General features: G+C 37.2%; 1 long non-coding RNA gene across 1 annotated transcript; it reads left to right on the top strand.

The window, feature by feature from the left end:
- The first annotated feature begins 37830 nt into the window (after positions 1-37830).
- On the top strand, positions 37831-55624 carry LOC311599847. The gene is made up of 3 exons (XR_014780027.1): positions 37831-38001; positions 51444-51642; positions 55588-55624. It is a non-coding gene; the product is annotated as an uncharacterized lncRNA (long non-coding RNA).
- Positions 55625-72089: the final 16465 nt, after the last annotated feature.

Below are 72089 nucleotides of genomic sequence, written 5' to 3'. Positions count from 1 at the left end.
GTGTCAGCTTGGGGCTATTGCTGAAGTGAGTGGTTATCACTCCAGTGCCATGTTTTATTTCCACGTAAGCTTTTCCGAATATTTTTCACCATATACAAATTACACCAGAGTACAATGTGCATCATAAAGATAAATGTTGGCCTGTGCATGGCATCCTTCTACTCTGCTCCTTTGTCTCACCTGTCTCTTCCTAGGGGAGTTTCTTGTAAAAATATCTATCGTTTTTTCCTCTTTCATGAGTCTTTTTAATTCTATAGATACAACTTTTTCTTATTAGTAATAAGGTAATCATATTACATTAATATTTTACAGCCAAATCCTGTATTTTATGAAATATTGTATTCAATGAATTTTATTTCTTTATTGAATTGCTAGCTCTTTTGTCAAACTAATTATGTTTGTGAGTGTTCTCATACAAAATGACATAGGTTTCTAGTGGTTCACTAAAGCAGTAGTTTTCCTGTATATCCTGGAATTATCAATACATGATTTTGTGGACTGTTAAGTGCATTCAGAAGGCCATATATTGCATAGAAGCATGCATTTTAGGTGCTGCCAGTTGAACCCAACAGGCCCTCCTATATGCTAAACACATACTCTACCCCATACACACACCCCATGGGATCTTTGAAAGAAATATCAGAATACGTATATTTATGTGGCTGATATCACAGCATAAGAGAAGAATGATGTTATGGAAATCACATCCTCGAAGGAATACCTCCTAGAAAGAATGAGAAGACAATCTCTGATGGTACAAACCGAATGATAATAGGAGACATGACTGAAGGAAGAGAGAGGATCAGTGGGAAAGCATTGGCTTTTGGCCTTCTACTCTTGGTATTATCTATTTATATACTCAATGCTGGATTTGAGAGGGGAGATTATGAAGATGGCTTGGCTTCTCCTTTTATGAAGTTTTAAAGTGTAAATTAATGTGTATTATGAATATTATCTAATTCAGTCAGTCCATCCTGAGATGTCTACTGGCTACTTGTAGGTTTCTCATTCAAAGGGGACCAAAAGGCCTGCCTTTGGGTTCTTGTATGATTTGAAAGAACAGCAAGACGGATGATACATCAGCTGACATTCACTGGTTCCAAGAGAAGGAAATGGAATGCATTTTCCCATATTTTCTTTTTCAGTTTCAAACGTGAAACGTGAACATCTTTTCTTCTTTTCTTTGTTGCCATTATATTAGAGAAAGCTAATTGTCTAAACTGAGTAAAATCTGAAGCGGGAAAGCTGGACTTCACACAATTTTTAAGCATACTGTTTTTTTTCAAGTCCATAGTTGTCAGACTACAACTGTTACTCAGAGAAAAGCCAGGAAATGAAACAGAGCACCTAGGACTTGCATATTCTAGGCTCTGCGTTTAGAAGGCAAAATGTGCACACATTAATTTTGAGTGTCAGACAAGCATACAATTTGAGTAAGAGTACACTTGTGTATGTTTTAGTAATATGTGTGTGTGTGTGTGTGTGTGTGTGTGTGTGTGTGGCTTTGCATTTGTGTGTGCAATTATGGCTCTTATTCAGTCATAATGTGGTTCTAGAATAGAGACTTGTCTCTTCCCACGAACTTGTGAAAGACATTTTGTGTCTATTTTTAAGTTGCAGTATATTTATCACTTAAGTTTTAGTAAAGGACATTAAAGCACATTGGGTGGTGATGGCAAATTTAAAAAGTGACTGGGTACTAAATACAGTCTATCTGAAGCTCTTACTTTTGCTTTGCAATTTGTATCATTTTGTGAATTCTCGTAGAAAATGCCTGTCCTCACAAGCACTCAGCTTCAGCTGACTAACACTGTTGGAGTTTGGTCCCCATAGGGCTTTAAAAGTTGCTTTTCTGTTCTGTGAGAAAAAACATGATAATTAACAAGGAGAAATGTATTATGTAACCTGAGAGATTTCTTTTCCCTACTCAGTAATATTTATGTATAAATGTACACATATACTGTATGTGTTTTATATATATTACATAAAATATGTGATAACAAAACTTAGCAATACAGTACATTATCAATTGTCAGGGGTTTGTTTTATGTCATGAAGGTGCAATTGTCTGGGACTTGTGTCTTGTTTTTTCTCAGCATCACAAGAAAGGACAATATAGCATATCTCTAGAGATAGGGATTGCTTAAAATTATAATAATGTACATGTTTCCAGATACACATATATGAGTGTATACACACACACACACACACACACACACACACACACACACATAGTAAATGGTATGTACATACTGTATGATTTTATGGAGAGATGGAGACAGAGATGTTGAGATAGAGAATTAAGAGGGTTTTACTTATGTACATCATTTTTTTCAAAACAGGATTTCTCTGTGTAGCCTTGGCTATCCTGGACTAACTTTGTAGGCAGGATGGCCTCGAATTCACAGCGATCCACCTGCCTCTGCCTCCCGAGTGCTGGGATTAAAGGAATGTGCCACCAACCCCCAGCTTATGTACATTTTTTTACTTAGCTGTATTCAAATATAACATGAGCTTTCAAGTGTAAGAATATGTTAACATATATAATGCCCTAAGTTTATTTTCATTCTTAATATATTAGGTCATGGCTTATTTCAGTTACAAAGATAAACTTACACTCAACATTGATAACAGACTTTTGAGCCATAACTATCAAGGCATTTATAAGAAATCAGTGAAATCTGTATTGTATTTAGTTCAAAACTGGTTCAACTCATTAATGGTTTCATGCACATTCATTAATACAATTACTAGAATTAATGTTGACTGGCTACCATTGCCTGTACAGAGTGTTCTATGGGAAAACCATGTGAGGTTGGTCGTATTGTGTAGCACCTGTTAGAAGTCTGTACTTCCAAAACTGAAGTGGAAAAACTATTGAAAGAAGTTTACATATTAACAAATGTCTTATTTTACATTATGCCTAAAAATGTCCAGCCTTCCTGATTCAAATTTTACTCAGTTAAGACAATTATCTTTTTCTAATTTAACGATTATAAAGAAAAGGAGAAAAGGTCTCCATGTTTGACATTTGAAATACCATTTGATAAATGTTATTAAGCTGTATAATAATAATTTAACAGCATACATAAACCATTGATGCTTCTGTAAACTGAGTCTGAGTTGTTTTCAGAAGTTGATGAATTCAAAGTCTTCTTCAAAAGAAACAATCAAGGCAGCCTTTCAGGTCCTGAATTTGACTATAAAACCTGAACGTATTTTATCTACGTTGGTATTCTTCCTGAATTTCTGAGAGATTGGATCCACTGAAACTGGGGTTACAGATAGTTGTGAGGAGCCATGTGGACACTGGGAATCAAACTCAAGTTCTCTGATTCTCTGGAAGAACAAACGATGTTTGTAACCTCAGAGACCCACAGAACATGGCATTTAAAGATATTTTTATTATTCTAAAGGTTCTTTGACAACAAGACAAGTTAACTCCTGACAACACCCAGCCGACCTCAAAGAAAATGATGATGGCAAATGCAGCAAACCAGCCACTGGGCAAAATATCCTTGTTCCAGGCACAAACAGAACCCTGACTAAAAATGGTCAAGCTTAGATGCAGGCAGAGTTGACAGCCACACTCTGCCAAGACAGAGTAAGCAAGTCCTCAATAGTTTCTGCTTAGTGAGTAAATCTCACAGAGAGACTGGGCCAGAAAGCCGAAGGTGAGGCTCCAACATTATAGAGAGTGTTGGGTGACTGTTCGGGCAGTAAACTGTCTCAGTCATTTTGTTCATTTTGGAAGCTGCTAACCTACACCCCTGGTTCACTCAGGGATTTAAGTTTTATTCCTTCTCAAGTCTCTGAGGGGTGTTGAAGACCAGATAGTTTAGTTTTATAATCAAGTTTAGTTGCTTAAGGGATAAGATCTTTTTCGATCAAGATAAAAGAGTTAAGTGAATAAAGATGAGATATGGTAGATACTGAATTTCATTCAGAAATTTAGACCCAGAGAGGCAGGAAAGATGGTTACTTCAAGTCTGACAAATAGAAATAGCCAAATCAGTATGAATGTAACATTTATAGAACTCATGATTGTCACATGGTTCTTCCTGCTGTATGTAGTTTGTTTTATGTATGTGTAATAAAATAAATGTATATGAAAAAAACCTGAACATATCTTCAACAACAACAGTATAAGGCAAAATTAAATTCACTTATTTATTAAGGGTAAAGAGTGCAATTGAATAAATTAACTGACTAGTTGTATTGATACAATTCCAAATTTTGTGAAAATATGGGCTCTTTCATTTTACCACATAACTGAATGTAAAAACAGTTATTATTTTAGGAAGAGTGATAAGGAATCAGAGTGCTCTTCCATATTTCTTTGAACATTTACACCATCTATCATCATAATGTGTGTGACACTAAATGTTTATTTGAATGATAGAAATCAAATACCATACAGAAGGGCATAAGCATGCTGCTTAAAGTGGTGTACTGAAAGAAGACAGGATGAGCTCAGCAGTTAAGAGTACTGGCTGCTTTCCCAGTGGACCCCAGTTCGATGCTTAGCATCCCTATGGAGGCTCACATCCTCTGCAACTCCATGTCCAGGGAATAAAATACCTTGTTCTTGTCTCTGTGGACACCAGGTACACAAGTGGTCCACAGCCGCACATGCAGGCAGAAGACCAACACAAATAAAATAGAATAAAATATAATTTTACAAAGAATGTGATCAAATGGAGAAATCACATTTATTTTAGATGCAAAGGATTATTAGCTAAAAATGTCTTCAATACTACTGGTTAAGAGCAAACTTACAGTTTAAATGAACTATAATGATGCACAGTGGAAGGATTTGACCTGGAACACACTCTGTCATCTGCTCATGTGGTGTGCACATGTCGCTAAAAGATAAGCCTTGACATCCTGCTCAAGGAAATATTTGTGCTGAATCAGTATTGATCAGCATTGACCATGTAGCAGAGTTTGAAACTTGACATACAGTACAGTTCTTTCACTACCTTTTATAAAACATATCTGCAATTTCCCTTTTCTGATAGGCAAATAATGTCAACGTGGAGTTTTGTATTTCATTATTTAATAACTTTTTCAACTTTTTTCCATTTTCTTTCATATATTTACTTTACATCTCAATAGTAGCCCCTCCTTCCTCTCCTTCCAGTCCCTCTGTACCACCATCTACCCCTTTTCCCTGCTCCCCTTGTCCTCAAGAAAGGGGTGTCTCCCCACCACCAACCCACCTCAACACATCAAGTCACTTTAGGACTGAGCTCATCTTCATGCACTGAAGCCAGGCAAGGCAGCCCTGATAGGAAGAAGTGATTAAAAGCAGGCAACAGAGTCATAGACAGCCCATAAGTTTCATATGTGGAACTGTCCTAGGTCCAGTTCAAGCCTGCTCTTTGCTTGGTGCTTCCTTCTTTGTTAGCCCCCATGGATCTAGGTTAGTTGACGCTGCATGTCTTTTTGCTGTGTCCTTGTCCCTTCTGCCCTTCTATCCTTCATGCCAACTCTTAAAGGACACCGTATTCTCTGCCTAATACTTGGCTGTGATCTCAGCATCTGATTCAATCAGCTGCTATATGGGCCCTCTCAGAAGATGGTTAAGTTAGGCCTGTCTAAAAACGTAGTAGACTATCCTTAATGGTGTCAGGAGTTAGTTCTCTTCCATAGGGTGGGTCCTAAGTTGGGCCAGGCAATGGTTGGACAGTCCCCCAATCTCTATCTTAAAAACTAAAATATAATTGCATGTCCCCACTTTCATCCCCAGACCATCCCAACTACAGCCCATTGAGCCTCCTCACTATCACTATATCTTTTTTATTATTATTATTACTGTTACATACATATCTGTGTATGTATGAATATGTATATATCTACCTGGTTCTATAGTGTGTAAATGATTTTTAGTCTGACCACTCTGCATTGTACAAACAATAATGGGTCTCATTCCTGGGAAAGGTAGTTTTTAGTTGTCTGTACTTTTGTGTCTAGTGGCCAGATCTTATGAAATTTTCTCCCTTCCATGTTAACGTGCCCTTTGACATTCCCATTATTCCAGCTAGTTTATGCAGATATTTTTATGAGAGACTTTCAGTATTCTGGCCATTCCCTTTTCCATAATGTTCCCTGAGCCATAAAAGCAGGAAACACTGTGCAAAATATTTACCAGAACACATTTAAAATTATACAGAATATCTTACACACATAGCTATATCACTTTACAGACTGATCCCAGCCCCCTCCCTCTTCTCCTCTCAGTAACACCTGAGGTGGAAGTTTCTGGTTTCATTGAAGACTCAACTGTGTCCTGTGGTGTTTTGCTGAAAGCTGTCTTGTGAGAGGGCGTGTGATGTCCTGCTGGATGGACGCAGACCTGTGAGAGGGCACATGATGGTTGGAAGGAGTCTAAAAAGAACCATAGAAATTGGAACGAAGCTTTTTGCATCGCTATGCCGCGGTTTCAGCTAGTCTTTGCTGATCTTCGTTTCACAGAGAGAAACATTCTGGAGAACTTCACATGTTCCTGCAGCTGATTCAAGCCACTTCCACTGACTTGTGCCGATGTGGTGGAACCTTGCGGTTTATGCTGGATCATGCCACCACTACAGTTTCGTGTTACTTTTCGGTGTTGGCTATTGGAATGGACTGCTGGTATCCTGACAATGCAGAGTGGAATTAGTCCAAGGAACTTCATCTAAAAATGTCCACAACCCCTTTTTCTTATTTACACTCTTTCTCTCTTTCCTCTCTTCGGTAGGTTAGAAGTGAGGTTGAACTGTTTAAGAACCCTTTAATAAAGTAGGTTTAGGAAAACCTAAGCCAACACCCCCCCTCATCCCCCCTTCCTCATTTCCCCCTCTCCTCAGGGAAAAGGAGGTCCCCAAGGGGTACCAACCAACCCTGGTATATCAAGTTGCAGCAAGACTAAAGGCATCTTCTCCCACTGGAGCCTGATAAGGCAGCCAAGCTGGGGAAAGGGATCCAGTGGAAGGCAACAGAGTCAGAAACAGGCCCTACCCCCATTATTAGGGGACCTAAATGTGGACCAAGCTGCACATCTACTACATATGTATAGGAGACATAGGTCCACATGTGCTGGTTCAGTCTCTGTAAGCCCTTATGGGCCCAGGTTAGTTCACTCTGTGGGTCTTTTGGTGTCCTTGACCACTCCTTCTCTTTCAAGTTTCCCTCTCACTTTTCCACAAAACTCCACAGGCTAAACTCAGCCTATTGTTTGGCTGAGGGTCTCTGCATCTCTTTTCATTAACTGTTGGATAAGGCCTCTCAGAAGGCAGTTAAGCTAGGCCTCTCTCTGTAATCATAGCAGAGTATCATTAATAGTGTCAGAGGTTAGCTCTCTCCCATCAGGTGAGTCTCCTTTTGGACTAGTCATTGATTCACAATTTACTCAATCTCTGCTCCATCTTTATCCCTACACTTCTTGTAAGCAAGACAAATTTTGGGTGGAAGGTTTTATGGGTTAGGGCTGGTGTCCCCCTCCCACCACTGGAAGTCTCACCTGGCTACAAGAGGTACTAACTTCAGGCTCCGTAACCCATGCTGCTAGGGGTCTCAGATAGAGTCACCCCTATAACTCCTGAGAGTTTATGTTTTAAATAAAAGAAGTTTGCAAGATAATTGTCTCTGAAAACAAGAGAGGGAAAATATCACAGTAAAACTTAATTATAGGTCTGTGTATGTCCTCTGTGTTTATGTTATGGTTGTGTAGCTTGGTGTTTATGTTATGGTTGTGTAGCTTGGTGTTCTTGTGGGACTCCTAGCAGTAAAAGTGGGAGTCTCTGACTCATTCACTTGCTCTTGGAACCCCTTTGCTCCTACTGGGTTGATTTTTCCAGCCTTGAGACAAGGACTTTATTGCATTATATTTGTTTGGTACCCCAGGAAAGCCTGCTACTTTCTAAAGGGAAATGGGGGAGGAGTGTATCTCAGGGGTAGATATGGTTGGAGAAGTGACTAGGATGACTGGAGGCAGGGGAAACTGTAGTCAAAGTGTATTGTATGAGAGAATAAAATGTTTTAAAGTTCAAGGTCATTATCATTTGTAATGGGAAGTACCATTTGCTATACTTTTGGTCTACTGATTCTAAAGGCTTGCTAGTTAAATGCTTGCTCACTCACTATTGGACTGCGACTGTTTTAGGGCAGGTGGCCAAGTGGAAGATTATTATTCTATGTTATCCTACATTTTGTACTTTCCACATATAAACAAAATATTATTTGGTGGTTTTGGGAGGAGTTTCTTCTTCGAGATAGGTTTCTCTGTGTAGCCTTGGCTGTCCTGGACTCGCTTTGTAGCTCAAGCTGGCTTTGAACTCACAGAGATCTGTCTGCTTCTGCCTCCCTGAGTGCTGGGATTACAGGCATAAGCCACCATGCCCAGCTCAAAATATGGCTTACTTTCCTCAAAGGCTGCACCGCTGCCTTGCCCTTCCAAACATCCTGAGTTCAATTCCCAGTAACCACATGGTGCCTCACAACCATCTATAATGGGATCTGATGCCCTCTTCTAGTATGCACAATACAGTCACACAGAACACTTATATATAACAATTTGTAAAAATCTTCTAAGTCATACACTTGCCATCAACTGAGAATCTCTCCACACAGTACTTTCTAGACTGTTCAGGAGCCTTTGTTTAATGTCCCAATGTATTTTAAATGAAGCCTACTGTACTGTGTCTGACCCTAGCCTTAGGCCCCTGTCTAACTGCTGGCTTTTGTTAGTGATTTTCCACGTATCCTACCTCTTCCCATGGTCTTTGAGTCTCAGTCTCCTCTCCATATATAAAAATATGATTATTAATGCCTTGGCAATTTACTCTTTATCTGGATTCCTCAATAACAGAGTTTGGTCAGTCATTTTGGAAGGCTATAAAGGAACTGCAACCATATTCTTCATGACCAGATATTCACTATATTAATATATGTTTCTAATTTTCACTGTCCACACCTGGTTTATTGTTAGACTCTCTGTTACTTGTCACTACACAGGTTTCCAAAGTTTTCTGTGCTCTGGGAAATTCTTTCTGTTCCTCTTGTTTTAATGTCCTTCCACTTAGGAAGAGAAAGTATGTTTTCCGTTCATTAGCTCTCCAAAATGTCATATTAATTTTAAACCTTTATGTTCACAAACCAGTTGCTACTCTGGTTTTCATAATTATGCCTGATTATGCTAAAATTAGTTTTATAATTCCCATCAGCTAAAATCCACAGTAGGTCAAAATTAATAACATTGGACTGAAATGCCATTTTCCAGTAAAACAGAAAATAAGTTTGGATAAAACTAAACTCACTGTTCATACAATAGAACATACAAAAGCTACATAGTAATTATTATGTATTAACTGTATAAAAGAATACTTTCTACTCTATGGGTGTGTTATAGTAAGTATATGAGTTAGTTCATGTGCAAGTTTCAACAATACATGAAAAATACTATCTATTCAATTACATAATAAGCTGTTTCTGTTAAATACCATTATCATTAAAGCCTATGTATAAGACTTGCACAGTACTAAACACTTTACTGATGCATAGTAAAAACTTCTTTTAGGGAACTATTTAAGTGTAAAATTAACCACTATTTTACTGACTCTATAAAATCTTTTTTTGTTTAAAACAAATAGCTTCTAATAAATGATTGTGATATTTTATATAAGTTGTATACATGCCAAAGATCTGTGAGGAAAAATTCAATCACAGAACTGAAGTAAAAATGAACAACATACTTGTTATAACTATAACATCTAATGTTTAATCTGAACTTAAAGAATTCTTTACTTTTGAAATCTGGCATCAGGATTAAAATATTGGCCTACAGTTTTTATTATAAATAAAAGATACCAACATCAATCATGGGTTATAGTGTATAACATGAAATAATAAGTCTTGGATATTTTGTTCAGTAAGATGTCAACACAGTATTCTCTGAACTGTATGTTCAACTTTATGAGAATTTCACTTGTTATTATTCTTCATGTAGATGGCCTAAATAGAAGTATTTTGATTTTATTTCATTGAAATATTATAAGTGATAAAAAGACATTATATCCACATAACAATTCAACAAAGCACCCAATGCGATGGGCCTGGCATATCAGTGTAAAATCAGGAATGAGCGCATGTCAGTCTCTTAAATGTTATTCTGAAAGGGTTTGTTCATTTGATTTTTTATTTTAAAACATTTTCTCCTTACCTTAGACAGTCTGAAACTTGAAATGGATCTATAACAATAATGATGACATCTGGAAGCCATTCTTAGCAGGAGAGAAATCCAAAGCCATTGGAATGCAGCATGTGGAGAAATACTGCAACTTCGGGTCTGTGGTTAGGTATTTGAATGCCCTTTGGCAATTAGTGCGTTTCTTTGATTCACAACTTTAGAATGCTAAAGATAATCCCACACTATTTCCATAATATTGACATTTTGAAATATGTTATTGGATGGCATTATTTTCCAAGATATTAACTAGATAATATTATATGTGATAAGAGGGTTTCCTTCACCTACTTCAAACTTTATTATATGTGTGAATTAAGCCTCTTGAATGCCACAATTTATATGGTATTAGTTAAAGAACAACAGGTAAGTAGTTCAGGAAATAGATTCATTTCATGTTATGAAACCTAACTTCAAAATATTGCAGTCAGTTTAAACAGCCAGGATGTGGAGACACAAAATGCACATCTGCTGTATAATTTCCCATTTCCAGTTTGTAAAATATCCACAGTGTTCAGAGAGGAAGTACATATGTCATTCCATAGCAAGTGTTCATCCCTAATCGCTTATTTCATTTCCCTTTGAGACTTAACTCTCTTATCAGAATCCTCTTGGTTATTCTTAAATATTTATAATCTCAGTTCTTTATAGCTATAGAAACACATATATATATATACATATATATATATAATTTACCTATAAATCCTTGTATCTTCTATCTAACATTTATTTGTCTATATTTTTCCACTATTTACCTGAAATACGTGTCTCAAAGAGGTTAAAAATGGAATATATAACGATCTCCAGCCAGATTCCGTGGTATGCACCTGTAATCGCAGCACTCGGGGAGTCAGAAGCAGGTGGATCACTGTGGGTTCCACGCCAGCCTGGCCTACAGTGTAAGTTCCAGGACAGTTAGAGCTACACAGAGAAACTCTGTCTCAAAACCAAACCAAACCAAACCCAACAACAACAACAACAAAATGGCCTTCTTACTGGAAAAAGAACCTACTCTAATTCCTTCCACAGCCCATACATACATCCTCATCCAAAATTAATATCTTTTAAAAAACTCACGGGTCTAATTAGGGCTCTAGAAACACATGGGGGTGGGGCCTTCCACCGGAGCAAGCTCAGCCTACCAGAGACAGATGTAAATAAAACTGACTTTCCTTCCCCTGTCAATAGTTCCTCAGCCGCATTAATTCTGCATTCTAATTGAAAAAAAAAATGTGTTTACAGAGTGATTAGAGAAGCATTTGTGAATGCTTTCAGTAAGGTCCTACAGATAATCCAAATTTCATGTTACCAAGGCCATACCCGAAGTATAATTATATTACTTTATGTTTTGTATTATAAAACATAGCAAAAATAAATTTGGGCTTCAGTATCTTGCTGTGTTTAGGTAGATCTTTAGTCAATGACTGCTTTTGGTAATCGATTTAATATTAAGGTTTTTTAATTATAATTTATTCACGTTACATCTAGATTGTTATCCTCTTGCTCTTATCTTCCAGTTTCCACCCTCTCTCCCTCTTCCGCCTTATTCCCCTTCCCCAAATCTCTGATGGGGGCAGCTGCTCCCCACCGTTTTGTCACAGTCTCTAAGGTCTCATCAGAGTAGCCTGCATCCCCTTCCTCTGTGTGCACCCAAGGGGCAGTGATCCAAATCTTGGGCACCAGAGTTCATGTCAGAGGCAAGTCCCCCCTCTCCCCTCTCCCCACATGCATGGAGCATGACCTGTCCATCAGCTACATCTCAGCAGTGGGTCTAGGTACTCTACATGCTTTGTGCTTGGTTGGTGCCCCCAGTTTGTGCAGGCCCCCTGGTCCAGATCTGCTGACCTTGGTGGTAATTACACATATCAAAGCAAGTCGAGCATATACTGTTCTATAGGAGCAATATAATGTGCAAGCATTGCAATATTTTACAGCCATTATTTGTTGTACAGGTTTTATGGGTTGCAATAATTAAGTTAAAGTTCTTCAAAAGATCCTCCTTTGGATTTGCTAAACCTCAGAAGTAAAATATTCAATTATATATGGTTTTATTTATTTTAATTACATAAGACAACTGAAGGCTTCCATTTATGTTGCCATTTTATATTAAACAAAGTCATCTTTTTCCTCTCTCTGAGAATAGGTTTTGAAAGTATAAAGGGAGAAAGAAAAGCAAGAATTTTTCAAAAGTTTGCAACTAAGAGGAAATTAGGGCTACAACGTCAGAGTGTGTATTTGGAGTTGCTGGGGATGACTGTTTACAAAAGGGGGAAGTTTGTTTAAGCCTCCTGTTTATCTGTTCAAATTCCCAAAATTAGAGCATGCTGACAGGAAAGAGACTAGAATACAGATTCTCCCATAAAAGTAGGCTCTGGGGGGCTACTTTCTAGCATGGTTATGTTTTCCTCATATATTTCCTGTCCTGTATGAGGTAAAAGATGAGGTTAGTCTGTCACTTAAGCAATAGAACACAGAGAAATTGTCTTTCTCATCTCTGCTTACTTTATTTAACATATTGGTCTACAGTTCTATTCCTGTCCTCAAAAAAGGCAAGATTTTATTTTCATGGCTGAGTAATATAGGATCATTGTACATGCCACATGTCTTCATTATTTCTTCAACAGTTGATGGCATAGTTACCTGCATTCACTGGCAGTCATGAATAAAGCAAGAGTGAACATGTTAGTGCAGGTGTCTTTTTGAAATGCTCCTTTCCTGTGCATATATCCCCATTAGAGAAACTATAAGATGATCCCATAGCTTTGTTTTAATTTTTAAAATATGTTTTATTTATTGTATTTATTTATTGTATATGAGTGTTTTAGCTGCAGAAGAGGGCACCAGATAACATTATAGATGGTTGTGAGCTACCATGTGGTTGCTGGAAATTGAATTCAGGACCTCTGGAAGAGCAGGTGGTGCCCTTAACCACTGAGCTATCTCTCCAGCCCACTTTGTTTTAATTTTTAAGTCTCCTGTATATTATCCAGAGTAGCCATACTTACATACCTACCAAGAATTATGAGTGCCCTCTATTGTCCATGTCCTTCCAGGATTTCATTACCCTAAGCTGTTTTACAGTAGCCATTGTTATTGGGATAAAGTAATATCTCTTTATGGATTTGATCTGAATTGAATTTCCTTACCAGTGATGTTGAGCATTTTTTTTATGTACTTGATGTTTTGGACACCTTCTTATTAGAAATATCCACCTAGGTCTATAAGTCATTTTTTTTTTCAGTATAATTGTTGAGTTTTGCTTATTAGTTCATTTGTGTTTGTGTTGGGGTTTTTGCATTGATTCTTTTTATTTCTGGTTATAAGAATTTTGTGAAGTTTACTATTTGCAAACATTTTCTCCTGTTTTGTACATTATTTGTTGACTTATATTTTATGTTGATATTATAATTCAATTACAATATTTCTTTTTTTCCTTTCTTCATCCCAACATTTTCTGTATATCCGCCTGACTCTCCTTCAAATTTATGACCTATTTTTTCAGTTTTTATATGTGCGTACAAATATATTCCTAAATATAAGTTGGTAAGTTAATACAATGTTCCTGGTGTATATGTTTTCTGATTTGACCCATTAGCTCTGGGCAAACAATTGGTGTGCTCTTCCCTGACCAAGCAGCATTTCTTGTTTCCAAGTTTCCTTGGCTGCCTGTAGTTCTTTGTGTAGGACTGAGACCATGGTGGTTTTTCTCTGTCCATTTTGTTGAGTTCTTTGGTGTAGTCATTGTTCAGTTCACAGTCAGGTGAATATTTGGTGAAACTATATTGTTGTAGTTTCTGTAATTAAAGATGACACAGTCTCACATCTAATTGTCTCTAATAGTCTTTCCATTCCCTTTTTGTAATGTTCCCTGAACCTTAAGTGCTGCAGTATTTTGTAGATGCATCCATTGGGACTGGGCTCCACAATTACATTGGTTGGTTGTCATTTTATATCTCTGCCAGCTGAGATCAGAAGTTTCCTTGATAAGGAGGGAAGACTCCATTCATCTGTAGGTATAAGGAGACATGTTTATATATTGTTGTTAGAGACTGTGTTGGTTTAATAAATTGGTGGTTATTGATTTTCCTCCAATAACCATGGCTTTAGCTTTTAACTTGAATATAATCCTATTTTTCTATTTTGTTTTTATTTTCTATGCCTATGGCATCTTATTGATAAGGACAGGAAGGAAAATATATTAATCTATTTAGAGCAAAAAGACCTCAAAGAAAACTGCTCAATTTCTTTCTCAGCTAAAAGCCATTAACATTCTTGAGAATGTCTATAGCCTTGTCCTTGGCAAATGCCACAGATACCAGAAGTATCTAAGCTAAAGGTGCCTCTGATTTTCCCATGGCCATTATCTGGGGATGCCAAGAAGAGGGTCTTATTTTCCATTATTTCTTTTCTCTAAAAAAAATTCCTTTCTTGAAAAGCACACTGACCAGCAGGCTGTCACCAAAAGGGACCCTGAAACCTGGAATGAAGATTGGTCTGACTAGCTCATTCTTCCTCTAACACCTTATCAAGTCCAAGGTAATGGAGCTCATTGGTACCCAGGGACCGTTGATACATAAGGGCTTTGTCTTCTTTCTCTGTATTAATCTCCGTATAATTTCCCCGCAAACTAAACCTAGTGGTCTATGAATTCTAGTGGGTAGCTGTTGAGTTTTGGAGACCCAGTCTTCTCAAGCTAAGTATAGCATACAAAGAGTTCCATTGCAACCCACGGTAATCTGATATTCCCTTATCATTGTTCATGAAAAAAAATCAAAAACAAAAGTAAAGATCTTGTCCTTAGCATTTCAAGTTGGGAAGATTCTCTGTAACTTCAAATTGAATAAGAATTTAATCAATTTCTTATTGAATTTTGTAAACTGATGATAAATAGAAGGATAGCGACATTCTTCTCCTGTGGACATCCAGTTTTCACAAAACTATTTATTAAGTTTATTGGGCTTAGTAATGTTTAATAAAGAGCAACTGTTGATGCGTGATGAGTCCACATTTATGCTTCCTATCCTAGCCCATGGTTCAATGTGGCTATTGTGTAGCACTCACAATTTTCATCGAGTTGTTTAAAGGAATACACACAGAGACACACACACACACACAAGTATACGATGTTGTCTTTAAATGTTTTTTAAATTATTTTTCCACATGGGACACCTTCTATTTCTCTTTGTCTTAGAACCCCTTGTATGTTTAATACAAATAGTAAACCTAAGAATGTTCATTTTGCTCTAAATCTCAGAGAAAGTTTCTAGCATTTCCACATTTGTTTGCATTATTATATATGACATTACTATACTGACACACAATCCTTTTATACCTAATTCACTGTGTTGTTAGGACTACAAAACAACAGCCATGGGTGGTGTTATCCAATGTGATATTCCAGGTAACGTGTCTTCCCTCAGCATCGCATCTGCTGCACCCTCCTTACACAAACAGTTTTGAAGATGAAGGCTGCCCAGTGTCAGCTTTTACTAGTTCGGCACTAAGATCTGAAGCAAAGTGTCACGTTTACTACCTTGTCCTACCATTGGTGAGCTAGTCTTACCCCAAGCTTTGCTGTCGAAGGATGGGACATTGCTGGTTGTGGCAGTTGCTTGGCCATCTAGATTGATACTACAACGTCTTGAGGACCTATATAGCATCAAGAGTGTTTTTAGATCCAGCCCACTTGTACTCAAACCTGAGCATGATCAATATGTGCAGGTCTGATGATGAGACCAGGGAATTTCTAGAACCCTGTCTATGAGCACTGGCTGTGCTGCCCACCTAATACTAGAATTTGAGCTGTGAATACTGTTCTTTTGTCATGAAAAATGCCAATAAATTAGCTGAACATGAATCTCATAGCCACAGAGTTTCCTACAGTATTATAGGGCAGGCAGGTTTCTATAGGTCTTGTCCAAAATTCTAGCTGATGTAGATAATAATTCAGACCTGGTCTGTATACATCTTACTGTTTGTGCTGTAGTAGAGGTTCTATCTGTGAGGTCGTCAGTAAAGGCAGCCAGGTGATGTTTCACTGCAATGAGCCTGACACTAGACTAAAGACAAAGGCCTGATTCTCAGTGGAAGGACTCTTGTCCTTGTTTGCTGTTTTCTACAAATTCAAACATTCCTCTTATAAGGACCCCATAATTTCTGAATATAATATGATTTCCATACAATTCCTCACATCCTTGGTAATACAAAAGAGAAGTGAAAGTATGCAATGGGCAGAGTGAAAATTTTTAAGTGCACAATGTATCTTTCAGTGAAAAAGCAATATTTAAAAAGAAGTGTTGACTGTTAACTGTTCACATAAATACAGTACAAAATGTATAAAAATTATTTTCTATTTGATGAGATAAAATATTCATTACTGAGCTGTGAAAATACTTTTTACTTCTTTATACAAAGAAAAGAGAAGACTAGCTTATATATATATATATATATATATATATATATATATATATATATATATATATATATATTTAATTACAAGGAGTTCCCAGCAATCGAACAAGAGTAATGGAAATACTAACACCTATTATTTCGAAAAGAAGAAGTGAGGAAGATAAAGCAGTAGGAGGGTAAGGCTCCAGAGAGAGTACTGACAAGCAAAGAGGATGGGAATAAGTAGACAGGGGAACATGTAAATGAAACTTTATGTATAAAACATTGTAAAATAGAGTATTTTAGTGGCAAATTTTAACATTTTTTCACTGATGAACATCCTTAAAGTCAAATATATAAATGAGCAAGTTTGATCAAATGTACATATAATGTTTGCCTCTTGATACCATGTTAATGTGCATTTATATAGATTCATCCAAAGGAGATAAATCCTGTCATTAAAGTAAGATATCATAATTCAAATCAGTTAACTAATTCTTAATGGAATTTCATCCTACCAATTAGTGATATCTTTGGCCTTCCCATCAACAGTCACAATCTGAGGTTTTCAATGTTTCAGAAAGCTGACATGCAAGACTGTTGTATAAAATAGTAAAAGGCTCCACCCATGGCAGCACCAGTAGTTAATAAAGTATTTCCATTCCTTAGAACTCATTTTTCAGGTTCAGATTTCCAGTGTCAAGACCACCTGGCATTTTCACCTACAGGGCTGCATTTCATAGTATCTTCATTCATTTCATTTTAAAGGAACTCCTTGTTCCTACCTTTAAGCCTTCGCCATAAAGAAACACACTCTCAGTTTGATAGTATGGAACAAACAACATTAGTTCTCACCCAGAAAATAATAAAAAAACAAACAAACAAAACAAAGCAACGGACTCATAAGATGGAACAAGTTATTGCTTCTCTTATTTCTATGCCATAAAGTTCTTATGGTTAATCACCTGCTGAGTTTGCAGTTCTGCTGGATATAATAATTAATCTCATTAACAGAGCTGAAAAGACCATGGTTTACCTTTCTCATACACCATTTACCTAAGGCTTTCCCCAGCATGACATGAAGCTGTAGTACTCACTGTCAGTACTGACCCGAATCATGGTTCCAAAGGTCACTGACCCACTCAGCTGCACAAATGCCCTGAACCCTCAGGGTCCACTCAGACAGCCAGATGGCTTTCAGCTTAATTTTATATACTAACCTTTCTATTTCTCCAAAAATGTATGAAAGTCCTCCATGTTTAATACAGTATCACTGGTCACCTCAACTAAAATATAACAATTTTAAACTCAATATTTTAATTAGAAACTGCCCAAAATAAGAAACAATTCTCAAAGTAGCAATAACAAGTAGGCCATCCAATTGGAAATTATGCTTAAGACTCAAGAATAGTTTTAGAGTGTGAGGACTGCAGTTCAATAAATGCCTTAAGGAATTTTGGTCATATATGACCATTGTGCAAATGGCCATCTTTTCGAAAGGAGATGTTACTCTTTGTTTTTAACAGTCTATATATGTTAAGGTTTGTGATCAGACCACATCGTTCAATTTAGGCTCTAAACACTAGAGAATGTAATCAAAAGAATAAGTCAATTCAGGACATTATTGAAACATCCTTGAATAATTTTAAACTTCCAAGAGGTTGGCGTGTGATTATGTCTTTTTAATAGACATGATAAAACTGAGAAGTATATATATTGCTTCTGCTATACAGTAAACTTCACAGGTTACCTTGTCATAAAGTCATTTTCTGATAGAGTTGAAAGCTCCAGGAGACAATCTTTTGATGATTAATTTTTCCCAAAAGAAGATATGACAAAATGATAGTTTTTAAGAATTAGGTATTTGTCTGGTATTTTCTGGAAAGTGAATAATATAGTCTTCCTTGTCATAAAGACAACTATTCTCAATATTTTTCAATTATAGATTTGGAACTCATGAGGAAAATTGGTTCTGATACTGGGAATTTGGAATCATATAAATATTAAATACTTTGCTGATTATTCCTTGTGTATCTGTTAAAGAATATAATGTTGATAAAGAGGTAATGAGGAGACCCATATACCTCAGTAAAATAAAATTTTCAGCCAATCAATATGTTATTTCCCTACTTTTCTGTCAAATACATTCTTTGCTTCTCAAAGAAGAAAAGGGAGTAGCTTTATTTAATCAGGAAAAGCTTCCTGAATCTAGTCTAGCATTTTCTATCAGTAGGCATAAGCCTCACTGTGTGCAAATGACCCTTTTTAATTCTGAGAACCCTGAACTTAAGAGGCAGGTTGGGTTACTTTCAGAACAACTCAAGCAGACAGAGAAATAAAAATCAACGCCACAAGCCCTTCAACATTCCGTAAGGCCGACACCTTACTGACTTGCTACATAGAGTTGAAGAGTATGTTTGGTACATATTCAATTCTCTTCCCTAGAAGTAGCGTCTATGCTCATTATTGCTCTGGTGAGCCTTTCTTTTCCATCATAATGCTCAGCCACATGACAAGATGCCCACACAGTAAAATAATTCTACTGGTATCCTGTATCCACTAGCTGGTTATTTGTTCAGTCACTACTATAAGTCTCAGCTGGTATTTTGTCAGCAGACAGATATAGAGTTTGGTAGATTTGTCTATCTAATTTATCTTGTTTCCTGTGCTGGCTAGAAAGAGAGTATCAATTCAGAAAATGTTCCCTCCACACTGACCTGTGGGCAAAGCAGTGAAACATTTTCTTCATTACTGATTGATATGGGAGGGTCTAGGCCATTATGGATGTTTCCATCCTTTGGTCCTGGGGATGGATAAGAAGACAAACCACCAAAGCTATGAAGATAAGGCAATAGCCAGCCCTCTTGCAGGGCCTCTGCATCAGATACTATCTCCAAGTTTCTGCCTTGTCTTAGTTCCTTCCTGACTGCCTTTAATGATAAACTATAATATACAGATGAGTTTAAGCAAGAGTCAGCTTTCAAAAGAGTACAATTTATTTTCATGAGCCATCACTGCTTAATCATCTTTTATAACTGGAGTCTCCTACTAGGTGCCATGTTAATCAATTTAGAGTTTTTCAATGGGTGAATTCATTATCCTTGAGGAAACTGAAAGGTCAAGTAGCTTCCCTTGTCCTACAAGGATATGGATTGTCAGATCTGCACTTTGAAGCTGCACTCAGTCCAGACAGTGCCCTGTCAAGCCTTGTCCGCCACTCCTTCAGTGATGATGATCGTGATGACTATGATGGTGATGATGATGATGATGATGGCCCTTTACTTTCCATAAAGCATGATAGATGTGAGCATCTGTGTACTTCTTCCCTCCCCTCAAAGTACACCTAAGCACAAAATCTATTACAGTCATTTCTCAAAAACTTTTCCTTAGATCATTATACTGTCAGTTATTTTAGATGGGCTCCTGCTATAATGCAGCTGTCATTTTTCTTTTTAGTTTTGTCTGCTTCAATAAGTATGGTCTTATATTAATGCTGAGCATTCTAGTATCCTAAAACTTTAGTTGAGACTGGGAAATGAGCTGATCAGCTTGCTATAAAGATAAGAGCATGTGCTGCTTGATTAAAAAGAAGGAAAAAACCCATAGGCTATGCACTTATTTGCAAAGTGAAGGAGCTTTGAAATATCAAACAGTTATTTGAAGAGAGCCTGTTCATTTCAGCTTTCCTATAGGAGCATTCCAGACTGTGTTATCACTTTCTTATCTACTCCTCAATGACTCTAGTGTCACAGATTACTTGTCACTGGACCAAAACTGTTATCAAAGCTTCAATATTAAGCAGGCAGTAAGACACGGTTTGTTGAATATTGAATAATACCTTTTCTTCTGGATTTAGTATGCAAAACATTTTCCAGGCTCAAGATGCTTATCTGTAGTTCTCCAGAAAAGAAGACATGTGGGCTTCAGCAAAATGCACTTACTGATTTCCAGCTTTGCTGTCTTTTAGGAAATGTGTGGTCATTTACCCATACTATTGTCTTGATGGATGTTAAGTGTGAAGAGCACATTTACTCCTTGGTAGAATAATCACATTTCAAAAGGCTTTCTGACTTCTCAGAATTCTAGTGCCACAACACACTTTTGATATATATATATATATATATATATATATATATATATATATATATATATATATATCATATATAAGCTGGTTAGATTCTCTCTGCTTTAATATATTTGACAACCTGCCTTATCTTTCACATAAATGGAGAAGATAATATAATTATAAAATTTAAACAAATTCTAACTCATTAATTTGTAATTCAACTTTCATTTTCTTTTAATGTGAATAAGTAAAACAAAGTTTACTAAACAACCTTTGTTTTGTACCCTTCTTAAGAGTAAATGTGAACTATCTGGTCTTCAACCCTATCAGAGACTTGAGAAAGAATAAAATTGATTATCTGAGTATAATAGGAGTGAAGGTTAGTAGCTTTCCAAATGAGAAGATGACAGAGACAGTTTTCTACTAAAAGTCTCTATTATGTTGGAGCATCTTCTTCAGCCTTCTGGCTCAATATATCTAACAGACATATTTGTGAGACAGGGACTATTGAGGATTTACTTACCCTGTCTCAGCAGAGTTTGACTCTGCCAGGATCCAAGCTTGCCAACTTTTAGGGAGAATTCTGTCTGTGGTAGAAATGATGACATTTTGCCCAGTGGCTTGTTTGCCACATTTGAAGCCATCTTCTTAAGGAGGTTCTTTGATGCTCATCATCTTTTTTGAAGTAGGCTGGGTGTTGCCAGGAGTTAAACTGTCTCATTGTCAGTGAATATTTAAAATAATAAAAACATTTTAAATGCCATAGTCTGTCTGTCTCTGAGGTTTTTGAAGACCTTATCCAACTATTTTACCTTTTCTTTCTATAGAATCATATCTATCAGTTACATCTAAGATGTATATACTTGTGATAAAAATAGACTAGTAATTGATATGACTTTGATTTGATCAACTCACGTTTAGTTTTACAATTAAGCTTAGTTGTTCATGGGTTAAGATGTTTTTATGTCTAGATAGATGTTTTAAGTTAATAATGGTGAGATATGATAGACACTGATTTACATTCAGAATTTTAGACGCACCAACATAAGAAAGATGTTTTCTTCAAAACTGTCAAATACAAATAGCCAAAACACTAAGAATGTAACATTTATATAATTCCTGATTGTGCCATGGTTCTTCTTTCTGTAGGTAGTTTATTGTATATATGTGTAATAATATAAATATGTATGTAAAAATAAGAAATATTTACTACTAACTTTTAAAAATAGCAAAATAAAGAGTGAATATGAAATAACAAATGTGTATGTGGAGTTAGGGGAAGGACTTTCAACATGAATAAATAAATGAAGTCTATTAAACAACTTTTGCATTGTACCCTTTTCAAGAGTATATGTGAAATATGTGGACCATGCAGTAAAGAGGTGTGTGTGTGTGTGTGTGTGTGTGTGTGAGAGAGAGAGAGAGAGAGAGAGAGAGAGAGAGAGAGAGAGAGAGAGACAGAGACAGAGACAGAGACAGAGACAGAGACAGAGACACAGAGAGAGACAGAGACAGAGAGACAGAGAGACAGAGACAGAGAGGAAGAGGAGGAGGAATGTTGACCTCCTCTTTCATTTCTAAGTTTTGAATTAGAAGTTCAAATTTGTCCTGGGACAACACTCCTTTTCTTTTCCCTTAAGTGTTATTGTCATAGAAATGGCAGCAATGAAAGTGACTGGTGATGACAAGTGGCCTTGACTCATTTGATTCATGACATTTCAGCAAAGTTCTGTCATCATTAACTGCACTGAGTTCAGACAGGGCTACTAAATTAGGCCTGAAATCTTGATTGGTTTCCTGGAATGGCAGTATGTTCCTTGTCAAGTGAATCTCTCCAGAATCAAAGAAACCCAGCAAGAGAGTGTGATTGTTAGTAATCCAGCAACCACAATATTGTGTAACCAAATCAGAAGACTGATTTTCTGTGCTCTGTTCATTACCAACAAGCCACTAGTTTTAGTCCGCATACCAGTGGAAAATTATACATTGACATGGACCAAAAGAAACTTAAATGTGTGTGTGTGTGTGTGTGTGTGTGTGTGTGTGTGTGTGTATGCGTGTGTGGTGGTGTGTGGGTATATGTTGAACCTCTCATGTGCCCCAAAGTCCTCACAGAGAGAGGGAAGACAGAATGTGGTTTCAAACTGGCTCTCTTTCTTTATCCATCTCCCTCCCAAAGTCAACTTTACATTTCTGAACTCTGCTACTAAAGTAATTCTGTTTCATTTTCAGTTCCTTTGGGTGAAACCACAGACCAAGCACTCCCTTTTGTCTTTGTCTTCTGACATTCAAGACTTTGATTTTTTAATTCCTTTGCTTTTCTTCCTTCAGCTTTCTCTGTGGTTCAAGTACATCTTGATTCTAAAATAATGCATTCATTGCCATCTCAATAATACCCCTAAATTTTTGGAGTAGTTGTCCTAACAGTTTCATAGTTTTATTGCACATGCAGTTACAGTTGCTATTCTCTATAGGAACATATTTTCTAACTTTAATTAATAGAGAATAAGAATTTTGAAAGTCTAATGAAACCTACAGTTTAATCAATAATTTTGTAGTCTTAGTATTTTAATAGAATGCACCCAACCCAATCAACAAATTGTTCCTTCATCCTCACCATTCTCAAGAGCTCTTTTTTAATTTTAAGGAGTATAAATCCTATGAAGGCAATTCTATTAAATCAGCTATACCTGTGAGAATGTTTATATTACTTCCTTCATTTGAAGCAAAGCTAAATACAATTCCTAAGAAATATAAATGAGAAGTAATATTTAAATAATGAAACAGTTTAGCAAAGGAAATTGAGATAGAAGCACTTAAAATGACAGCTATTCATTAAATGAGACATGGTAGGCTATATCAATAAATAATTCTGTATTCATGTAGCACAGTGAATACCACAAACAGTGGAAATGGAAATGGTGGTGACATGTGCAGTGGGTATGAATCCTAAGTGAAGGAGTTAACTAGAAAGTAGGTATCATATACACAGTTTTGAAACTTTCATAGTATCTTTAATACACCAAGGAAATTTGTGAGACCTCTATAACAGGCTTCAAGTGCTTGGAAACGTTGAATGAGAAAAAACAGAGAAAAAGGGGATGTTTTGCTCTAAAATTTTACCCACAAAAACCTGGAAACAAAATGGAATTCATCAAATGAAAAATTCAGAAATTTAAAATTCACCTTGAACAGAAAATCATCTTCAGGAGCTATATACACTTACGTTTTTCCTTCTAAAGACTAGCATGCTCATGTATTGATTTTCCAATACCATGCTGTGTAAGAAAGGTGTGGTAATGGTCCTGTTTATACATTTGTAATTCTCCATGTGTTGAAATCTTTCCTTTAGTCTTTGTCCTGGACAGAGATCCGACCTTCCAAATAATCGTTATCAGCATGGAATGCTGAGGAGCTCACCCTCCCTTCCAGCTATGTGACAGGAGGAATTTTCAACACTTTCACAATCCTGCTCATTTCAAATAAACACAAAAATGGAAGTGCTTCATGAATAACAAATCCCTGCTGGGCTAGGCTGTGTTTTCCTGACTAATTTTTCACTAACCACAGCTCTGAAGCCTCTGACCCTAAGGCATCAGGCATTCTCTACATAAACACAGGCGTACTGTCAGCATTATGCTTTTGTTATCCATAATCGCTCTTTTGCCATACTCGCAGTCTAGATAAGTGAGTTGAGGGAAATGCACTTGTTAAAACTGTCTTGCACTCATGAGATGCACCATCCTATTGTAAGGTTAAAACCTAGACTGATAGCAAGAACAGCTACTAGTCACTCTCAAAGATGTGTTGATGCCCTGGCTTTTCCTTCATAGCAACAGCACATCTTCTAGGAACATTGAGATATTGAGATTTGTAAATATCCTGATTGGGGTTAACTACTGAATTCGAAGCAATGCCGGCATCGTCGCTGGGTACTCCCCACGTGTGTTCACTCACAGGCTAGTTTTTCTGTGGTATGCCTTTGGCTAATAATTTCTATTTGCTTCATTTTCTGTTAATAGTACTAGGTATTAGAGGTGGGTTTCTCAAATTTGATCTTACAGGAAAGGTATGTGTTTATTTTAGATGAAATCCACTCATGTGGAAATAGTGATTTCCCAACACATCAGGAATTACCCCAACACTGGTCACCTTTCAACTCTGATTAATTAGCCCAGGAAGAGAAATGAAAGTAAAACTCTTGAAATTTCTGTTCCCTTGAAGCATCACTGAGCTTCACAAAATTTGGACCATCCTAATGTTTCCATTCTCGAGGGTGAAAATATTCCCACCACTACCAATGGGGGGTCTGACTGAGCAACAGTACTAAGTGATGAATACAAAATTTGGAGTTTCAATTAGAGAAAATGGGTAAGTGTATGTTATTTCACCTGTAGGAACCGACTATTAAAGCATGGTATTTTGTACTTCCCTTCCTTCGGTCAGGTTTCATTGACTGACATGGCTTTAATGATACAATGTGAATATGTAAGGAGTCTTTCACTTGAGGCACATGCAAACAGGTATGAAGTCTTAATTAGTTGGCATACATGAGCTAAATCCCCAGGTCATACAGACTGGACCTCATATCAAGCAAGATGTAACCTTTCTACTTGTATTAGAAAGCCCTAATTGAAGGTACAATGGATGCCGGAAAAACACAAATTATAAGCATTCCTACACCCACCACTGCTAATGGGAATACAATTGGACAGAGTACTTCATCCCTTTCCATTAGTTGACATATTCGCTCTGTTACTTTCATTAGTTTGGAATTAGGAAGACGGTATGGTAGTAATATGGCTACTTATGGGGAAAGTGAGGAAGGTCACCTGCACCCATATTACCCATGGATTCTTAAGTCATGTTTCCCTGTTTTTATATGCCTCTCTTCAGAGTTTAAGGGCATTTTACTTTGTATTTGAAAATTGCTTTCTCACTTTTTTATCCCATTATAGTGAAAAAGAAGTACTTATGGATCAGCACCAAAGCCCGCTCGCCTGAGTTTCATTGTGTCTAGGAGAGTGCCCTGGAAAAAGCACCATACATATTACTAAACAGCCTCCTGCGTTTGGTGGATTGAACTTTCTCTCTGTTTCTTTCCCCTCTACTTAAGATGTATTACAATGACTTTGTAGTTTAGCACCATTACATTTATTTATGATCCTTTTCCAGATAACCAAGACCAATTTGAATTTTGAACATGTTTTCCCCTAAGCATTGCTTATAGCTCTGAGGCTCAAATAAGTATGATGTCTCATCTATCATTCATGAAAGTATCAAACAAACAGCCTCTGTGAAATATTATTTATACTCTCAGGTTGAGGCACTGATTTATTAGTATTTACTTTTTCCTATGTCCCCACAGATAACATACACTAATCTAATAGTTTTGTAGTGCAGACAGACATTATTTGTTTAGGAATAATATACAATAGTGATAAGACAAAAATTCCAAAGTCCAAGCAAAAAAGATGTCTTCTACCATCTGAGGCTAATTACTCAAGATAAAAATGTATATGTAGAATGCATACCGAGAAAAAGAACTCATATTATAAAATCTTGTTTCACTATTCTGTAGAGATACTTTTAAGGATATTTTCCCAAGACAGTTACTGGCCAGGCCATTTGTTTCCAGTGAAAACGAGGCAAGGAACCAATGAACGCATAGGCAAAGAGCCACTGCGGGTAACTTGCCTGTAATCTCAGTATTCAGGAGGCCTAGGCTGAAGAAATGTTAGCTCAAAGTTAGTGCTACTTGACGAGTCTGTACATAAGCCTGAACTGCATGCCCAGATCCCAAACCCCTGTCTCAAAAAATATACATATTTACAGGTACATATACATGTATGTATACATTATACATGCATATATTTTTCATATATATATATATATTGCTGTTTATGTGCTATCTGAATGTTGGAGATTAAATTTTAAAATAGATAATGTTTTCTGATTTCACAGACCTATACCTGTTTGAAAGTAAAATATTAAAAATCTGTCCACCAGTTCAGAACTAACAGCTTGGAAACATTTTGAGATAGAAATGAGGTTGCTAAAACTGATCAAACTGGCTCTCATGAAATTTTGAGCTCACTTAATTTTTTTTTTTAATTTCTGAATGTTTGTTTAGTCTTTGCATTCCTTTTTCTTATGGTTTATTTCTTCTGAATTGACTTCCAGAAAGTATTGGTTTAATATTTCTATTTTCCTGTCCTTTGTACTTATACTTTACACAACTGATCCATCATTTGTATGACGGAATGAAGTGCATGATCTCAAAATGCTTCTTAATTTGTATACCAAAGTAATTGTTAATGTAGCTAGCTTTGTATTTAGTTTTCAGTTTCTAAGGTTTTTGATATTTACATTCACCTTTTGTGATCGCTAACTCTCTCTCTCTCTCTCTCTGATTTGAAGATTAGAAAGTTAAGTCACGAGTAATGCATTCAACTGTATGCAGTGATTAATTTGTGAAACAATGGAAAATAGTGGTGAGGGTGGGGGTCTTTAAAGTCAGTGTTCTACTTTGCCTGTTTGGGGAAACCTATAGTATACTGTTGACTATGTTCACTCCAGAGAGGGAAAGAGAACTCGGTCACTTTAACTGACACTGCACTCTCGCTTGTTAAGATGAATTGCTCTGAGTTTAACAAAATTAAATTTAAGACATAGAGATCTCTTTTACCAATTGCTACATAAATCACACCATCTCTTGGCAGCCCTCTCTTTCTGTTATGACTTACAGTTTTGTTTTATGACAACAGTGTTAGATTTATAATCATTTCTAACTGCCTCAATCCCACATTTACAATTTTCTAGCTTTATGATCCTAAACAATATTCATGGTAAACCTTGTTTTCTCATTAGCATGAGGAAACAAAGCCTATCCTTGTCCACAGCTTTGAAATTCTGATAAAAATAAGTTCACTCATGAAAGACTTTGAAAGTTAGCTGGGTTTGTTCTATAAATATCATAGTTTTTATAGTTCCTTTCTTGGGACTAAAGATACTCTGTAGTGTATATGCTTCTGGGATTTCCAGTCTCCAACATAATTGTATGTACAAATTTGTTCTGATTTTCTTCTCCAGCATAGACAATGTTTTTAGACAGGTATTTTTTAATGGTTAAAGGTGACAGAAGAAAGAATTTTTTTTATTATTCAATGCCTCTCAGATACTTCTGAGAAAATATTTACTATACGGGAAATTATTTCTAAGCTCATATTACTTCCTTTATGATCTGTGTACTTGCAATTTCTGCTCTCTTCTCTCTCTGTACTAGAACTGGGTCTAAGCCAGCTCATTATATGTCAGATTGCAACATCTTTCATGGGTCAATCTTCTCCTCCAGGTTACGTTTCCCTTAATTTCAAAAGCAATCACTGATAGCAACAATTCTGAAATGGTGATAGCACACATGCGGTATCCTGTCATTAGCAATGAGGCAGGGAGGGGTTGATCACTGAGTAATTTATCATCATCAGAATCAACACATCATTTACACCTGTTTTTCAAAAATTAGAAAGTGTTTTAGCTGCCCTCCTGTGTTCTTGTGGGTAGAGCCAAAGAGGGCATTTTTAATTATTTATTGTATTTTTTGAGATTATAATATAATTGCATTATTTATTCCTTCCTTTTTCCTAAATCCAAACAAACCCATATACCAAGCACCCCTTTGAACGTTTTTAGATTCATGACCTCTTTGTTCATTTGTTGTTGTTGTTGTTGTTGTTGTTGTTGTTGTGTGTTTCTATGTATCTAGTCACGTATGTAAGTATGTATGTTAATATATATTTCTACATATGGTCTCATACACTGCAACTACAGGTGATCATAGTCTGGTCCTTCTGCCTCCACATCCTAAGTGCTAAGATTACAGGCCTGTAGCACCATGGTTGGTTTATACAGTGATGGGTTTCAAACTAAGAGCTTCATGCTATAATGTGAACACTTTGCAAATCGAGCTGTATCTTCATCTCAAAAACAGTTTCATACATGTAAAAATTACTACAATTTTACCTATGTATTTTAATAGAAAAAATACTGAAAATAGCAGGCTGGGAACACTTGGTTTCTAAATGTTATTTTGAAAATGTCTATGACTCATATTTCAAGTATTTAAGTGAAATTTTTCTGTAAGTATTTTTGTTTATTTCTGGGCTCCTTTAGACAACTATTTATAGCTTTTCCATGAATAATGTTAAAGGGATTTGAATTGAGGAACAGAAAGGAATAAGAAAGAATCTGTACTGAAATCGTTTAGTGTAAGAGTGAGCTTCCTTCTCTGAAATCAGAGAAGGGATCTCCAGTACTCTTTTTCATGATCCCATTAATGTCAACATCACTTGACAAGATTATTTACATGGCTATCTCCAGTTTCTCTCTTAAATCTAATCTGATTAGACCTCCAGCTGTCATCCCCACCTCAAACTCTTCTTGCTGACAGTAATGTTTACGTTGGTCAACCCAAATTCACACCTTACTCATGCATTATCTCTAAATAGTATTTGAAGCTATTTATATCTCTCAATAGAATGGAAGTCTTCCCTCACTTAACTTCCCTACACAGCCTAGTCCTGTCTTCCCTTTCCTCCCCTTGTTCCTCAGGTCATTTATTTTCCTTCTCTTCTCAATTTTCAAAAGCCAATAGCCATAGAAATCAGTCCAGACATTAGCTCCTTTTTATCTTCATTTGCTTGTTAGCATATATTATCTGGTTCCATACCCTTGAATATTATCTATAGGTCTATGAATCTCAAATCTTTCCTTCTTACAATATCTTGTGCCTTCTGAACTCAGTTGTCCACAGTTAGTTCCAACATAATCTTAGCTGTATGCATCTGTCCTTAGCCATGAAAATAAATGTATGTATCTTTTGCTTAGGTGTAGAATTTTTGTTATAGTGCCTGAACAGATGTTCAATACAGGTAAAATGTATATTAAATTATTGTTCCTGTTATGACTAAGCCAGTTGCTGTTACAGCACTTCCTTCATTAGCCGTGATGGCATTTACACGGTTCTGTAATCACTGTCTCCCTGTTGGATCAGTTAACACCATCCTGCTCTTTTCTTTCAACCAACCCTCTGCCATAAGATTTTAAGCCAGCCTACTGACAATATATGACAGACAAAGGATTTATCGAAGAATTGCAGCTTTAAACCTTTAAAGAAGTCATTCACAAATCAACAAGAAGGTTTGTGTTCACATATGTAGAGTGAGAAGAAAAAGGGACCGAGGCAGAAAGCAAGAAAAAAGAATCAATGATTCTGTCTTACTCTTATTATTTATAAGTTTATGGATAAGGAAAGATAAAAATACCCAGTTATACCAAAACAAAGCCTTGAGTCTTGTTAAATGACAAACCAAAGCACAACAAAAACAGTAGATATGAACTTTTCCCTCTTTGAATTTCAATTTTGCTTAGTATCATGCTCTTATTACTATGTAATTTCTCCCTGAGCATCAATAGCCCAAAGGATCACTTCGTGGTAACATATGCGCCATGGTGCCAGTCACACAGCTGCTTTGATTGGGGGAATATATTTTGGTAATTTTCATTTTTATACTGTATTTCACTTAGTTAATTTTCTTTTCATTAATTTATTCATTCACTTTACATCCTGGTCATAGCCCCTTCCTCCTCTCCTACTTGCCCTATCCTTCCTCCCCATCCTGTTTCCCCTATTGCTAAGAAAAGTGGAGAGCCCTACCCACCTTCCCCACCTCATCAAGTCACATCATGATTTAGTTAGTTTTGTTTCCCTGTGGCCTGGCAAGGAAGTCCCACCAGGGGGAAGTGATCAAAAAACAGACAATAGAGTCCATGTAAGAAACAAACCCTTTGTCAGATGAAGGGTTGGTGAAGATCTTTTCCCAGTCTGTAGGCTGCCGCTTTGTTCTCTTGACAGTGTCTCCTGCCTTACAGAAGCTTCTCAGCCTCATGAGGTCCCATTTATTAATTGTTGACATTAAGGCCTGGGCTGTTGGTGTACTGTTCAGGAAGTTGTTTCCTGTGCCTATGTGTCCCAGGCTCTTCCCCACTTTTTCCTCTAACTGAGTTAATGTCTCTGGTTTTAAGTGGAGGTCTCCACCGTTGAGCGGAGAGTGAGATCTGATTCTCACATGAACTCTGGTGCCCCTTTTCTGACCATGTCCCCTGGATGGGAAGGCCTGGTGGCACTCAGAGGAAGGATAGCAAGTTACCAAGAAGAGACTCGATAATCTTAGAGCATATATACGGGGTGGAAGTCTCCCTCAATCACAGACGTAGGGGAGGGGAGAAGGGGGGAAGTGGGAGGGAGGGAAGAATGGGAGGAAACAGGGGAAGGGCTAACAATCAAGATGTAATATGAATAAATTAATAAAAAAAAGAAAAAAGAAAAAGAAAAAGAAACAAACCCATTCCCCTCACTAGTGGACACACATGAACCATGAGCTACCCATTCACTACATCTATGTAGGAGGACCTAGATCCAGTTCATGCACGGTTCTTGGTTAATGCTTCAGACTCCACAGACCTCACTGTGCCCCGGGTTGTTGGCTCTGTCAGTCATTTTGTAGAGCCTTTGTCACTTCTAGGTCCTTTTATCCTTCCTCCACTTTTCCACAAAGCTCCCTCAATGTTTAGCTGTGAATGTCAACATTTGTTTTGAACTACTGCTGGGTGTAGCCTGTCAGAGGACAACTCTGATTGGCTCTTGTCTACACGCATTGCAGAGTATTATTACTGGTGTCAGCGGTTAGCTTTCTTCCATGGGCTGGATCTTGGGTTGGGCATGGCATTGGTTGTACATTCCCTAACCTCTGCTCTGTCTGTTCTATCATTATCCCTGCAGGTCTCGTAGGCAAAATAGGCTTCGGATCAAAGATTTCGTGGGTGGGTTGGTGTTCTCCTCCCTCTTCTAGGAGTCTTGTACAGCTAGAGGCTATCCTCTTCAGCCTCAACGGCCTTGCTGTATGTGGAGCATCTCTTGGATATATGTCCAGGAGTAGTATTGCTGAGCCTTAAGGTAGTACTACTCCCAATTTCCTGAGAAAGCACCAGATTGCTTTCCAAAGTAGTTATACAAGTTTGTACCCCTACCAGCTATGGAAAAGTGTTCCCTTTTCTCCACATACCTGTCAGCACCATCTTACCAAAAGCAATCTACATATTCAATGCAATCCTAATCAAAATCCCAACACAGTATTTCACACACCTTGAAAGAGCAAGTTTAAACTTTCTATGGAAAAACTAAAAACCCACACTAGCTAAAACAATCCCATACAATAATAGAACTGGAGGTATCTCCATCCCTGCTTTCAAGCTATACTACAGAGAAATAGTAATAAACACTGCATGGTGCTAGCATAGAAATAGACTAGTCCATCAATGGAATCAAATCAAAGATACAGAAATTGGACATTTAATTTTTGACAAACAATCCAACACTATACAATGGAGAACAACAGAACAAACAACTCAGGCCCTAGATCAATAATTAATAAATGAACCGCTTTCATGCGACATGCCCCTTGGGCTAGTATGCAGATATAAGTGAGTATATACCATTTGAGTCTCTCTGCTTCTGGGTTAACTCACTCATTATGATGGGACAGAGGGGAGGACATCCTATTGGGACTCTAGATGAGAGAAGCATGGGAGAATAGCAAAGTAGAAGGATCCAGAGGGTCCTAGAAATCTACAAGTAGAACATTATGGTAGGCAGATTTGGGCCCAGGGGTCCCGCTCAAACTAAGGCACCAGCTAAGGACAACACAGGCGGTAAACTTTAAACCCCTACCCAGATCCTACCCAGAATGGACAGAACATTCTCCACAGTTGAGTGGAGAGTGGGGTATGACTTTCACACGAACTCTGGTGCCTCATATTTGACCATGTCCCCTGGAGGAGGAGACCTGGTGGCACTCAGAGGAAGGACAGCAGGTTACCAAGAAGAGACTTGATACCCTATGAGCATATACAGGGGAAGGTAATCCCCCTCAGGAACAGTCATAGGGGAGGGGAATAAGGGGGAAATGGGAGGGAGGGAAGAATGGGAGGATACAAGGGATGGGATAACCATTGAGATGTAACAAGAATAAATTAATAAAAAAATAAATGAACCTCTTGAAACTTAAAAACGTCTGTCAGGAAAATGACACTATCATTAGAATGAAGTGGCAGTCTACGGATTGGGAAAAGATCTTCACCTATGCTACATCTGACAAAGGGCTAATATCCAAACTATATAGAGAACTCAAAACATTAAACAGCAACAAAAAAATTAACCCAATTTTAAACTGTGACACAGAGCTAAACAGAGAATTCTCAACTATTTAGTTAATTCATAAAAGATACCCATGCAGATTTTATAATGCCTACTCCATTCGCTCATAATCTTCACTATGAAACTATTGAAAGTATACATGCATTTAATGTACCTAATGACTTCATCAACATTATTATTTCAGTATTTACTTCTTCCATGTTCATTTACTTAGAATACCCTCTCTCTGTGTCTCTGTCTCTATGTGTGTGTATGATTGTGTATAATTCATGTGTGTGTGTGTGTGTGTGTGTGTGTGTGTGTGTGTGTGTGTGTGTGTGTGTGTGTTGAAGTCAGCTCTTCTCTCCTTTTGGATCACTGTAGAAAGCATCAATTTTGTGACCTCATTTTACATTTAAGTTAAGAAGCGTGGGATAAAACTGTTTAGTTGGTTTCTGTTTGTTTATTTGTTTGTTTTTAATGATCAAATTTTGTCACTTTAACATTCCTAAGCTATGATTTTCTGGTCAAAATGGCACTCTCACTCATGGCAAGCCCTCATGGGGCCAAGTCTCATCTGTTCCTTGTTACAGCAGATCCCTGCACATGGGCTGTTTGCTTGATGTTGGCTATAGAGGAGGCAGAAGTGGTCTTTGCATGTGCAAAGGAGAAATGATTGAATCTTTATTGAATCTTTTTTTTCTTTACATTTTTTTATTAATTTATTCATATTTTATCTCAGTTGTTAGCCCATCCCATGTATCCTCCCATTCCTCACTTCCTCCCACTTCCCCCCTACTCCCCTCCCCTCCCCTAAGTCTGTGTCTGAGGGGGACCTCCTCCCCCTGAATATGCTCATACGGTATCAAGTCTCTCCTTGGTGACCTATTATCTTTCCTCTGAGTGCCACCAGGAATCTCCATCCAAGGGACATGTTCAAATATGGGGCACCAGAGTTTGTGTGAAAGTTAGATCTCCTTCTCCACTCAACAGTGGAGAATGTCCATCGGCTAGTCCGGGTAGGGGTTCAAGGTTTACTGCCTATTTTTTCCTTGGCTGTTGCCACAGTTTGCGGAGGACCCCAGGGCCCAGACTCGCCTGTAGTTTTCCAGGACCCGCTGGATCCTTCTATTTCCTCTTTCTCCCAGGCTTCTCACACCTAAAGTTTCAATAGGATGTCCTCCCCTCTTACCCACTATCCTGGTAGGTACAGTTTTTCATGGGGACGTACACCTTGGACTAGTGTCTCGATATAAGTGAGTATTTTGTCATTTGTAGTACAGAATTTCCTGCTGTTAGTACACAATTATTTAAATTTATCTATTCAAAATGCCTACATATTTTGAAGGGAAAATCAAAACTGAATGTGATTTTCCCAGAAGTATGACTTATAAACCATTTATTTTTCTATATTTTTTTATTTTATTAACCCTGTTTCTTCTCCTTCTCCTTCTTTTTCTCTTCTTCCTCCTCCTCCTCCTCCTCCTCCTCTTTTTTCTTCTTCTTTGAATTTTTTTGGTTTCTGCTTGTGTAGGTCAGGTGTGTGTGTGTGTGTGTGTGTGTGTGTGTGTGTCTGTGTGTCTGTGTGTCTGTGTCTGTGTGACTCTGTGTCTGCATGTGTATTTCTAGGTTGATACAGGTGTGGAAGTTTGAAGCTGATATGAAATATCTTCATTCGTTACTGATCAGTTTTGTTTTCAGACACAGGCTCTTTCAGTGAACCCAAAGCTCAAGAATTCCACCTATTCCAGATAGGCATTTGAAGCATGACCCCTGCTTCCAGGGGGTTGGGGTGGCAGGGAACAACCACACCAGCCCTAACTTTTATGTAGGTTCTGTGATTCTGACCTTTGGTTCTCAGGCATGTCCAGTAAAAGCATTATCTACTGAGGAATCAGTTTACAGCTAACCTTGTTTCCTTAATACCTCTGTATGCTACTGCATGATGGATGCCTTACAAAATGATCTTCTCAATTGACCATTTGCAGACTATGGTGTTGAATCCTTTAACATCAGCACTTGGGAGGCTGATGTAGGAAGATTGTGACCTCCAGGCCAGACTGAGCTGCACAGGAAAACATATATTTAATGATATTTTACATTCATTTTAAATAATAATTTACAATCTAGGTCACATAATATTTCACAAATATGACACAGTAAAGGAATTAATAATACAGCTCATTCTTGTCAGATTGATTTGATTGATGTGTTAAGATTATTGTAGAATTAGAGGTTCATGGAAACTAATCTTTCTTAAGAATTAGTGTTAGACTGTAAAAACATAGTGTTTCCTCTAATAAAACAAAACACACATTGGTTGTTACAATTATTTCACTTATATATGCATATATTTACAGACTACTTTTCAGAAGTGTTCAAAACAGTTTAAAAAGCATGATCTAATACTGCTATCAAACTACAATTATAATAAATCAAAATACAATTATATAAATTGATTATCCAATTCTCATCCGACCATTTAAGTAACTGACTTGATTGCACACTCCCCATCCATAAAGCGAAATTTTATTATACTTCATGGCTAAAAGAAATTTTGGTGTAAAATTGCTAGAGCCTCAGAAGGAAGCATAGGAACAAGAACCTACCTCACAGCTCCCTGAGGACAGCACATGGTGCTCATTCTTTCAAGGAGCCAGAAGAACCCCTGCATTGCTCCTCAAGCTAAAAATTAGCATATTGGTTGGCAAAAGTAATTTCAGGCTATTATGCACAGACAGAGATTCACAGCAGCAATCCTAGGTGTACAGTATTATCTCTAATTATCAATTAGGAAAATAACTGATGGGCACGTTTATTACCAGGGAAATATATGAAGGTTGTACAGCTAATTTTTAAATTATCTGAATGTGTGTGATATGATCATATATGAAGCAGATAGAACAGTTTTGCACATATTCACATATGCAAATGAAGCCAATCATGATATATACCTGTTCTTGGGTAACAGGCTTGTAACTAGCTGAGACTTAACATGGGTGGATTTAACTTTTGTGTGTACTTGCTACATTCCTTTATCGATCAGTCAAGGAAGGCTGGCAAATGCAGAGACAATACAAACAAGGCACAAATATAATTGATTATTATATAATATGAATTCCGGGCATCTGAGTGCTGGCCACCATTAGCAGTGCACACATTCTTCGTTTCTTGGTGCTTATATTAGATGTATTATAGCACTCTCTACTGGAAAGTACTGATGAGAACATTGAAGGTTAGAGGCGCTAATAAACTTTGCCTACAGCTTGTCTTTTTTTTATTTTTTGCTCTCATTGAATGTCTATGATTTACATGACATACACCAAAATTCCTCTCTTCCCCCCAGTAAAATAAAACAAACAGACAAGCAAAAACTCTTGTCAGATGAGCTGTAGTATATCACGCAGTATAGCCTTTTGCCCACATATGTATGTTTTCAAATGATCATTGTTACGAGTCATGGGTCTCGTTTGAGGTCTACACTATCATTACCAGATCGCCACTGGGACTGCTGTCAGATATTCTTAATCTTTCCAGCTTCAGGTCCGGGCCCTTCATGTGTTCCAGCAGGTCATACCTTGGGGTAGATGTTGGGGTGAGGTACACTCACAGCCTTGAATCAGGGTCTACTCCCTGATTCCCTGCTCTCCTGCTCCCCTGTCCTCAGGCCAAGACCGCCTCACCCACTCCTGTGTCCTAAGGGCAAGGCTGGCTCTCCTGTTCCCTTGTCCTCAGACCAAGGAAGGCTCACTCACACCCATGTCTGCAGGGCAGGGCCAGCTCTCCCACTCCTGTGTCCTCACATCAGGGCCAGCTTTCCAGGTCCTGTGACCTCAAGGCAGGTCCAGCTCTCAGTCTCCCATATCCCCAGGGCTGGCTCCCCTGCTCCCACGTCCTCAGGGCCAGCTCTTCTGTTCTTGTGTCCTCATGGTCAGCTCTCCTGCTCCCGTTCACTTTACCAGATTGTTAGTGGCTATCAAGGCCTGGATGGCCCCCTACTCCTGTGGGTACTGGATCTTGTGGGCCATCAAGCAGGTGGCAAAGTGGAGGCCTCTCAAAGTCTTCATTGAGTAGCTCACAGAAACCATTAATGTTGGCCCAGCTCAGCTTCTTGTCCCAGGGAACTTGTGGCTCTGTTCATTTGTGGTTTCTGGTTCCATCTCCTGCTTGATTCACCATGGGCCCTCTGCCTTAGTGCTGCCCCTAGTTTCCACTTCTGCACGATCTAGCTCTCAGCACTGAGCATGGCCCCGACCCATGACAGGAGGTCTGTGAGGCCTGTGGCGTGGAGGTCCAGTCCTTGCTTGGGCTTGAATCAAACAACACCCCCTCCTTGAACGTCACCTCCTTGGACCGCACTGCACTGGGCTGCAACCCAAAAAGCAGCAGCTGCTGCAGCAGCAGCCCAGGCTCCCTGAGAGCTCACCAGATCATGGTTCCAGGCTCCGGCAATGGAAGGGCATGGAGGATCCATATGACAGGATTTCCTTCTTTCTGTGATACATCAGCACTGTGTTTTGGAGCTCTCAGTATGGTCTGCTGTTCTGCAGATCAGACATATTGTGTGAACGACGCCATCTTGAATGATCTCAGCTTGGGTATTTCTAATACATTGAAATAAGTGTTTCTTCCCACTCAGGCCACTCTCGGAGGGTGAACATTTCTATGTAGCTCTAGGACACAATCCTCCTCCTCCGAATTCATTGAGGACCTCATCTTTCAAACCCTGTGCACCCATGCCCGCCACCCACAGCTTTTCATAAAGACGCATATCTATGTGAATCCTTTGCGATTTGCTATTCCTGTACCCCAATAATGGCTAAAGATGGGGTGTGTCCAGAGTTTCTTTCAACACTGCTGAGTACATTACAGTTCTGCCTTTACATTTGAAGGTTAAAGAAACGGTGATTTGTGGTTCTGCATTTTTGCTTTATGACATACTCCCATGTGTAAACCCAAACCTGCACTCCTGAGTTCATGCGCAGAGAGCCACGTACCATGAGGTCAGCGTCTTCTCCTAACACTGTTTTCAAGGCTGCAGAATCTTCCTGACCAAAGCTGTTTTCTGTAAGCTTTTACTTAAGAAAACTGTATCAATAAAGCTTCTTTTAAGATTAATATTTTGGATACTTGGTGTCAACATATGACTCAGAGGTAGCTTGGTTCTGAAAAAATGGTATGTCCCAGTGTATGAGAGGGCTATTTTGAAAGGTTATATACCATGACATAGTAGCAATATACAAGGAAAAAAGTCATACGGCTTAACATTAAAAAGGAAAAAGATAACATTTTCTAAAATACCAAAGAAAGTACAATTATATTCGTGACAATACATCTTAGCAGAAAGACATAGCAATAAATGTTTTCGATTACAGAAAATTCTTCCATCTGGTACACTTTTGGCAAGAAAATAAGTACTAAGGTGGAAAAGTGAATCTAATTTTACCAGGTTAATAATAATAATAAAGTAAAAGTGAAAACTTTCCTTGCATCCTCGTGTTTTTTCAATAGCATACAGCTGGGTTCTATCATTTATTGTGTATATTATTTAAGAGTTATGTTTCTTTAAACTTTGATCATGTGTATTCCTACATATGGTTCTATTTGGCACTTGAAATAGAAAATATATAAAAGGTCAGGATAATAGTAATACCTCTCTCTAATAAAAAGAATGTGTATCTTCTTTCAAATATACACGTACTCTATTAGGCTTGATATAATTATTATTTCTTTTGTCTTAATAAGTATCTATCAGTAAGTAGTTAATATATAACTAATAAATACCTAAAACTTATTTTAATAATCCCATTTTCAGTTATTGGTTTTACTATTTTACAATCTATTTTAGATTTGTCTACATATCTATAGATAGTTATGATGATGGTTTGAATAATAGATATCTTTGAATATACTTTGGAAGTTGAATCATTGGTTCCCAGTTTAGTGTTGTTTGGGGGAGGCTCAAATGATGTGGCATTGCTGGAGAAATTATGTCACTGGCAGCAAGCTTTGAGGATTTAAAAAGCTACATATCATTCCCAGTTTTGTCATTTTGCTTACTGTCTTTGGTTCAAGATGTGAGCCCTTAGCTATCAACTTCTGGCTCCAGTTTGGATGCCTGTCTGTTGACATGCTCCCCTGCCATGATAGTGATGGATAGTTGTACATCTGGGGCAGTTAAACCTAAACCAACGCTGCCTTCTCTGATTTGCCTTTGGTCATAGTGTTTCATCACAATAATAGAAAAGTAACTAAAACATCAAAACTGTGATATATATATATATAAATATGTATGTCTATAAATGGTAATAAATACTTAGAAAGTAGTACGAGTAACAGAATTCCAGACTTTAATTTTTGTTTGTAAGACTCTTTTATGAGCGCTGATTTATTTTTGTGGAAGACAAGAGGGTGTGTGCCACAGCATATCTGTGAGCGTGAGAGAAGTATTGATGGGTAGTTCTCTCCCTTCACCACCTTGGAGAGCTTCAGTGTCAAACCAAATCCTCAGGATTGATAGCAAGTTTTCTTCTCTTCGGAGACATTTCTCCAGCCCCGTTATAAGAACTTAAGGAGAAAATCAAGTCCAGGGCCAGGTTAGTGAGTGAAGTAGACATGAAACAAGTTCCTATCCCAATATCTTCACCATAAGCCTGTCTATTGGGGTCATGATAACACAAACGTCTCAGTAGAGCATTGTCCTCTGTGAAATGAGCTACGCAGGGGAATAAGATAGCACATCATCTCCCTCATGAGTAGAATTCAGCCATAGTCCCAGAAGGATAGATAAAGTGATATTTCTCAAGAAGCTGGGGATTGCCATGAGGATAAAGGAAATAATCTGACCCAATGGTACAATAGGGTACAGTGAGCCTAAGTATGTGTGTGTGTGTGTGTGTGTGTGTGTGTGTGTGTGTGTGTGTGTTACTATATAAATTCTTATAGCATAATAACTTATCCTATAAGTTCTGTTACTCTAGAGAAACCTGGCTAACACAAGCCACAAGGACTAAAAATATGCAAAGTGCATGTTTCTATAACTCAAGTCCTCTATTGTAACATCTTTCCTCATGTAAAGCATTTGGAAAGAGAGGGGACGGAGGAAAGGAAAGAGGATGGATTATTTTCTTTTAACACATTTGCTATTTTGAAGTAACTTGGGCTGAAGTGTGTGTCCCATTACACCCCGTCTTAATGGCCATAACATCATGGTGTGGTTTCAGGTGGTACACACTCATGCAGGCACTGCTCCTCCCTTTATAATGCCTTCGTTGTCTTGCTAGATATGCCTGCTTGTGCTCTGCTGTAAGGCTTCGGAAAGTTTAAATCTCTAGACTACTGTAAAATATGGCTGTGTACCAAGTATAATTTTCAAGCTCTGGGAGAACTTTGGCCAGAGGAAATCCTTAGTTCTTTTGCTAAATCACTGAGCTCTTGCTGATGGGGTCTCTACAGAGCGCTATGGAAAGATTAACACACTCAGTGACACTGGAGAAGGAGATGTGCATATCCTGCACAGCAAATGTTTGCCAGGCTCTGTAAAAACTTTCTTTGGGCCAGACAATAAAGTTTACTTTGATGAAGATTATGTAATTTCTCCGTATTGACATCATGCCTGCTCATAAGGCAGATTCAAGTCAGCTTTCCCAGATTTCTCAGCTTAACCCTTCTTTCTAGCTATTTATTGACAACTTCTTAGTCTTGGAAATTCTTCAAAATTAAATATAATTTTGGAAATCTTTTGGCAATCTTTTGGAAAATATTGACAGTTTTACTAAAATAAACCCAAAATAAATGAATTAATTAAAACAACAACAAATAAAGATAGGCAAAGACTTACTAGCTATCACTTTTGCATAAATATGTCTCATAGAACTGAAAAGGAAATGTTCTAAAGGGATCAATGTGCAAAATAACAAGGTTGTACCTAAGAGAATAAAAAAGTAAAATAAAAATTTAGATAGCTAATATGTATACTCTCATAATTAATTATAAAATGTGTTCATTTGTCAGGTGGCTAAATACATGCATAACTTTTCTTAATGAGTAAGTAAAACTATAGGAAGAAATGGCCACTCACAGTGTGTCAGAGGTGTGAATTGATATGATTTTTCTGTGTGTCTTTTTGATACTAAGCAGAAAACTGTAGAAAGCATTTGGTCACAGTAATATCACAGCCGGAGATTTGCCTGTGGAATGTATTCCAAAGTGGCACATTTTCAACGAGAGATCTGAAGTAGCTTGTGATAGCAAACTACTAGGAAAAAGAATTAGCCATTGTGTTAAACTTAGGGCACTGGTTAAATAAAGCATCACCACAGTAGAATTTGCTCCTTGTTTAAAAGTAGGAGGACAATTTGCATTGGGAAGATCAAAGTTATTGAGACATGTTTCAAACGGAGTAAAAGTAATATCCAAGTTAGTTGAGTAAATGTTCTGTGTAACAGAGTGACTACTGTGTTTACTTTCTGAACACATGATAAATTCTGCGTGCTTTGTCTGTCGTTCACATAAATAATCACCTTCTGTCGCTTCAGCCAATCTGTTACCCTTGGCTTGCAACGGACTCTTCTGCCATTTGTTATTGTAGGTCTAGCTCAAAATAAGTATTCTGTTATGAGGCTCATTTCTGCTTTGTTTTTCTTTTAAATTTTTAATGCACCATCTCCTAAAAATTTTGCATTAAAACCAATCTGAGTAAAACTACACACACACACACACACACACACACACACACACACTGCACATTGATTAATCACTTTTTTTTCCTTGGTAAAGGTAACCAAGTAGTTATTACGAATGATGAGAGGAAAGAAAGAAGAGAGGTGGTCTTTTCCATTGCCCCACCAAACTGATCCATCGACTTTGATAAATAGCAGTGTTTGGCTTCCTCCCCATGGCCTTCAAAGAGTAATTCATCTCCCTCTCTGAGGTTCATCAGCATCCACACCAAGAGCTTATCCCAGAACTTCCTTGGGTTCAAAATCTGGGAACAATTTGAGCCTTTCCTTCTGGCTCAGGGCCTTGTAGGAGGGGGCAGCTCAGCTGTTACTTACAGATCCACCTAACTCTAGAGCAACTACATCCAAGCTCAGTTCTGGGGTTGATCCTTTTGTGCTCCAGCTCAGGCCTCAGCTTCCTTCTGGCTTGATTTCTTAAGAGGGTGGCACTGTTCAGGAAGAGGGGTCTTGGAGTATAAGAAAAATGGAGTTGCAACATTTTTAGGGTGCTCTGAGCAGTGGTATACCCTATTAGTCCTGCCGTATTCTGCAGTACCCAGCTCTTACCCTTAGGTTATGAGAATTAATTTTGATATTTTCAGGAATGTCATATAAAAGAATTTCATGAAACATCCTAAAAATTCTTCCTTCTTTGTATAATACCAATATATTGTCCTTTTAAACCACTTTGATGTGTCATAATTCAGAAAATTAAAGTTTATAGAGTTTATATTACAGTAAAATAACATTTATTCTAGTTTCTGCAGGCACCTGTATGCAGGTGACACACACACATACAGAAATGCAAATAAAAAGCAAATAATAAAAATTAAAGCTTGTTTGATGTAGACATTTCTTTTAGTACTGAATTTAAAAAGAACATTGGCCCATGAAGTAGCAATTAAAATATTTAATATCTTTATTTTATAGAAATTAAAAGCATTAATTCCAAACTTCCACTTTTTGATTTATTCAGTTAAATTTCGCATTTGAAGTTGACTTGAAAACATAGATAGTGCTGCATGTATTCGAAAATACACTAATATAATATATTTGCATTGATTCCAGAACCCAAATTAGTTAAAGTTCTTCAAAGCAAAACTGATTCTCAATAAATTCACCATAATTACTCAACAGATATAGATAGACAGAGATATTGCAGATATATTTCAGGATCATATAATTTATTTCTTTTCATAAACTTCAAATTAGATTGCTTCCCACACATATGAACTAAGTAACTTTTATTTTCAATGAACATTTTTTAATCTGAGGATATTTCATATATTTTATGTTATGTCAGCCTTCAAACATTAGCCATTCCTTTCTGATAACAGTTGGTTCAGGTAAAATCCAAACAGGAGACACATGAGCCGTTACAGCACACAACCCCGAGGATAAGTATAACCCAGTGAACTGTGGCCTAGGAAAGAGTTGGTTCAGGACCTTCAGAAAAAGAGCCACTCTCGGTAACCACAGACTAACAGAGATAGACTGAAACAAGTGCTCGACTAAACCTTATGCAGATTTTAAACAACTGTGTTAAGTATTACAGTGAATCATTTTAAACATACTACACTGAGAGCATAAGGGGCTAGTTTAAGCCTCTGAGACTTCCTGTAGATCGTACATTCAACATATCTAGTATTCTGGTTATTTGGGTGGCATGCAAATTTTTTCCAGCATGTTTTTCTGATGCATGTCAGAGGCTCTCACTGTTACTCCTTGTTGCAATGAGAGTTTCCCTTGCTGCCTGTCTTCTTAGCCTTCACTGTCTATAAGCTCTTTTGATCCTTCCCCTGGAACGTGACAGAAATTAACTGGGAAAGTATTTACAGATGATCGTCCCATCCTAATAGACTGTGGGGCTGACTTTTTTTTTCCTACCCAGCAGTGTTAACAGGTATAAACATGTTAACTCAGTCTTCATCAATATTATAACTACAATAGAACCTTCAGAACTCATCAATAGAATATGTAGGATAGTATATTTTTTAATACTCTGCTGGGTCTAACTAATGTCAGTGTTCTATGGATTATGCTTGCATTTTCAGATGTTAAAAAAGGAAGGTGTTAAATTACTCCGAGGTTCAAATGAGCCACTCTGTATGTTAAAGTTCTTTCTTCCGTACCCTGATTATTGCCATGGGCTTTTGCACCTCAAAAGGCCCAGGTTTCTGACAGCTGGTCTGAGTTCTGCTTCTCACATAGGTACTTCTTAACACTGACTTGGGGCTGTTTGGGTTATAGCCTAGCTTTTTCATCTTTGAAGGAGGTGTATCTTACAATGGTAGCCTTGCTTTGCTTGAGATAACCACACCCTAGGTCAGAACTTCTCAGTCCTCTACCTGGTCCTTTATGATGATCTGTTGATAAATACACAGTGCATCTCTTGTGGTCTTCTGTAATTCTAGATTGTGTCTGTTATCTCGATTGTTACCATTTTCCCTCCTCAAAAAAAATCTTTCTTCATTTTCTATACCTTTCTACTGTTATTTCATCCAAATTTCAAATAAAAGCTGAGTTCTTAGTTACTGACCAAGAAAATAAAAGCTTGGTGTATTTTGATATGTGGGTGGAGGCGTTTCTATTTGACACACTACTGGATATGCCTTTAATTTTTTGATTAGTGTGTTTGTGCACTTGTGTGTCATGTATGTGTGTTTGTGTATATGTTTGTGTGTGTGTGGACATTCTCAGATGTGTGAATGCATGCGGCAGCCAGAAGTCCATGTCTGAGTTCCTTCCTCAATCACTTCTCTACCTTGTTTTTGAAACACAGGCTCTCACTGCCTCCGGAACTCTCAATGCTTAGTCAGGATGGCTGGTCAGCAAGCCCCAAAAATCCCCTGTCTACTACCTAGTCAAGGTATTCTAGGCACTCACTGCCGAGTTAGGATGTAACTAGTGAGATTTAACTTGGGTTCTCATGCTGTGCAGCAAGCATTTCAATGACCAAGCCATTTCCTCAACCTCTAGAAAGCTCGTTTTGCTCAACTGCATAGACAGAACAATTGGTCCAATTGTGACTCTACAATTCAGGTCTTGCCATACTCTGATTTATATGGATCATTAGTTGGAAAAAGGTGTCATTGGCACTGTAACAATATACCTATTAGAAAAGACAGAGTCAGTCTGTCACCATGGCTACATGATGTCACTGAAATTGACATGGTTTTGAAAAGCACCTGAATCAACCATTTGTTCTAAATTTAGAAAAATAGGGTGATGATTTTCATTGAAATTTGTGAATGCTTTACACATTTTAGCCAGTAAAATATTTCTCTAGCAGAATGCAGTGCTATTTATGAACACATTTAATCCTTAAAATCATTTTATTAACCCAGTTTCATAAAGTCTAGTACTTTTGAATACCATACAGCTATTCAAATAACATAAAATATAAGACTATCGTAAATTCTGTTTACCTTTTTAAAATGACAATTCTACATTGTTCCTTAAAGGAATTCATTGTTAATTATTTTGTGTAAATATTCCATTTCAGTTTTACTTTATATTCAAATATTCGAGTGCTTTTCATATAAAAGGTCTATGACATTACCATTTTACTAAATAGTCTCTTTTTAACTTTAAAAATGTTTATTGTTTGTTTTGGTTTTGGATACTATTGCTCTATGTGTCTCTGGCTGTCCTGAAATTCGTTGCCTTTCTGCCTTAGTCTCAAATTTCAGGAATTACAGGTGTTATCATACCTGACTTCACATATCAACTGACATATGTAGAAGAGAGCTTTGAGAAATTACCTCTTTTGCCACATATGCCAGTGACCATGTCTGTGAAGGATTTATTAATTGCTAATTATGTGGTTGGGCCCAGCTCACTGAAGGCAAAGATCTCCCTTGGACTGTATAAGAAAGCTAGGAGAGCGAGGGAGGAAGGACAGGTCATTAACCTTATTCCTCTGTGGTCTTTGTTTCAGTTCTGCCTCAGGTTCCTGTCTTGACTTATTTCAATGATTGACCTTACCCTGCAACCCAAGTAAACAATTTTCTATACAGATGGCTTTTTTTTCATGGTGTTTTGTCACAACTAAATGCTCTTTAAGTAATAGTATGCAAAATCATGACTTGTTAAAAATTTTTTTTTCTTTTACTGGACTTATGGTGCAAGATCTTTAAAGTATAAGACTTATTCATCAGTTGATTTATTAAAAATAATAACTCTTTATTTCTGTGTGACCTAACAAGTGTTCAGTGTGAATGAAAATGAACCAATTGCTAGAAACAATGGCTCGCTCATTCACTTCTCACAGTGAACACCAGTGGATGTAAAGGCTGAGTTTAACTGTATGGTTTTTGTCTACTGATATCAGCTTAACAAACAAATTGCTTATATTTCTTTTTGTGGTTTTATTTGTTTATTTATTATAATTTATTCATATTACATCCTGATTGTTATCTCCTCACTTGTATCTACCAGTTCCCAGCCTCCCTGCCTCTTCAGCCTTCTTCCCCTCCCCTAGGCCTCTGATAGTGTGGCCAGGAGTGGGGAAGGGTTCCTGTACTGTCTGACCATAGCCTATAAAGTATCATCTGGATAGCCTGCTTTCCCTTCCTCTGTATGTCCTCATGGTCTCCCGCCAAAGGCGAGGTGATCAAATTGGGAGCATAAAGAAATGCTCATCATCCTTAGTTATCAGGGAAATGCAAATCAAAAGGACTCTGAGATTCATCTTACACCTACCAGAATGGCGGCTACCAATACTTCTTAAGCAGAACTTCCAAAATCAAGCTGGATGTGACCATTGCTGAAGGTGAAAATAACAAATATGGGAAATTTAACATGTATACACACTTCAGGGTAATGCGTCTATATGTTCTTTAAAGTCTATACCTGGTCAGAACTTGTATGGACATCAAATTTTAAATGTTTTGATATGGCTACTCATTTTAATTTCTTTACCCTTAAAAATATTGAAGCAAACACCTTGAACATGGTTCTAAGGAGACAGCTCAGATGGTCACATGTCTTGGTCTGGAAGAGGACCTGAATATGGATCTTTAATACCCATGTAAATGGCCAAACATGTGTACAAATATGAATAACCTCCAAACTGTGGGGTGGATACAGGTCACTCTCAAGAGCTTGCTGTCCTGCTAGCCTAGTGAAAATGCTAATTTCTAGATCCCAGTTATAGGCCCTCCCTCATTTCCTCCTGGTCCCACCCTCCCCTAGTCCTCAGAGAAAGGAGGAGCCCTTCTCCCTTACCAACTGACTTCAGCCTATCAAATCTCATCAGGACTGCCTGCAAATGTGTAAAATAATTGTTAATAATAACGGTTGCAGGAAATTAATACAGCAGCAGTTTTTTTGTAAGTTGCTAGTTAATCTATGATTGACACAGAGAAACTGTACTTTATTATTAAGCGGTAGGCACTATTCTGGGCAGGTTCTGAGCTACTTTAACCCTATTACCTTTAAAACTCACATAGAAGTTCTTAACTTGCCTATCTGATGGCTCCCAGTGGCTGCTTCTCCATCAATCTGTCCTCATGTCCATGTGTTCATGGTTCACTACTGCCCATAGAGATTTCCTTCTCCCAGGCTTCCTCTCCTCCTGCTATCTACTCCTTGAATCTTCTGCTTCCCTTCTCTTCTACTCCCAGCTTTGTGGTCCCCTCTTAGACTCCAAGCTCTGAGTCTGCTCAGTCACAGGCTTCAGCAACTTCATCAACCAATCAACGTTAAATTAGGTAGAGCAAGGTTTACACAACAAAGACAGGTCTATGTGAGAATGTGCTTCTCACAGCAGCAACCAGATCTTGGGGGCCAGTAATTAGCATTAGCATACAAGCAGCAGACCAACCCCCACATGAATGATTAGAAATGTCTGTGGCTTTGAAGGACAGAAACAAAGAGAAAAAAATGACAGAGAGCTACTTAACACAGTACCCAGGATATACCTAAGGTTTTGCAAAGCTGTGCTATGTATGTAGCTAAACATGTCAAAATAAACCTAAAAAGAAATAAAAATCACAATTATCCCAGAAAGAAATATTTTTTAAAATACTAAGCATGAGGACATATGATCTGTGACTCTGATAAATTCCTGTCTTTGTAATGAGAAATCCAAAAAGCCTGTGTGTGCTCCACGATGAGTACACTCTTAAATACTAACCAGTGTGGACTAATGGATTTAGAAAGGAGTAAAAATTGGGCAACAGAACAGCATCTATTCTGACAAAAAATAACACCTTTCTAAAGTTAAGATTAATTATTTGTTTGATAGTAGAGTTGGATACTTAGCATCTGAAAGTGCACCATTTTTTTTTCTGGAACATCTACTTCTTACAAATTCAAAATGCTCTGAAATTGTTCAAAGTGTTCCATGAAAATTTTTCTGTAATACAACCAAGTGTGTACTTTAAAAATGATATCTGGGCTGGAGAGATGGCTTAGTCATTAAGACTACTTGCTACTATTCCACATAACTTTGATCTATTCCCAGAACTCATGTGACAGCCCCCCCATAGGTAACTCCATTTTTAGAGTACACAGGGCCCTTTTATGGCCTCTTTTGCCACCAGAAACACACACAGTGCACAAGTATATGTGCATTTAAACACCTATTCACATAACGTTTAAAAATTATTTACAGCTTCTGCACTTTTAATTCTTCTTCTATGGATTAAGCCATGTATGGAGAAATGTAAACACAAAGCTTCACTTCACAATTTAATTAACAATATTACCAACTTAAGTGGCTTCCACTAAAGCTTTATTTACTGGAGTTCAAAATGAATTATAGTAGAAAATACTGCATGAAGTGTGTACACATCTCAGGCCAATGAAGAAGGCTAATCAGCAAATATTATATGCAAATACTCATGCATAATAAGAAACATATACTTGGATAAAAACATGGAGCGTATATAGGATGTCAAACTAGTACAGCTGGCAGCAATTCTACATAAATACCATGATAAAGACAAGTATAGTACTTGAAAACAGTCTCAAAAACTGGTCTCCCTGGATATCCTCGTTGACCATCCAGGGTTGATGTCCTGAGAAATGCCCTCTTCCTGATACTCATTTCTGTTTTACCTGGAAAGTCATGCCCCACAGCATGTTTGGGCTTTCAAGGCAAGAGAATGCTTTCTCTGTTTTGTCCAGTTCCATTTCAAGATGTGCAGCTTTGTAACTTCATAGGCCTGTGTCCTTGGTGAATGAGAACCCAGAAAACCATCTCACTCCAAATAGGATGTCAAAGTCCCAGATTACCACACTGCAAATATCCACCCTCACCAATTGCCCAGTTAAAAGAATCTCCCAGCAGGGAATCAACAAGAGTGATTTCCAGTCTCTGAGTGACAAGCTTATTTTGCCAGTATTAGGAAGTCTTGCTTTAATATAGAAACAAGAAAAAATTTTCTTTTGCTATCTTGCCTATATTCTTTGAGAGTAAATAAAAGTTGTGATTATGTCCTTTGATGACTTTATGTTTGTTCTTAATTATACAATGATCACACCTGTGCTTACTTCATTTTAAAGGGTCTATATACAAATCAACAAGGTAGGTTCTAGAGAGAAGTCTGAGCAGTTAGGAGTAGGCCCTTTTGCAGAGGGTCCAGGGTCAGTTCCCAGGACCCATACGGGCAGTTTACAACAACTCCTAACATCCTATCTCAGCCTCTGCAGGACCACTTCCCCTCCACAGACACACTCCACCCCTAACCAGCCCCTACAATATGATGAATAAATACTTTTTAAATGAAAAAAATGAGTAGTGCGGATAAATTTGCTTATCATTTGCTCCTCATCTAGCTAGTCCTGTTGTATATCTATAATGGTTCCAGTATCAAGTCCATGTGACTTTGACTAGTCCTGTGGCTTAGATGTTCCTCTGTGTTGGCTCTTCTTGGAGTTCGTTTATAACATTTGTCACACACTATCATAAGTATACTTTACTGTGTACCTTTTCCATTCAGGAATAATTTTAGGATTTTAAAATTAAAATCTATTTATCAAAACACAAAATTAGTCGTTGTCACAACTTTTGGACTCTGTAGTCTGGTTGCAGAAAGGTGACAATCAAGTAGCTAGGGAGAGGGGAGTCCCAAAACCAGTGAAAAGGAAGAGGAACCCCACCTTCTAAGATAGGCGATAGGTGAGAAACTGTTGATTGGATTTATTGAGGTCTTACTTGTTTTAACTATGTTTATTATTTTCATGATAAAAGTCTTGCATTTCTGTGATTTAAATTATTCTAAGTGTTTTGTCATTAAGGATGCCTCTCTATATAGAATTATTTTCTTACTTGTATCTTTGGGCTGTTAGAACATGCAGATTTGAAACTTTTAAAAATTAGCTTCGTCTTCTGAAATCTTTCAAAAATAAGTGACTAGACTGTGGCAGTAAAGATGTATTCTGTACCGTTTGTATGCAGTATCTGTCATGTAATCTGTCAAAAGAGGTACGTCCATATTTTTCTTTCCTATATGGATGACTTTAATAAATTTCTTGCTTTATTGTTTCCTCTATAAAACCTGAGGTTATGCTTAAGTGAATACGGTGAAAGTTGGTATGTTTATCTAATCCCTGATAAAGGAAAACCTTTCAGTCTTACATCAATGAATATCTTGTGTTTTTAATAGCTGTTACTTTTCACACTATGACCCAATACTCCTCTTCACAAATTAATGTGTATGGCTATTGTGAAAAGATATTTGATGTTGTCAAATATGTTTTCATCATGAAGAATGTTGACTCTATTAATACTACATGTTCCACAGACTGATTTTCATGTGATGACCCACATGTAATTCCTAGGATAACTCCTATGGACATATACATATAAACTATTTCAAAAGCTGTTGAATTCCTTTTGCAAGCATTTGATTTAGGTTTTGGCATCACACCCACAGATTATCTGTCTTAGTTACTTTTCTATGGCTGTAAGAGCCACGTGACCAAGGCAACATAGAAAAGAAAGAATTTAATGAAGTACTTTCAGTTTTTGATGGTGAGTCCATGGCCATCATAGTGGAAAATATGGCAAGGCAGGCATGGTACTAGAGCTGTAATTGTAAGTTTACATGTTAAGGCAACAACTACAAGGCAGAGAAAGGAAATAGCAACCTGAGAATGCTATGGGCTTATGAAACCTCAAAACCCACCCACAGTGACATACCTCCTCCCAAGGTGACAGCTCCTAATCCTTTTCAAGTCGTTGTACCACCTAAAGACCAAGCACTCAAGTAAGGGGCATCTAATAAACCACAAGGTTTGGCGGCCATTGTCATTTAAACCATGACAATATCTTAGTTTGAAGTTTTCCTTTATACTCATTTGACTGGGCTTAGTGTAAGATAATCCTGCCTTCATGGATTGTGGAAGTGTTTAGGGGTAAGTATGGTAAGAAATGGGACTATTCTTTATGCATTCATTCAGAAGAACTTACCAATAAATGCACGTGGTCTAAGATTTATATTTACTTAAAGTTAGTTTTGCCTTATTCATTTTATTGTTGTTTTAATTCTATTCTGAACTTTATTTCTTTCTGAATCAGTTAGATAGCTTTGGTGTTTACTGGAATTTGTTTTTAATTCTTCATTATCTAATGTGTTGGCTATTTGGACCTTCACAGTCAGCAAGAGATGAAAACTCGGGGCTTTATGAGGGATTTCCTGAGCATAAAAACATCCTCAAACATGCCAGTGCCCTACTGTTTGTTCCATCTGTATCACTTGTCATCCCAGGAGAAAGCATTTAACATTATCTTGTGAATACTGTTTGACAAGTGCACTTGCCCATTTCTCCTATACCCAGTTTTATAGTGCTGGATCATTCTCCATTGGGTGAAAAACAAACTTTAGTGTTGTTCATCTGAGAAACAACAACTAGCCTGATGTCAGCTTCTTTGGAAATGAAGTCCATTGATGCATATGGTCTTGTTTTCTCATGTGTGAAGAATGTGGGATATTGTCATAAAACTGCCAGTAAATCCAAGAGTGCAAGATAGAAAATAGTAAGTTAAAATGTGATAAAATTCTTACATAAATTTTATATAATTCCTTTAAAAAATTGTTTTCATCAGGTTTAGCAAATCTATTTCTAGAACTTTATTGACTCCACTGTTCCTGACTGTGCCACATTTCCCCCAAAGGATGGAGTCTCAGGTTTCCTATCTTAATCTTGTCACCTTGTTAATTTCAATACTACTCAATTTTAAAGTTCAAGCAATTTGCTTAGTGTCTGACACAGTAAAAGTTGGATGATAAAATAAACACTTTAACTTCAGTTGACACAGTAGAAAACACCAAAGAGCTCTTCACTCTCTCCATAGTTATGGGACACATAGTATTTCAGCAACCTGGAATACTGAAGAGGCAAAAGTAGTGATCTCCTACGTGTTATTCCTAAAAGAATACCTCCCATGATAACAGATTTTATAGATGGCTTTCCATGACATTTCTCATCTGAAAACATAACCATTTATATAGCTAAGACATGTATGCATGGATATTTTAAGACTGTTTTTGTGTTTTATGAGGTCACTCTAATGAGAACACACACAGAAGCAAAAAAAAAAATAAGTAAACAAATAAACATAATAGCCAATTTCTGAAAGCATAAAGCTCACACCTCTCTCTCTCTCTCTCTCTCTCTCTCTCTCTCTCTCATTCTCCCTCTCAAAAGAAAACAGAGCTGTCATGATGACACTCTGTAACCCTGGCTATAGTTAAGCACATTTACATGTAAACATAATAATATGAAGATTGTTTCTTAAATTTTAAATGAGCTACATTTTAATGCAAAACTGGTAAAAAAAAATCTGCCTGATATTAGAGGCCATTCAGAAATAGGTTTTATTTAAAAGGTGGGTTTGCTCTTCATGGTTGTATTTTTCCCTTCATTATCTTATTTATTTAATCACTTTGCAACCTAATCACAGACCCCTTCCTTCTCTTCTCCCAGTTCCAACCTCACATCTCACTCCTCTATCCTCCCTCTTCTTCTCCGCAGAGAAGAGTACCAGCCCATCCTGGCACATCAACTCACAGCAGAACTAAATGCTTCCTCTCCCACTGAGGCTAGACAAGGCAGCCCAGCTAGGAGAAAGGGATCCCAAGGCAGGCAACAGAGTTAGGCAACCTACATGAAGACCAAGCTATATATCTGCTACATATGTGTAGGGAGCGTAGTTCCAGCCCATGCAAGTTCTTTGGTTGGTGGTTCAATCTCTGTGAGCCCCCACAGTAGGCTAGTGTCCTCCGTAGGTCTTCTCATGATGCCCTTGACCTCTCTAGCTCTCTCAATCCTCCCACTCTTCCACAAGACTTCACAATCTCCATCTATTATTTGACTGTGGGTTTATGCATCTGTTTCCATCACCTGCTGGGTCTTCATCCTAATTTTAACCACATTAGACAAATGCAAAAGCTTGCACGGAACAAGGCCTATCGCCATGCTGTTACTGAGGGCACATCTGAGTTTTCAGAAGATTAGTAGACTCTAGATTTCAAATGGCATTCTGTCTGTTCATAGGACCTTGTCTCTGGTCACAAATATAAGACCACAGATAAGGGTGGTGCATATCTGTAGTCTCAATACTTGAAAAGTGTAGCCATCTCAGTAAATCTGTGATCCAACTACACTACTGGTTTTTAAATAAATATTTGGAGTAAGTAATTTCCCTGCCCACCACTGGAAAACTACTCCTGGAAAGAGAAACAATAAGAGCAAAGAGGCCACTTAATATTTTAAAATATTAATCAATAACTTATTTTTAGATTCTACAATTTTAATAAGTTATAAAAACAGTTTAACAGACTATTTTAATTTCTAATATTAAATTTCACTGAGGCCTTAACACACTGCCTAAGAGACTTTAAACCCAATAAAGCCCTAGTTTTCATTTTCCAATCATAGTGCTGTATAATTCACTTTTTTTCAGTGTGAATCTTACAATTTAGATTACAATTCCTTCTTATATGTATTAAATACTATTTATAGCTTTGTCTTTGTGTCTCATTTTCCAGAATAATATTAAAATATAGAAGTCAATAAAATATATAAAAAGAAGGCTTTTCCAAAGAAGAAAAAAAGTTTAAGTAAATATTCAAATACAATAGTGAATAGTTTCTTGACATCATGAATAAAAAAGCATACATATATATTATAAACATGTATTATTTAGTTTTTCAATTTTCTTTAAGCTTTTAATTACAAGTTACAAGCTTACATTAAGGTTGGCAATTTTGAACATTAGGTTTTTTGGGGTTTTTTTTAAAAGATTTATTTATTTATTATTTTTATACAGTGCTTTGCCTGCAAGTACACCTGCAGGCCAGAAGAGGGCATCATATCATATTACAGATGGCTGTAAGCCACCATGTGATTGCTGGGAATTGAACTCAGGACCTTAGAAGGAGCAGTCAGTGTTCTTAACCTCTGAGCCAGCTCTCCAGCCCTTGAACATTGATTTCTATTATCAAGTTTGCATAAACTAAAATCAGCAGGAGAGGAGATCTGAATGAAGGAATATTTAGTAGTTGAAAAATAAATTATAAAGAAAGAAATCAAAAGAAATACATAATAAAATTATTATTGTTGTTGTTGTTATTATTATTATTATTATTATTATTATTATTATTATTATTATTATTTTGATTACAGTAATTGAGATCAAGAGACATGCTCACTATTGGTAGCACCATGCCCCACACAGGGAATTCTATAATATATAAGACTAGAAAAAGTGAGCTGTGTGCAAATAATGTGTGCACTCACACTTTAGCTTTCTGACTACAAATGTGAGTAGCTTCAGTCTTTTGTGCACTGATTTCCCTGTAATGAAAGGCTGCTACCTGAAACCAGCTAACTCTTTATCACTTAAACTGTTTTTGTAAGAATATTTTTATCACAGCAAAGGTAAAGAAAGCAAAAGTTACATCAAATCCAAGGACTAATAAAGGCCAGGCAACTTTTTTGTCAGTGGTCTACACCCATATCACTAAATAAGAATAACTTAGATATATATATATATATATATATATATATATATATATATATATATATGAAAAGACTAAATAGAAATTCTTTTGTTACTTATGGTTTACTGTAGAATAGTTGTAAGCATGCTTTATATCTGCAAACAAATAAGTAAGCATGCAATAAAAATTAAAATGACCCCAACAATAATGGCTATTATCTGAATGTAACTTTAAATATTATGAAACAAATTTAACCAGGTGTCTGTTTCTTTAGTGACTGTAAAAGCAGGTTAAGTAATGCCACCATAATGATTATAAGCCTAATGATAAACATTTATTAAGCCATACCATTAAACTAACAGCAACAGAGGCTAGTGAGTGGAGCTTGCAAATTCCGGATCACACGTCCTGTAGTTGGTTCCTCCAGCTCCCTTTATCCCACGTCACTATCATATTGTCAGATATGCTTTAAAAGGGTTTGCATTATTGTGTTAGTTACTTATTTCTGTGGCAAAATACCTGACAACTTAGGAAGGATTTATCTCAGCTCACAGTTTAAGGCTACACACCATTCTAGTGGGGAGGTCATGGGGGCGGGAGGGAAGCTTGGGACAGCCGCTTACATTGTAGCCCCAGTCAGGAAGTAAAGAGTCAGTTTGATTTATTCCTTTTTGTTCAGTCTGAGACCCAAGCCTATAGACTAGAACTACCCACAGTGTGCAGGTTTTCCCACTTCAATTAAGATAATCTCTTACAAACAAGCCTAGATGCAAACTTACAAACTTTGTGCCTTAGGTGATCCCACATTCTGTCAAGTTGATATTGATATTCACTATGATGAGGCTCTTTGTGAATGACATGTCTATCAGTGAAATTTTAAGTATTGCATTTGCATCGATGCCTGCTTGTGTTTGTTTCCTATTTGCCGCCATAACGAGTTGTATAACACTCATTTATGTTAGCTCATATTTCCACAGAATCCAAAGGAGCTTGGCAGCGGAGCTCTACGTAGTCAAGTTCTCTGTAAACTGCCTTCCTATCTGGCGGCCCTGGTAAGCAATTTTCCAAGCTCATTTGGGTTGTAGGCAGTGTGGTGGTAGGACGGAGTTCTGAGTTTTCCTCCTGGGTAGGAGTCTAGGAGGCCATTACAGCTCCTTAAGCCCCTTTCCCGGCCAGCAAGAGCATGTCATGGCTCCTGTGCTTCAAGTCTCTGACTTCTGCTCCGTGATGATGCCGGCGGCGTTTAAGGATTGGAGGCAGCCTGTGCCTATCAGGATCAAATGAAGCCGGACACGGCGGCACAAGACAAAGTGCTTGTGCTAGAGTTGCTGGGCCACAGACCAAGAACATTTCTCAAAGGTAATTAAATTCACAAATATAGATTTAGGAGTGTAATTATACTTACAAATCCCCTTGTAGTGGTACCTACATTATTGTTTGATTAAATAAGAAACAAAACTCTTAGGGAAGGCAGCTTTTAGAATTCTTCCTAGTGTTTATCTATTTATCCATTTATAGGTCAACCAACATCTATAGATTAGCTAAATATATATTTACATGTATCTGTATATACATATATATATTTCCTATGTATGTCTTCTGGGAAAGACCCAGAAGCTATGACACTCCAGGGTAAAATGTATGTGCTTAGCACCTAAACCATAATTTCCAAATATTGTTCTTCAATTTAATAAAACATGGTTTGGTGGAACAATAGATAATTCTATTGTTTAATGCAGGAAAATATGAAATTTTTAGAAAATTTTGTCTTCGGCTAAAATTTTTGTCAATTCACTCTACAATTGCTTATTTTCTAACAGTGGAGAATGACATATTGACAGATAACCACACACAATCATTGTTCCATGATTTTCACATAAACTAATATTCTTTGATTTACTCTTATGGGACAATGGATAAGTACTTTTCTTATTTTCATAATCCGTGCTACATTTAAGAACTATGGTTTATTTGTCATCTTCTTCTTATACATGTCTTTGTTTTTGTGAGACAGGGATTTGCATAGACCAAACTCAAACTGACCTCAAACTTACAATGTAGCTGAGCTAGCTTTGGATCCCTGACCTTCTTGTCTCCACTCTGAAGTGATGCATATGGATCACCAGACCCATCATTGACCATGGCTTTAAATTTAAGATAAAAAATGAGATCCTATGCAAAAGCAGAATTTCAAAATTCACTGTACTCTGCTTTATATAAGTGTATTTATATGGCACCTTACTGGTTGCCATCTGCAAACTTAAATACAACTTCATTAATTACTCAATGAGAATTATACTTCTATACTAAAATTGGATTGATCTAATGGTGTTAAAAGTGGCGTACTGAGCAAGTGCACCTATTAAAATGAAACTATTTAATCTTTAGTGGATCATGCGTAAAATAAGAAAAAGTGAAATTTAAATGTCAAGTAAGGATGTAGTATCTTAGCCAGCAGTAGGAGGGAAAACTCAGTGAAAATACTAGCGAGTACTGTTTTCTAATAGATACCTTTTTTTCTAAGTCATTTACATTCCAGTGACTTTCTTCTATATTTAATATGATATATCCTTAACATTATATATATATATATAAATATATATAAGTCTAAATGTTCTATAAATATCTGCATGTCAAGAGAGAAGCTGTTCAGATGTATATCCTTCTTATTTACTAGGGAGTTTGACAGTCACTGAGATTGAAAGGTAGATGGTAGATATAGATGATGAAGTAAATCCAAAATAAGCACACTTCCATCCAGGTTTTACACATAGTTATGAGTATAAGAAGTTATGGCCATTTCTCAAAACCTACGGAAAATGTAAAAGCAAAACTAGCTGTATTTATAATCTTAGAAACGAACTCCAGACTGGATGTCCACTATGCCAAATATACTATGCCCAATACACCAGATGTCTATTAATTTATTTTATTCTGTGAACTGAGTTTTAATGTTACCTGCATCTCCAGCTTCTTCTTATTTTACATAGTGCATTTGCTTCCCTGTTGAAATGCAGATATTTATAGAACATTTACACTTATTTATTAACTGTGCTCTGATTGAACTCACATAAATGTTTATCAAATTCACATTATTATCAATATACAGCATAAAAACAGAAAATAAGGTATTCTGAGCCAAATAAAAGTGATCATGACCACAGAACATGGTAAGTTACCTTGGCTGGCATGCTCCACTGCGTAAGATAAAACATGACCTCGGAGACTCATCGACAAAACGAAAGTCATAAAGCAATGTATTTACCAGTTCCATTGGCTGGAGCATGGACTAACGAGGCTAAAACAAAGCAGAGAAATCTATGGGTTTCAGATGTTGTGAGTTAGAGAGGTCCGTGAAGCTGAGTGCTACATTCCAAGATTTATTTATCAGTCATCAGGTCAGATACCAAAGTTAGAGTAAATGGTTATTAAAAGGCCCAAGATACCCCAAGGTAATTTTAGCTCTTGATTTTCAGCATTCCATCTCTATAGTGATGGTGTTTCAGGCAACTGAGGTCAGGCAGTTTGCAGAACTTTTGATAGAAATGCAGTTTCTTCAGAGAACATCACTTCACACTTTTATCATAGTTATGGAATGAACATCATGACATCCAAGGCATTGTTAAGTAACTGATGGAGAAGCCTCTGGAGACACATGTAGAGTGGAGAGGAACTCACTGGAGCGAAGTCAAAAGTGTCCAAGGTTGATGGTGTCATCTACTTGGGTATATAATAAGTTTAAATAGCTACTCTTGAATAGAGATCAAATGGTTTTAAAATGTGATGTGGAACTCAAGCATAAACTTTATGTTTTTTTTTCCAAACAGTTAAAAAATACTTGCTTGTTTTTAAACTTGAATACTCCTACTGAGATTTTAAGGGTAGACACCATGCACATTGGGGTCTCCATGTGGAAACTACTTCCTTTGTGGTTACATGTCCACCAACTGTTTTTTTATTTTATTTTATTAATTTATTCATTTTAACATCTCAATGGTTATCCCCTCCCTTGTATCCTCCCATTCCTCCCTCCTTCCCATTTTCCCCTTACTCCCCTCCCCTATGACTGTGACTGAGGAGGACCTCCTCCCCCTGTATATGCTCATAGGGTAACAAGTCTCTTCTTGGTAGCCTGCTATCCTTCCTCTGAGTGCCGCCAGGCCTCCCCATCCAGGGGACTATGGCACCAGCCAAGGACAATACAGGCCGTAAACTTCAAACCCCTGCCCAGATCTAGCCAATGGACAGGACATTCTCCACAGTTGAGTGGAGAGTGGGGTCTGACTTCCATCAACTGATTTTTGCTTTTGAATCTTCACCCCCATGTTCTTCCTCAGGAACATCTTAAATATCAACTAAACCAACTCATACTGCATTTCAGAATATGCCAGAACGGCTGCAGTATTTGGGATATTATTCTATTACCCTAACACTTTAAAAATGTCTTTATGTTTCAAAGTTCCACATCTTTACATCTTCCACTGATCTGAAGTCTAGTTGCAACATTTGAAGGAAATTTCTTAAGTGTATAGATATCACAATATACAATGTCCATTTTTTGATGATTCAAATGCCTTAAAAAACCAGGGTCTTGTCAGAATGGATAAGATCAAAAACACAAGTGACAGTTCATGCTGATGAAGATGGTGAGCAAGAGGAACACTCCTCCATTGCTGATAGAAGTGTAAACTTACATAGCAAATTTGGAAGTCAATATGACTGTTTCTCAGAAAATTGAGAATTGATCGACCTCCAGACCCAGCTCTACCACTCCTGAGCATACACCCAAAAGACCCTCTATTCTATAACACACAAAAAAACTTGCTCATGTCTGCTGACATCACCTTTTATTCATAAGGTATAAACTAGAAACAACCTAGATGTTCCTCAATCAAAGAAAGTACAAGAAAAATGCAATACATTTACATGACAGAATATTATTTAGCTATTAAAAATAATATCATGAAATTTGTAGGCAAATGAATAAAACTAAAAAAAGAAAAACAAAAAACAAAACCTAAAAGCATCCTGAGTGAGATAGCCAAGACCCAGAAAGACACACATGGTATGTATTCACTTATAAGTGGATATTAACTGCAAAGTAAAGGATGGTCATGATACAATCCACAGACACAGAGAAGCTAAGCAACAAGGAGGGCTCAGGAAGGGATGCATGGATCTCGCTGGAAAGGAGAAAAAGAATGGATAATGAAGGTGGACTGAGAGAGGTGGGGAAGGAGGAATGAGGTGGGGAGAGATGGAAGGAGAAAGTACTAGGAGAGACAACTGGAATGGAGGGGTGCAATTTGGGATCAAGGGTAATTGTCAGTCTAATTTGTTCCAGCATTTGAAGCAGGAGAAGATAGAATTGCTGAGTCAGTCGCCTTCCAGCTGGGACAAAGGGACTGTGACATCTGCAGAAAGGCCTTTGAGGCTTAATGGAGTGAACAACTCCTCTGTGAATACTCTTTAGCAATTGATGAAAATCATGCCTGGTTTTAACAAATGGTTCTTTGCAAAGGATCATTCAACTCAAATATGTGTTTGAGAGATATTTAGTTACGATTGGTGAGAAACACACCGATTCTAGTAGCTTTTTCTCTTTCAGTGAGCCATACAATTGAACTATGTGTTGTAGGGCGAGATGGGGTTATCTAATACTGGAAAGTCATTCTGTCCATCACTAAATAAAACAATCTATTATGAGATGAAAAAATGAATACCAGGAGTTCCTGGTTTAAAAACCTGGCACGTAAGCAGAGGTGACAAGGAGTAGACTACAGTGAGATAGAATATGGCTTCTGTACTGTTTTTCTGTATTAAATATATTATGAGTTTCCTGCTTGGCTATCAAAACATCTAAAAATGCAAATGGTAGCCTCAAACTTAACTTCTGAATTTGTACAGGGCACCAAACACACCCATACACAACAGCCACTGGCCATCTGAGTATGTTGAACGTAAGCCTGTTTTCTACTTAATAAAGACTGAGACATGCAGGACGGACACTTTTTTTTTCTTTCAGAAGAAGGCTGCCATATTTCTAGAAACAGATACATGACCGGTTCTGTGGTCATGGCAAGATAACTTGGAATTCCTTGGATCCAGACTCTCTGACATTAAAATCATTTTAATAAATTTTACTAAACCTAAACTGACAGCTGAGGCTTTGGGCTTAGCATGACGTACTTGCTGAAGTTGCCCAAGTAGTTCTTCTCTGGATAATAGGAACCCGAAGCTGGTTTCCATATGAGTTTTGTTCATTCTTGTCTTTCTCTGTCTGGAGTCAGACTCCTGTGAAACACATACCTAGTATTTTAAGCTGTACAAATATCAAGTTACTTGGTAGTTGGACTCTATTAAATATACTCTTCACTCATCATATAGTGGTATCTTATATTCCAGAAAACCTGTCATCTCCAAGTCTGACTTGTAACATACAATGCATGGGAAGACATAGCCTTAAGACAATAGAGGCCCAAATGTACTACTTCTTAGCTATTTGATAAAAATCCAATTAATAGAGCTATGTTTAGACCTACCTGTCTTGGAAAACTTGTAAAAAAAATACATCTTAATGACACAATTGCAACACTAACAGAGAAGAGTGAGCTCATATGTCCAGTGTTCTCGTGGACGGAATGACGATGCATTTGACAATGGTTTCACCCCATCTCTTTATTCTTTTAAAATTCATATTAGACTTAATTGTGAATAAAACTTGATTGATTAGAATTTTAGAGACTTGATACCCTATGAGCATATACAGGGGGAGGAAGTCCCCCTCAGTCACAGTCATAGGGGAGGGGAGTAAGGGGAAAATGGGAGGGAGGGAGGAATGGGAGGATACAAGGGATGGGATGACCATTGAGATGTAATATAAATAAATTAATAAAATTTTTAAAATTTACAGTTAAGTTTTATTCATTCTAGTTAATCACAATCCTCAAACAGTTCAATATTTTCTAGATACAGTTTCTGTGTAGGACAATGACCTCACCCTTGCTCCATGACAAGTCATTATTCTGTATCACAGTAGGCTCTCAAAGGGAAGAGAACTGCCATGAAGCCATCCATAAAACATGACTTTTTAAAGAATCCTTCTCCTTCGGTGTTAGAATTAAGACATATGAGATACGTGTAGATTCAGCTTACTTTTAATAATGTTGCTCAAGTTGGATACTTATTGAAGGAATACTTCATTTATAATTAAAACCTCTTTACTGTTTCCATTTGTATGGATGATTCAGCTGATGCAAGTAATTATGAGAATTGCACATCATTTCAAGCTAAGTATTGTCACTTTTTATCATACTTAAACTACCTGTCTAAAAATTTAAATAGCTTAAGTGAAGACTAGTTCTGAGAGATGCATTTGGGAAGCAGAGACTGCAGGCTTAGATTACACTTTTCATGAAATTTGGAATTCAGTATGTGAAGAAATATTTCAATCAAAATATCATTTAGCAGACTGGATTCTTTGGACTGTGGGAGGAGTTAGATCGGGTTGAGCTGGAGGTAGAGACTTGCTAAGTGTGGCTATTGGTCTAGCAGCGAGCTTAGTGCAGAAACAATGCAAGAACAAAATGAACTGCCAGGTGAAAAACTTAATTGTTTAGATTTGATTGTCATAAATTATCATCTGTGTAATCTGAGAAACCACTATTACCTCTAATATTCAAAAGGTACCCAATGTTCTCAAAGGGTAATTTAGACAAAATATATTTAAATCTTATGTATATGTAAGTTCAGCTTAAACCAGAATTATTAATAATTTATTATAACTCTCCAAAGAAAAAGATTATATTATTATGGAAATACAGATGAATCCAATACTAAAGCTATGCCGAAATTAATAGTTTAATTAAACCTTTCAAGTCACCAGCCATTTCAAAATATAATGCTTGGAGAGAAACTATATTGAGCTTGAGTTATTAGAAGTTATTATATGTCTAGCACAAGTCAGAGAAAATAGCTTACCTAGTTGTAATAATTACCTTGGTTGGCTACTGATGCTTACTAAGCATTCATCTTTACGATTTTTTCATTTCAAGATGCTTTCCCCTTAGACTCATGACAATGATTGGAATCTGATCAGACTATAAATTCATTGCCTTTAGAATAATGTCATGATATAATTTTAGTAAATGATTTGACATAAATTTGCTTGTATCAAGTGATATATTTCTTTCACTTATGTCACTTTCTGAAGATAAGTATGAATGTGTGTGTGTGTGTGTGTGTGTGTGTGTGTGTGTGTGCATTGATAAGTATGAATTTTGAAAAGGTAAATTGTGAAGTAAGGTAAAGAAAGCAATGCTACATGTAAAAATAGAAAAGAGGTAAATTTATTTTATGCTGTAGTCTCTTGCTGTTCATGCTTGGAAATTTTTTATTGTGCTCGGGACACTAAATCTTTTCTCTTGTAAAATAAGGAATAAGCATTTATATTTAATGCTACATTAAATATAAGTAGTCATTCTGAAGGTTTCCTCCAGAAAGATTTATAAATTTAAATCAGAGATTTAGTGCTCAACAGTTTTTTAAAATCATTATGAATACTGAATATATTTAAGATGTTCATATAAGGATTTAAAAATTTAGGTTTTATTTTTAATTTTAAAAGTTTTATTTGCCACCTTGTGTGTAACATTGCATACTCTGTTGGCTGTGCCAAAGATACAAACAGAAAGTGCCGATGCCGCTCATGTCCAGCAGGAAAGACACCAACACCGGGAATTCTTCTTGCAGCAGTTTTTATTCAGGATCCTGGAGTGACCCCAGGAAAAGCTCCCACAGAACCTTTTATAGTGTGCCTGTCCTATCAGAAACTGCCACGTCGCCACTCCTGGTTGGTGCATTCGGATCACACCACCTCACGCCATGCCTTGTCAGGTCACACCACCTGACACTATGGCTGGTTTGAATCACACCACCTCACGCCATGCCTTCAGGCATGCGCAAAAGGCTTTCTCACTGCGCATGCGCAAAAGGCTTTCTCACTGCGCATGCCCAAAAGGGGGTGCATTGCGCCGGTGAAGCAACAGGGGGCGCTGCTATCTGTGGCTCTCCACAAGAAAGTTACCATGAAAAGTTGTGTTTGAATTATTTCCTGAGAAAATAATATACTCTATAATGACTTTTTATACTAAATAATTCTAGTAGAAACATCGATATACAAATCATGTTACAGGTACTGTTTGCTTCTCTGCTTCCTTGTTCTTTAATAGTTAATAGCAACCTACACCCCCAAAGAATGTGATATCATATTGCTTACTTTCACAGAATAGCATTCTGAAGTCAAGGTTAAGAGAGACAGTTCGCATGATGAGTGAGAATAATTAGGATAATTACCTGCATTCCTTATTTAAAACAAGCATTCTCAAGAATTTCGTTTATCTTAACAAGATTTATTACTATTATAACTAAATATAATTTGAATAATTCACAAACACATCTAACTTTCTTTTAAATATACTTGTTACAAAAATTATGGATGCATATAATAAACAAATAGCTAGGCAATGGTGGTGCACACCTTTAATCCCAGCACTCAGGAGACAGAGGCAGGTAGATCTCTAAGTTCAAGGCCATCCTTGTCTACAGGACAAATTCCAGGATAGCCAGGGCTATACAGGGGAACACTTTTTGAAAAACTACCTCCCCAAGAATATGAGAAAGACAAAAGGCAAGGTATTAATTATAGTTTTGATTTAAGAAGCTAAATTTTGTTTTATCTATTTTTGTATTTTGATGATCAAAAAAGTTATTTGTCATGACATATGCAATCATGCAAAATGTGCTTTATAACAGGGAATATCAACTTTCACACAATAAAAACCAGCATTACATCAGCATTGCAGACCTCTGTAATGCTATATAAAACTTGTAATTAAGGTAGTAATCAATCACATCAAATTTAGTGCCATGTAACAGAAAAAGAAAAGTGCTGACATAAACTGTGTTACTTTCCTTACACAGTCATTTAAAAGGTGTGCAAGGACCATGTTGATAGCTCATTTTGTGGTATTTTTATAAAAGGTTAAATTTTTTAATTCATTCTCATAGAGTTTCAGCAGAAATATTATGTTCTGTGAATGAACTTAAAATGAGTTAATGGTATGAAATACTTTAGTAATAATGTTTATCAACTGCCTAACCGTATTTCTCTGGAACTTCTTTTCTGTTATTTGAAGAACCAGTTAAATTTAATATTTAAAAGTACAAAGTGACTTTAGACTGTTTTTAAACAACTATTTGGAGACCACTTTCTCTCCCTCTCTCTCTCTCTCTTTCTCCCCCCCCCCTCTCCATCTGTGTGTGTGTGTGTGTGTGTGTGTGTGTGCATAAATTATAATATAATGCAGCATCTATGATAATAGAAATAACATGTTAATAAAAATGAACTAAGTCCTACTGTTTAGCTAAGGAGTATTAGGAAGTCAGAAAAGATATGGGAATTAATTGGAAAGATAGTCCATGGTAGAAATGAACTATTAAAGTAAAATGGGAGACGTGAACCTTGTATGCTAGTTCATTCTTGGTTGCTTCTGAGGCTCATTCATGGGCTGAAAACAACAAGAAGGGAGAGATTGTCTGATATTTGGTGGGGAAAGCTGTGTCATTAGATCCCATAATGTCAGATGGTGTGTGTCATAAGAATCTTCCCTGGGTTGCTGTCGTTCGTAACAGCTAGATTAAAGTGAAGAATCTATGATGTTAATGTCAATATAATGGCCTGGAAAGGAGATGGACCAGGGCACTGAGGTGGCACCACACTGCAATCAAGAAAACTCCAGACCATTTTGTCTGCTTTGCTTAAGGGAAAAGCAGTGAGAGACAAGGAAGAACCAACTCAGGAAGAACAAAGGTGATACTTAGCACAATCTGCTGCATGAATTTGGATGTGGCTAGGAAGTTTTGTAATAAAGTCATTGGCAAGGAGGTGTCAGGAGAGAATTACAAGACGAGGAGCCTCACTCCCTCATACCTCACAATCGTCCAGGGCATTTGTAAGACTAAGATACTGAGAAAGTCAGTGCTGTGTGCTGACAGGCACTCCCAGCCGTGAGGGACTCAATGGTCTCTGCATATTCATCTGTTGAAGTAAAGTGGTCCTGGAGGTTGGAGTACTTATAATGAGTCAGTCAAACTACAGTGCTTTACAAATAAAGGCATAAATGCTATAATATGCATAGTTCGTAACAAAAATTTTATATTTAACTTGTTTCTCCAAAATTCCTTGCGATAATCTTCTCATTTAAATAAAGACAGATAGTTAAATGTTTTGAATCAAAAGGAAAATATGTTGTAAGCAATATTGTATGGTCTAAGGAAAGGTAAGCTTACATTTTTCTACAGAGAATGAAACTACAGATAATCAGCTCAGAAATGAACCTCCCACTGCCAAAGATCCTTCTGCTAAAATGAGACTTTCTTGATAATTTAGCCTTAGATTAAGTTACATGGACCAAAATCTCATTTAAAGGAGGCTTAGAAAAGAGGTTTAACTTTAAGGATGCAAATAATTGTTAGTGGATTAAAATGACTAAAGGTGTAGCAACTGCCAGTGGAATTTGGAACACCACAAGATCATTGACATTCTCGCTAGCTGTCTCTTCTAGGCTTCTCACTCTCCCTGGATGCCAACTGCTTCTCCTTCCTGCTCCCTGGCTGTTATCCTCTTCTTTACAGACCAGCTTAGACTGATGCTTGTCCAAGGAAGGCCTTGCCTCTGATTCTCTTTGCAGTAAATTAACTACAGCAAATAAATATTTCGCTCCACACACAAATACTTATGCTTGAAAACCTCCTGGGTGTTTGGTTCACCAGAAACCAGTGGTATGGATCTGGACTTGGTGGCAATTGCTGACAGAAGGCCAATGATGCAAAAATCCAATACTACTGCAATATTCCTGTGCATAGCTTATACGTGAAACATGTTTCCAACTAAGACGGCAAGAGCTGGGAGGAGACAATGGCCTCTTATAGAGAAGTAACTGCAAAATAGTGTCAAAAAAGTCAATTGAGTTGATCAACACTTTAGAAAAACAAATTATTCTTGGATTCTTATGGACTGATATTTATTAGTTTCTTATTAAGAACAAATTTAATAAACACAAAGTGTGAATACTTGTCAACAACATTGACCTTGAGTGAAGAAATGTGTCTTTTTCTGTAACTAACATTTTTCACTAAATTTTCTGGTTATTCTTATTAATGTTGCCAGTGCTTTTATGAAAAATGGTGAAAAAATAGAGAGCTTCAGGAATTGAAAAAGAATATACCTTCTGTCTTTATTAGTAATACATTAAAATTTTGTATAACTTTGTAATAGTCAAAAGGTTGAACAACTTAGATTATTCATTCTTTAGTTATTATTCCATAATGAGATTCCATAACTTTTATAAATTATTACCTACTGGGTTCAAAAGTAGTTATTTATTTTCTAAAATGCTCCATTTAACTTTATATGGAATATATTACAAAACATGAGAACAGTAGAATATATTTGTATAGGTTGCTATAGATAAGAATATTTCCAAAATAATTAAAATAACTTTGGAGAATGTTTTATATGGTAGGGAAATTTTCTAATTTTTAAACATTAAATGTTTGTTCAGTTTGTTTTTTTTTCCTGTGAACTTCAGGCAAATTACTCCACCGGTGGATATGCATCCACCCTGTATCTCTGTTGTATACTCACCAGGGATGGCGATTTCCACACATACGCAACCCTGAAATGCAATGACACCACCTCAGCAGATCCTCAGTCATCGAGTGTTGGTGAAGAACTGTTTTGCTTAGCCAAGTTCAAGGAAAGAAGTTATAGGATGTTTCCCAGTCTTTGTTAACCAAGAACAAGTTTTGTTTTTCTTTTAAAGAATTGTGGTATTTCTTTCGATATTTCCCCTCCACTTTTCAACGTATTCCACACATCTCAAATAAAGACCTCTCTTTGTTGTCCAATTTTTGTTGAAAGCTCATTCAGCATTTCCATAGGACATGTGATACACAGAAATAGTTTATTATCAAAGGATTTCTGAGAAGTGTAGAACAAACACAAGTTATCACAGATAGCCAAGTGCAAAGAACAAGAGAATGGTTTGTCCTTATGATAGCTTGGAGGTAGGGCTGGATAAAGGTTCCCTACAGGACTAGGCTTTCAGGCTACAAACTCACCATCAGAACTAAGAGTTTGAGATAAACACTGGTTTTGGTATACAAAGAAAATACCAGAAATGAGATGGTATTTGAAAATAAGATAGAAGCAGAAATATGCCACGAAGTAGGGAAAACATGTTTCATATGTGTACGTGATCTTCCCATCCCTAAAAAAGAGTTTTGGGTTGTGGCACAGATTGATGCTCCAACCAAGGACCTTGCAAGCAGAGAACCTACAGTGCTGTTCAGATGTAGCCAATGGACAGCTCGTTCTCCACATGGGGAAGGAGGGGAGAGTGGGGGACTACCTCTGACAGGAACTCTGGTGCCCACAGTTTGATCACTTCTCCCTGGCGGAGGGGCCCTGTGGGAACCCATAGGAAGGAGACGCTGGCTATCTAGATGAGACCTGATAGGCTGTCATCAGACGGTGGAGGAGAAATACCTGTCAGAGGTCTAGGGGAAAGGAATAGGGCAAAGGCAGAAGGGAAGGTGGGAACAGACATAAAAGATCGAGGGGATTACAGTTTACAGTCAGGATGTAAGGTGAATAAATTATAATAAAAATTGGGACAAAAAAAGAAGAGCTATGGGATATCAGTGGGTCAGTGAGAGGGAAGACTTAGTGCCCTCCATGGCTGAGCCCCTGCAATGGATGTCCAATTTTACGTGGTAAGACCCGAACATGTGTGCATATAAACTATACTAAATGGGCTGCATAGATTATATGTACATGCATGTATGTGTATACATATGCATGCATGTATGCATGCATGTATGTATATGTAACAATGATAGTAAATAAGAAAGAGTGAATTTGGGGTGATGTACATGATAAATGCTTAAGGAGGGGCGGAGAGTGATGTAATACCAGTACTCATATATAAAGTTCTCAAAAAATTATAACACAATAAATTGATATATTATAAAACAAAACCACATTGTAAAAGGTTATGCTAATAGTTTATATCTATGTTATTATGAGAAATGTATATATGACAGACACGTTAGCGGACATTCTGCCAAATATCTGATATGTAATTCTACAAACACTCCAGGCAAGCACAAGCAGAGAAGTAGCTTATAGGCCAGAACAACCTGAGATGATGTGACTGGTAAGTTTAAGACCCTACGTGGGATTCAGGAACCAAAATAAAGGAGGCTAGACAGGAAAGTGCATAGGCTTTACTTAAGAATCAGGGTGTTGGTTTATTAGCTGTGCCTAATGAACTGTAGTATTGTGTTAGTTAATACTCTGTTGTTCCATATAATAAAATGTGACATAATCGAGTAAAAAGAGAAGAAATATTTATATTGGCCCACATTCTCGAGAATTCAAATTCAGGTTCAGGTGGCCCTTGTTAATAGGGACAAAACAAGATATCAGTAGTGAAATCTGCTGATTTTGTCATAGTGTACCAAAAACAAAGAAGACCAGAATCCTAATATTCTCTTCAAAGCCATTTCTCCAATGGCCTAACATGTCAGTAGGCTCCACCTCCTAAGGGTCTTAGTATTGCCCTAGTGTCAAATTTACAACCACATGCATTTTGATAAGGTATATAATTACAACGTATTAAATTATGGACATCATATTTATTTTCTTTTAGGAAAAGGAACTGAGAATTTATAAACTCTTACATATTGAATATTTATTATACCAATTATAATTCTGCACTTTACAAATGCTACAACTCTCCTTTCAAAAATTATAATTAAACTATAAATTAAATAAATTGTGTTTTAGTAGTGAGCACATGTATAGTATCTGAAAAAAGCTAGAAATTTGGATAGTAATGTAAGTGTAATTGGGAATCTTAGTGAAACTACGATTAGCAACTCTTGCAATGTACAATCCAAAGTTGATTATTTGTTTATTAAAAATATATTTCTTAGAAAGTAGCATACTATGCAGAAGAGTTTCTAATATGCTTATTTATCTAAATTATTGCAAAATGTGAAGTTTTTCTTTCTTAAATATGTGTGAAACAGGTCTATATTTTGAAAACAAACTTATTTTTTTAATATTAAACATCCTAACTTATTAATGACTTGCTTAATGTTAATGCTAAAATAAATATGCATATATTGTATGTTTATAATACATACAAATTTTAACTTCATGTTTTCTCCTAATCTTACAGTAACAAACGCACACACTAAAGCCCCTTAGGCATTATTCTAATTACTTTATTATCCCGATCAGGGAAAATGAATCAATAGAGAAAAGCTATATTTACATAAGCTGAATGAAATGTACAACCCATTATTTCTAAACTGACAGATTTATGTTCCCTCTTTTCAGTTTTATAGATCCATTTGTTGGAGCCCAGGAGAAAAATCTGTGTGTAAGATATAATGTAGATCTGAGCAGGAGGTCTAGGTTTACTGCATGCATTGTCCTTGTTTGGTACAGCAGTTTGCACAGCACCCTCCCCCCAGCCCCTGTACAGATCTGCCCGCCTTAATGGTCTTTGTGTGGGGCTCCTGAACCCTCTGGGTCCTTCTATTCCGCCCCCCCAGCACCCCCCCCCGGTCTTCCATACCCCTCTCACCTGGAGTCCAACAGCGAGTCCCAGCTTCTGTCCCAGTACCCCGCTGAGTGGAGACTCTCAGAGGACGTATATGTTGGGCTAATATTCACTTATAAGTGAGTAAATACCGTGTACGTTTTTCTCGATCTGGGCTATCTCACTCAGGATGATCATTTCTAGTTCTTCCTCTTGGTGTGGTGGCCTGGCAGCACACAGAGGGAGGGGAAGCCATCTGTTCAGATGAAACAAGATGGGCTGTGGCACTACGATGATGGGGGAGGAGGTCCCCTTTTTTCAGAGGTCTAGGAGAGGGGAATAGGGCAAAAGAGGGAGGGGGGCGTGGTAACGAAGATACAAGTGAGTGGATAACAAGATATAAACTGAATGAATTATAGTAAAAACGCTTTTAAAAAGATATAATGTAGAAGAATACGAGTGAAACTGGCGAGTCAACTCAGTAAATATGTTGCTTTGTGCACAAGCACAAGCCAGTGCCCTTGATCGGATTTCTGGGTTCCACAAAAACTCTATCTGACACCTTATTTATGTGATCCCACTGATGACTAGGCAGAAACGAGAACATGACTGGGTGTTCCTGAGCAGCTACTGAAGCCAATGGGCACCATCTAGGTCAGTACAGACCCTCTTTCAAAAAGCAAAAGAAGCCGGGGCAGTGGTGGTGCATGCCTTTAGTCCCAGCACTTGGGAAGCAGAGGAAGGTGGATCGCTGTGAGTTCAAGGCCAGCCTGGTCTAAAAAGCGAGTCCAGGATAGTCAGGGCTACACAGAGAAAACGTCTCAAACCCCGCCCCGCCCCAAAATAATCAAAAAGTGAAAGAAAAGGATGAGTGACAGAAGATACCTGACATCAGTTTCTGACCTCCAAACTCTAAGTCTCACACACACACCAACATGTGCACATGTGTAAACACACAATGACTGTGATTATACCATATCGCTTTCTATATGCTCAATTTATAACACTCTGTGAAGTATCTGTATTCTAAATTTCTAAAGTTAATTTTGAACTATTCATAATGATAATATTTATAATTGTTTCTTTTTTGGAATATTTTAAGTTACTTTTACACTATTTACGTGTGGGGGGGGTTGGGTATGTGTGTCAGTGTACATATGCCACAACATATGAGTAGAGATCAGAACAGTCAATACTCTCTCGACATTATGTGGGTTCCAAAAATCAAACTCAGGCTGTCAGGTAGGAGCAAGCACCTTTACTGTCTGAGCCACCTAGCCAGCCCTGAGCCTATTTCTTCATGATCAGTTGCCATTCCATTAGAACTAACCTGAAATTGTTATTTTGGCTTTAATGTGAAATATTCCTTATATGGTCATATATTTTAACCTTGATTTCCCCCAACTAGTAACAGTATATTTGGAAGGCTTTGGAAACATTATGAAACAGAGTCTCAATAAAAGAAGCTAGTCTCTGGGGCCAGCATGACTTCAAGAAAAATTTTTACACTGCTACTCCATGAGATAGATTTCATCTCCTCCCACTGTAAGCCACACAGACTGATCCTTCCTTCCTTAAATTGATTCCTGTTGCATGTTTTTTACCAGCAAAGTAACTGATGCAGTCAGGAAGATAGTGTTTAATAATTATGTTTTAGATTAGAGGTGACATTCTTAGTGTTGATAACACACTGTCACTGGAACATATATTTGAAGGATGGTTTGCTCTTCTTTTCTCTTGTTCTCTTTGTCTATTCTAAGACCTTGGTTTTTGTTTCATTTGTGTGTTCACTTTTGGTGGTTGAG

This window comes from Acomys minous, assembly GCF_964271855.1.
Source record: "Acomys minous genome assembly, chromosome: 6".
Taxonomy (NCBI): domain Eukaryota; kingdom Metazoa; phylum Chordata; class Mammalia; order Rodentia; family Muridae; genus Acomys; species Acomys minous.
The sequence above is the reverse complement of the archived record's forward strand: the minus strand, read 5'-3'. Positions and strand labels throughout refer to the sequence as shown.